The 71,223-nt window shown below is 48.1% G+C and overlaps 1 protein-coding gene across 1 annotated transcript; it reads left to right on the forward strand.

The window, feature by feature from the left end:
* The first annotated feature begins 6,956 nt into the window (after positions 1-6,956).
* IDS (iduronate 2-sulfatase) lies at positions 6,957-29,189 on the forward strand. The gene is made up of 9 exons (XM_035725394.1): positions 6,957-7,193; positions 7,652-7,788; positions 8,410-8,587; positions 11,333-11,421; positions 12,987-13,187; positions 14,721-14,891; positions 18,970-19,096; positions 20,976-21,149; positions 24,443-29,189. Exons 1-9 carry the CDS (start codon positions 7,097-7,099, stop codon positions 24,913-24,915), a joined length of 1,647 nt encoding a protein of 548 aa, XP_035581287.1. The 5' UTR covers positions 6,957-7,096; the 3' UTR covers positions 24,916-29,189.
* The last annotated feature ends 42,034 nt before the right edge of the window (positions 29,190-71,223 follow it).

Here is a 71,223-nt window from a genome sequence, read left to right on the forward strand (position 1 = left end):
TTAGCTATTGCGGCCATTGCTGCTATAAACATTTGGCTGCATGTGCCCCTTTGAGTCATTATGTTTGTATCCTTTGGATAAATACCTAGTAGGACAACTGATGGGTTGCAGGGTAGTTCTATTTTTCGCTTTTTGAGGAACCTCCACACTGTTTTCCAGAGTGGCTGCACCAGTTTGCATTCCCACCCATAGCGTAGAAGGGTTCCCCTTTCTCTGCATCCTCGCCAACAGCTGTTGTTTCCTGAGTTGTGCATTTTAGCCATTCTGACTGGTGTGAGGTGATATCCCTCTGAGGTTTTGATTTGTATTTCCCTGCTAATGAGTGATGTTGAACATTTTTTCATGTGTCCGTTGGCCATTTGTACGTCTTTTCCGGAGAAATGTCTATTCATGCCTTCTGCCCATTTCTTGACTGGATTATTTGTTTTTTGTTGTTGTTGTTTTGTTTTGTTTTGTTTTTTTGGGGGCTGTGTTGGGTTTAAGAAGTTCTTTATAGATTTTGGATACTGAGCCTGCCAGGCACCCCAATAAAAGGTATTTTTGTTTGTCCTTCTTAAATTGTTCTTTTCTGTCCCATAATTATCTCTTTCCTCTAGGGCCAGCTTTGCTATTTCTCCTTTTTGATATTTCTCTGTCATTCTGTATACCACCCTCAAATATTTAGCCTTTCTTTGTTGTCTGATTACGCTTATGAATGAGACTGGCAGCTCTGTGGCCACGGGACTTATTGATTTGCAGGCTTTGTCGTAAGATGAAGAGGCAGTAAGCCGACAGTTTTGTGGGGGCCCACCAAAATGTCATAATATGGAGGGGTGGGGGTTTTTCTGGTGGTTTCAATACCCACTCAGCTTTCCTAGTCTTCCCCAGACACTTTATTCAATTTATTTAGAGAAGAACCCTTCTTTTTTCCATTCTTGGGTTAAATACTGGCTTTTGGGCCTAATGGGGGGAGATTAACATCCACATAGAATCCTTTAATTAGGGGTGCCTGGGTGGCTCATCTGTTAAGCATCTGCCTTTGGCTCAGGTCATGATCCCAGGTTCCTGGGATCGAGCCCCACATTGGGCTCCCTGCTCAGTGGGGAGCCTGCTTCTCCCTCTGCCTCTCTCCCCCGGCTCTCTCTCTCTCTCTCTCTCTCACTCGATCTCAAGTAAATAAATAAAACCTTAAAAAAAGAAAGAAAGAAAGAAAGAAAGAAACCTTCAATTAATCTCTCTGGTTTAAATCCCATTCCTTACTTCTACCCTCTGATACCTGTTCTCTCTGAGTTGGGGGACTGGCTAGGCTGAGTTTGCTCCCCCTTAGCTGAAGTTCCTTTTGTAGGTATTCCAGGCTGTGGCTTCATTGGTCTCCACTGTGGCAGCCTCAAGGAATTCGGTGCAGTTCTTAAGCCATTGCAGGCTCCCTTCCATCTTTTCCTTTCTTTAAATTGAGATAAAAGTCACGTAAGACAAAATTACCTATTTTAAAGTGAACAACTCAGTGACATTTAGTGCATTCACAGTGTTGTACAATTGGTGCCTCTAGCTAGTTCCAGAGCATTTCTGTCAGCCCCAAAGGAGACCCCGTACATGTTCAGCAGTTGCTCCCCAACCCCTCTTCCAACACCTGGCAACCATCGATGTGTGTTCTCTCTATAGATTTACCTACTCAGAATATTGTATGTAAATGGAATTATACAATATGTGACCTTTTTTTTTAAATGTTTCTTTTCTTTTTTTTATTATTGTTATTATTTTTTTAATTTGAGAGAGAGAGAATGAGAGATAGAGAGACAGAGGGAAGAGGGTCAGAGGGAGAAGCGGACTCCCTGACTAGCAGGGAGCCCGATGCGGGACTCGATCCCGGGACTCCAGGATCATGACCTGAGCCGAAGGCAGCTGCTTAACCAACTGAGCCACCCAGGCGCCCAATATGTGACCTTTTCTGTCTGGTTTCCTTCCGTTAGCATGATGCCATCCAGAGTCCTCCATATTGCAGCACACACCAGGGCTCCATGTCTTCTTCATGGCTGTGTCATAGTCCACTGCGCGGCTAGACCGCAATTCATTTACCTGGTGATGGACATTTTGGCTGGTTCTAGCTCTGGCTGTTGTCAATAGTGCTGTTATGAACATGCACGTACGCAAATTTGAGTACCAGTTTTCCAACCCTTTGGGTATATATCTAAGCGCAGAAGTGCCGAGCCTATGATAATTCTTTTTTTTTTTTTTTTTTTTTTTTTTTTTTTTTTTTTTAATTTTTTTATTGTTATGTTAATCACCATATATTACATCATTAGTTTTTGGTGCAGTGTTCCATGATTCATTGTTTGTTCATAACACCCAGTGCTCCATGCAGAACGTGCCCTCCTCAATGCCCATCACCAGGCTAACCCATCCCCCTACCCCCCTCCCCTCTAGAACCCTCAGTTTGTTTTTCAGAGTCCATCATCTCTCATGGTTCGTCTCCCCCTCTGACATACTCCCCTTTTCTTCCTCTCCTGTTATCTTCTTCTTTTTCTTTTTTCTCAAAATATGTTGCATTATTTGTTTCAGAAGTACAGATCTGTGATTCAACAGTCTTGCACAATTCACAGCGCTCACCATAGCACATACCCTCCTCAATGTCAGCCTATGATAATTCTATGTGTAACTTCTTGTGGAACTGTACGACTATTTCTGCCACAGCTGAGTCATTTTACATTCCCACCGGCAAATGTATGAGAGTTCCGGTTTTTCTCCACATCCTCACCAGCACTTGTTAGTACAAGAGTTTTTGATAATAGTCATCCTAGTGGGTATGAAGTGCTACTTCTTTGTGGTTTTGATTTACATTTCCCTAAGAACTGATGAACCTGAGCATCTTTTCCCATTCTTTCTTGCTGTCAGGTTATACTGTTTTTGTTCCTTCGTGATTATTTTAAAAGGAGGAAGAGGTGTGGTGGGCAGAGGGATGTGCCACCTAAACCCCCTTCTGCTAAGGCCTTCTTGCTCCGGTTGCTGAGAGGGTACCTCCTTCAGGTCTGTCCACCCCTTTAGGGCTTGCCGCAGCTACAGAGAGCCACCTTGCCCAAGCTCGGACCCTCCCAGGGTAGCTGCGTCCAGTGACTTACGAAGGTGATGTATAAATATCTGGCCATATTGGCCTAACTTGAGACGACTCTGAAGGGCTGCTCTAGTTCTAGACTGGCTCACAGGGTTAGCCAGGGCCCAGATCACAGCTCAACTGCTGCTTCTTCCCACTCTGGCTCCCTTCTCGTCCTTTCTACACGGATTTCTCCCTCCCTTCCCGTCCTTTCTACACGGATTTCTCCCAAAGGCACTCGCCGACAGACCTCCTGCACGCTTAACTCTGTGTTACCAGTCAGCTTTCTGAGGAACGCAGCCCAGACGAGACAATAAATGCCTGTGTCTGGTTCACTAACTCGAACTGGAGGGTGGAACCAATAATTATTTCTTTAATATTCCAGAAACGTATTTACTACTTGCTTGTACAAGCAATCTTCGGTAGAGAAAGACTGGGGCTGTTTCCTTTGGACGCCCCTATTAAATCTCATGTAGGCACAGAGTTACAAAGTGGTGCCAATCTGGAGACATGGGAGACAAGATATTTTCATTTTTAGGGAAACCAGGCTGCTCCCTTAAAAACTTCTCAGTGAGTCGGAGCTACCATGTGAGTGGCCTTGCTATTCAAGAGGGTGTTTCACATTTTGGTCTGTTGGGATAAGTAACTACTCGGGGGGAAAAAAATAATCTGCTTTTTTATTCCTTACATGGGACTTCGTGGCCAACAGAGTGAGTCTTCAGCTTTCGCTTTCATGTCTTCTGCATCGTTATCTCCCTCTACTTCTGCATTTCCTCCTCAAAGCCTCTCCAGTTGCCCTGCAAGTTCAATCTCAGCTGTGTCTGTGGCCTCTTGGGCTTTGTTGGGACATGGAAGACATCCCCTTTTCCCTCGGTCTTTCCTTTGATTATGGCCATAGCTAGATTGAGGACAGAGAGGCCATCCTTTCTGCCCAGAATTGGGTAGCCATCACATAACCTGGCTGCACTCCCTTCTGGAGTCCAGAATCCTCTGTCAAGCTCATGCGGTTGTTGGCCAAATCCATTTCTTTGTGGTTCTAGGACCAAGTTCTCAGCTTCCTACGGGCTGTTGGCTGGAGGCCACCTTCCGGCCCTAAAGGCCCTCCAAAGTTCCCTGCCACGCGGCCCTCTCCAGGGGCAGCTACAATATGGCTTTTCCAAGACCAGCAGGAGACGTCTCTTGTGTGTGTGCTAGCAAGACGGACTTATACGTACCTCAAAATATAGTCACAGATGTGAAATACCGTCTCACCTTCGCCCTATTCTATTGGTTAGAAGCTCAGGTTCTACCCACACCCAAAGGGAGGGGGTTATACAAGGGTGGGACTCCTTGGGGGTTACTTTCGGGTATGTCCACCACAGCTGTCCGTGAATGCTAGCTGTTCACCCTTACTCAAATCTAAACTCTCCCAGAAAGGTCCGGATGAGCCTCCATCTCAAATGCATCATATACCCCCATATCTGGGCCCTCATACCTGCCACTAGAAGCCCAGCTGTTCCACAGAACAGACTTTCCAGCTTGATGGACTCCAACAACTCAGCAGTATGTCAGAGGGCGCTTGAATCAATGTTGGAGTGCATGAACGTGTCTTCACATCCAACTGCTTCCTCTGGAGAAACCTTTCTTTCCGACAAATCAGAAGTCCACCTGTATGATGGCGACCTGGTGATGCTGCTGTTCTCCTCCCCACAGATTGTGCACTCCCGGGGGTGGAGGGTGGGGAGCAGGCAAGGACCAGTCTGCCTCCTTCTTCCTCGTATATCCCAGCCCCATGCCCACAGGCCTGGGTGGGGTGGCTCGGGAAATGTTTGCCAACTCGAAAGGAGTCCCCAAAAGAACAGACCTTTTGTCGGAGGCAGGAACTGTGTGTGACCTGCCTCATTCCCTTCTTTGGTTAACCCTGGGGCCTAGTGAATACTTTTTTTACTAATGGCTTTTTGATAAAGACAAGTATGGTATCATGAGGTTCCTCAGTTCACAAGCTCATGGGAGACATCTGTTGCTGTGAGAAAGTATTGCAGATGCCAAGGAAAGGAAATAAGGGTGAGAGAAATTTTCTAAACATCCACCGGAGTCTTTGTTGACGCCAGCCTCAGAGTTTCCTGAAACATTAAGGCCGTACGTTTGAGAGGGAAAGGGTCAGACCCTGAGCAGCCACCAATACAAGGGAAGTGTCAGGATGAGGAGGGACAGCTGAGGTGCTAACCGAGGCCTGACGACTTGGGTCCTTGGCCGGAGCTGGCCTACCCTGAGGGACTCGGCATGCTCTGGTGTGGGGAGCGCAGGCAGACGCTGCGGCGCGGCTTCCAGGCTCCCGTGCGAACAGCCGCCCACGCGGGTCCCCGAAGGAAGAGCAAAGCATGTGGGGCAGCCGTTGGCAGCAGGTTGCCCGGGATGACCGGGCTCTGGCTCCCTCCTGAGGAAGCAGGCCTCTCATGGAGAACCGCCCTGCTCCTCCACCTCCTGCCTGTGTGTGCTTGGCTAGGTGACGTAGCCTCTTTGAGTTTTCATTTCTGGATCTACCAAATAGGAATGATAGCAGTAGCATCTAGCTCACAGTGTTGCTGTGAGGAGAGAACGAGCATGTTGCCTGGGTTATAGGAAGCCCCCAATAACAATACTAGTATTTATGCCTTCCTGTATGCAAAGAGAGCGAGAGAGAGAGAGAGAGAGAGAGAGAGGGAGGGAGGGAGAGAGAGAGAGAGGTCTGCAATCTGCCTGGCATTGTGTTAGGTAATTTCACTGGGAGATGGGGGGTGAGTCCGAGACGGGAAGAGAGGGACTGTGATGTCCTTCTGAACCTTCATTCCCAGGCGGACGGTGAATTCAGGCTTCTGGCCATGGAAGGAGTTAGGACCCTCACTGCTCCCATCTCCTATGCCTTCCCCATCTCCAGTGCACTGCCCACCACACCAGCGTCTGTGCTGTCCCCAAACACCATCATGCAGGCTCTCCACAATGGCTGCTCGCTCTGCCTGGAGCACCCTTCTTGCAGACATCCGTGTGGCTGGCTCCCTTACCTCCTTCAAGCTTTTGTTCAAACGTCACCTTACTAGTGAGGCTTTGCCTGGCCACCCTACAGACAATAACAAGCAACTCCTCCTTGCCTTCTTTCTGTCCAGACTGGACATGCCCACTGCCGTTTTTTATTTGGTTATTTATTGTCGGCAAGTTCCACCAGGGCAGGGACTTAGAATTCCCGAGCCACCGGCAGAGCTTGGTATACACATCTGCAGTACTTGATAAGTACTTGTTGAGCAAATGCATCAAAAGGGGGTCCTTTCAGGGGTGCCCGGGTGGCTCAGTCGTTTAAATGTCTGCCTTCGGCTCAGGTCATTGTCCCAGGGTCCTGGGATGGAGCCCCGCGTCGGGCTCCCTGCTCGGCGGGAAGCCTGCTTCTCCCTCTCCCGCTCCCCCTGCTTGTGTTCCCTTTCTCTCTCTCTCTCTGTCAAATAAATGAATACAATGTTTAAAAAAAGGGGGGGTCCTTTTAGATGGAGGAGAGAATGGCGTTTGGGCTGGTCTGCGAGGAAGTGTGACAAATATTTACGGTGAAGGGAAGGGCTTCCAGGTGGAAAGCACAACCCAAGCAAAGGCAAAGAGGCAGAAAACTGCTGGTTAAGGACAGTGGTTGCATCGCAAATCTTTGGAAACACCCGGAAAGATTCTCAGAGCAGCTCCCCAAGGCGGCAGAGGCCGGCGGGCTGGCGGGTCTGCGAGGCGGGACGGCTCAGCTGGGCGCCGGCTCTGCGCTCCAGGCTCTGCGCCCGCACCCCGGCCCCGCCCTCTGTGGCCGGGATCACGCGCAGCGTCCTCGCGAGCCAGCGGGCCCCGCCCCCGAGGGGGCGGGTCCGAGGCACGCAGGCGCAGTAGCATTCCGGCCCCCCGCCCCGCCCCGTGCCCGGGCCCGTGGGCCCCGCCGCGGCCGCTTCGCGCAGGCGGCGTCGGCGTCGGCGACGTAGGGCCTGCGGGCGGCCGGTCCGCCGCAGCCTGTCACCGTCGCCCCGGAGTGGCCGCGCCGGGGCAGAAATGCTGCTGGTCGGCTGGTGCCTGCTTTGGCTTGGCTTAGTCCTGGCCGCGGTCGGCGCCTCCCTTGAGTCTGCGGCGCCTGGCAGCTGGACCACAGGTGCAGCCCTAGCCCTCGCTCGGATTGCGGGCTCCCTACCTCCTTCTCTGCCTACGTCCATCCTTAACTTCCCGTCTCTGTCCCATCTACTATTCCGTGTAACACCCGTCCTTCCTTTCCTCCCTCCCACGATCTTTTCTTCCCCCCCATCCTTCTCTGCCTCCCTAAATTCTTCTTTCCTTTCCTCTGTCCTTCCCTCCCTCCCTCCCTCCCCCCCCATCCAGGCTTGAGGCCATGCTCAGAGCCTAATTCTGCCACCCAGGACTGGGGCTTCTTCCGTGCTCCCACTCCCACCCTCCCTGAGGCACAACCCTCGTCTCCCTCTCCCTGGCTTGGTTGGCGGGGCTGTCCAGGGTGCAGGGGCCAGCCTAGGGCCACTCAGTACCCGAGCACCAGCCGGGGCTGGGGGTTCATTGTCAGTGCAGGTGATCTCCCTGAAGCTCCTCCCTCCCATACAGCTCCTCTGAACGTCCTTCTGATCATCGTGGATGACCTGCGCCCTTCCCTGGGCTGTTACGGGGACAAGCTCGTAAGGTCCCCAAACATCGACCAGCTGGCATCCCACAGCCTCCTCTTCCAGAATGCCTTTGCCCAGGTATGTCTGGGGACCTCTAGGTGTGGGTGTGTGCCTTGTGCAGTGGGTTGGGGGGATGGGGTCCTTTCAGCTATGGTCAGATGGCACCGACTGGGCCAGGCATCTCTGGAAAATGGTGGTAGAGAAAACCTGGTTGTGTACGGGCAAGGAAGCTTGTGCCTTCAAGCTTGGGCGGAGGTTGTCCCTTGACCCTAACACGCTCGGGATGGTCCTGCCCAGCATTCTTCCCCAGAGGGGATTGCCTGGTGCTGAGAAGGAAGGGGTGTTGCAGAATGGCACTCTCAGCTCTGCGAACCGACCTTGGGCCAGCACCCTGCGGCTTGCCATGGCGGCCCTCACGGGGCAGCCTTTAAGACCCTTGCTTCAGTGCACCTGTGGGATACCATCACACAGGACACAAACATCTGCTTGTCTGAGGGGCTGAGTCCTCTCCTGCCTCTTTGTGGGAGGACTTGTTCCTGGTGCCTGAGTGAGGCCCTTATCCCACTGGTTGGCTTTGATGTGCATGACTCAGCTGCCAAGCTGTTTTGCCGAGGACTCTTGAGGTTGCCTGGTTACCTTTTAGCATCCAGCCTCTGTTTGCCTCTGAGGACGTTTCCCTCTGCTTCTGCTCCCTAACAGCAAGCAGTGTGCGCCCCGAGCCGTGTGTCCTTCCTCACGGGGAGGAGACCAGACACCACCCGCCTGTATGACTTCCATTCCTACTGGAGAGTACATGCCGGAAACTTCTCTACCATCCCCCAGTACTTCAAGGAGAATGGCTACGTGACCATGTCGGTTGGAAAGGTCTTTCACCCCGGTACTGTGGGCCGTCCAGGGTCTGGGTTCTTTTGTGTTTTGTGCCCAAGGGCTGGAATCCCCGTCTGGGGGCTGGGGCTGTCTTTGCAGAGGCCTGTTTGGGCTGGGTGGACACCTCCTTAGTCCCTGCTGCCTCTGTACAAACTACTACTTCTCACCTTAGCTTCATGCTCTCACCGAAAGCGAAAAAGGGTAGTAGGAACTTTTTCCTCTCGGCAACTAGTCGTGGTGCTGTTTGGTTCCTTTGGCTTCTCGGCCGGAAGGAGGGGCACTGGCTGGGGAGGTGGCAGAGTGGCATCCCCGGCTCTGACCTGCCTGACCCTCTGTGGCCCCGGATCCCTGTCAGTACAGGGAGAGCAGGGCGGCTACGAGGATTTGCCAGTGAAGAGGCCCGCACTTGGGCGTCGCCGCCCATCCGCTCTGAGTTAGGTCAGCAAGAGGAGTGTCAGCTGGCGCCCAGGGCCCGAAGGGGGAGCCAGGCGCCACCAGGGCCGACTTCCAACACGGCCTGAGAAACTGGCTCTTTTTAAGGCCAACATGAGAATGACGAAACACAAACTTTAAAACTTTTTTAAAAACCTGTTGAAGTAATGCAGGGTTATTTGACAAAAAGTTGGGGGGAAGTTGGGAAGGAGAGTATAAACTAAAGGGTATGAATTACTTGTAATTGCACCACACCGAGGAGGGCTGAAGTTTGATGTTCCCTCATTCCAGGCGTATTCTTTTTCTGATTTGAGATTTTCCCGTGTATAGAGTTTTATGTTGTGAACGTCTTACACAGACTTCTCCCCGTATGGCTGCCCTTCATGCATGTCATTTTTTAACAACAGCACAGTCGTCTCATGGACAAATCCACTGTACCTCAGTCTCAAGTTGATTTCAGGTCTCCGTTGTCACACGTACTGCTGGGATGAACGTCTCTGTGGAGGGCACTGATGGACAGTGGCACCAGGGATCCAGGCTCTCGGGTTCCAGTCCCAGCTCTGCCACTTCTTAGCTGTGCGCTTGACCTTGGGCAAATCGTTCTTCCTCTCTCAGCCTTAGATTCCTTCCCTGGCAGATGAGTCATAGCTGCTTGGATTACCTCCCAGGTAGCGCCCCAGTTCCCGCAGTTCGAGGGTGTGAAAGTGGGTTGAAAGCCCACTTTATACGACAGTAGCGCTTGTTGCTAAGGACGATGACTTGAGCGTTTTCGGCAGCTTTGCCTTTGCTCACCGGTGACATCGGCAGGCTCAGCAGCCTTCGGGAACCCAGCGGGCCAGTCCGGGCTGAGGATGGCATTTGGCTGGGCGAAGTGGGGCCCGGTTTCGGAAAGTGTTCCTATCAGGAATCATGTGTCCCCAAAAGCCCACCATCAGCACTTTCTGCAGTTGGCACTTACAGCCTGACAAGGCCTTGCCTGACTGAGCACGGCAGGAGGGGAGAGACAAGTTTGGGGAGAAGCGGAGGTAGGGCAGAGGGAAGGCCGTGCTTCAGGAAGGGAGGCTGAGGAAGGCCCGAGTGGGGCTGATCATTAGATTGTGGGGTCGGGCTGTAAGCGGCATGTCTTACCCAGAGAACGAGAGCTTAGCCTGCAGTCCTTGTGGAAACCTGCTTTTCGGCTGGGTCTCTGTTCTCACGACCTTGCCTGCGAGGCAGGGACCTGTTCCAGGAGGACAGCAGCTGCCGTCTGTAGACGGCCGGGGACGTGCCAGTTCCGGCGCTGGCCGCTCCCACAGGCCTCTCCTCAGCAGCCGGCTGGGGGGGGTTTAGCATCAGCGGCATTGCCTGGGGAGGAACTTGAGGCTTACGGAAGTCAAGGAGCTTGCCCGAGGTTGCGCGGGGGACACGGAGCGGTGCTGAGATTTGACCCCGGCGCTGTTGGCCCGCTCTGCTCTTGCCACTGGGCTTGCTGTGTTGCTAAGCCCTCCACGCACTGCCCCCGGGCCCTCCGGTCCCGCCTCGCCTGGTGCTGCCTGTTGGAGCCTGACGGTCCCGATGCCGGGGACGCTCTTTCTCCTGTGGTTCTTTCTACCTGCACCACCCTCTCTGGTCCCCCCGTCTCATCCCCCTAGGCGGCGCTTCCCCTCAGATCCCACACAAGCCTCACCGACTCCTCACTTGGCCCCCGCTGACCCATCGCCTCTGTGGCTCCCCCACTCACGCGGCACCTCTGCTCTCTAGATGGCTGGCCAGCCTTCTGTAGTTTCACCGTTCTTTTCTCTTCCCAAATCGACTACAAACTGCTGCACTTAGGGCCGGGTTTCTGCTTCCTGGATGAGCCCTGAATCTGGGGTCCTAAGGCCTGGGTTTGAGTGCCAGCTCGCTTATCTGACACGCGGTTTGGTATCAGTCTAGGCACTGACCTTCCCTGAGCCTCCCCTTCCGCCCCTGGCCCACGGTGGTGCTGCTGCCTCTTTGTAGGGTCGGGGAGAGGCTCCAGCAGGGGCTCGGTAGGGCCGCGGTGCTGTAGCAGGCCGGCCGATCCTACCGTGGTGGGTTCCTTCCTCAGAGCCTCGCATGAATCGCCGGGGCTTAAGGGACCGGGGGGTCAGATGCCTAGTACTCCAATAGAAACCTAGAGAGTGGGCTTTAATGGGGACTTCTCATCATCTGCCTAAGCTCTTGATTTCGTAGAGGAGGAAGAAGTCCCAAAGGAGGGAGATGGTGCTTCCGTAGCTGCTCACCAAGTTCTGATTTGGAGTGGGGAGGGCATTGAGGGACGCTTCAGGTTGTATTTAATGACTTTCTTCCCCCCCCCCTTAAGGAATATCTTCCAATTATAGCGATGACTCTCCGTATAGCTGGTCTATTCCACCTTACCATCCCTCCTCTGAAAAGTACGAAAACGCCAAGGTAAGGATGTGAAAAGGGTACTGTTCTGAAGAGGAACTGCTTTTTTCCTGTGTCGCAGGATTACGCTTCACTGTCGCGTGTACCTCACGCTCTTTGAAGCTGGTTGTACTGCGAAGTTTGTGGGTTTTGTCTGTGATCATGACTTGACAGAGACAGGTGTTACGATCTTTTTTAAAAAAGATTTTATTTCTGTGTTTGGCAGACAGAGAGCACAAGTAGGGGGAAGCGGCAGGGAGAGGGAGAGGGAGAGGCAGGGGGGCCTGATGTGGGGCTCCATCCCAGGACCCCAGGGTCATGACCTGAGCCCAAGGCAGACGCTTCACCGACTGAGCCACCCAGGCGCCCCAGAACTTCATTCCTTTATTTTCAAAGATTTTTATTCAGTAATCTCTACAGCCACAGGGAGGCTCAAACGCCCAGACTTGGGCACCTGGGTGGCTCAGTCGTTAAGCGTCTGCCTGCGGCTCAGGTCACGGTCCCGGAGTCCTGGGATCGAGCCCCGCATCGGGCTCCCTGCTCAGCGGGAAGCCTGCTTCTCCCTCTCCTTCTCCCGCTCCCCCCGCTTGTGTTCCCTCTCTGGCGGTGTCTCTCTCTCTGTCAAATAAATAAATAAAATCTTGCAAAGAAAAACCCAACCTTGAGATCAAGAGTTGCATGCTCTACTGACCAAGCCAGCCAGGTGCCCCAAAACTTTGTTACTCTTTATGGCCAAATAGTATTCTATTGTGTGGGTGGAACACATTTTATTTATCCGTTCACCAGTTGATGGACGTTTGGGTTGGTTCCACTCTGTGGCTACTCCCCACGCTACTGTTACAAACGTTCACAGACACGTTTCTGTGTGGCTTAAGGTTTCTCTTCTCTTGGGTAGAATTGCTAGGTCAAGTGTTTGTGTGGACTTGGGTTTTCATTTTTCCTGGTGTCTCCCTAGGTGTGCAATTGCTGGGTTGTGTAAAGACACTCTTAACTGTTTGAGGAACCGCCGGCGTGTTTTCCACAGCAGCTGCCCTGTTGCACACCCCCAGTGGCTAGGGATGAGGGTTCCCGTCTCTTTCTGTCCTCGCCAACACTTGTCCAGTTCTAAAATTTCTAGCCCTCCTAGCACGTGTGGGGCGGTACCTCACTGTGGTTTTGACTGGCATTTCTATGATGAGTAATGACACGAAGCATCTTGACATGTGCTCGTTGGCCACTTATCTGTCTTGTCTGGAGAGACATCTATTCAAGTCCTTTGCCCATTTTTTAATTGGCTTTCTTTTCAATTACTGAGCTGGAGGCAGATTTGTTTTGATCATGAGTTTCCATGGGTTTCCTTTAATTAATTATGACCTGGAGACAGAAGATTAACAGCAAGAAGCCGAGGGCTGGTGGATTTGTGGCCCCCGCCTGGGCAAGAGAGGCTTCTCTGTTTCAGTTCTCCTTCGTGTGCGCCCGGCCAGGGTGCATGAGGCGGACTTAGAGGGCAGCTGCTGTGAACGCTGAATCCACTGTGCGTGCACACCAACCTTCGTGACTTCTCTTTCTTGCCCCTACAAGAGCTGACTTGATCTGTTTTGCCTTGAAAGACATGTAGGGGGCCGGACGGAGAACTCCATGCCAACCTGCTTTGCCCTGTGGATGTGGCGGATGTGCCAGAGGGCACCTTGCCTGACCAGCAGAGCACCGAGCAAGCCGTCCGCTTGTTGGAGAAGACGAAAACGTCGGCCCGCCCTTTCTTCCTGGCTGTTGGGTATCATAAGCCGCACATCCCTTTCAGATACCCCAAGGTGAAGAGCTGCCTGACGGCTGACCCCACACCTCCGTGACAGCTGTGTCATTTGCCGAAGGAGGGGTTGGTGTAGCGGGGCCGCTTCCTGCCGTCCCTGGTCACCGGGGGTGCCCGATGGCGCTGTTGTGCTTAGGGGCGTGAGGACGGGATTCAGAGGTCAAGGCTAAGAAGTAGGCTTAGGGCATGTAGGCATCTTGTTGGAAATGCTCGGCTTCCTCCCTCCCCACCGGAGGGTTTTATTTCTTTTCCTTGAACTCGGGGAGCATGTGTTGGGTTGGACGGTAACATCGACATGGAGAGGTCGGAGCTGGCCGCCGATGCCCGTGGTGAGGCACAGTCCATGGGGCACGATTCCAGGGGCCGCGAAGCCCTCTTCGGTAATTGGCATCCCCCTGAGCCTGGCACGGGAGACCCCTTCCACATATGGTGCTGCGTTGCTTGTTGCAGCCTGAGCTGTGCTTGCCTGCCCATCCTTTGGAGTGTATAGTCTCTTCTTTTCTCAAGGTCTTTTTCAGTTCTTCCCTGTTGCGTCTTCCCCGGGCCTGAGCGGCGCGTTCTTTTGACTTTGTAAAGAATGCCTCTCCTTTGTGATGGGAGTGGAAAGCCAAAGGCGTGTTCTCTGATGCGGCGCTTGGCCCAGGGGATCTCACCTTCCTGGCCGGATCTGTCCCCGCTTTGACAGAGGGAGACTCACTTCTGCCTCCTGGGCAGACAGGAGCTCACCTAGCCGGCCTAGCTGCTCCCCTTAGCAAGGCCTGCTTGCGAGGGTGGCCTTTGGCCGGCCCCTGGGCACCTGGACCCTGGGAGAGTCCGCACCGCTCCCCAAGCGAGGAGTGGCTCCCTGTGCCCACACTGTTTACGCACACCCCTGCTCTCCCGCCTAGAGTCTGTGGCGTCGACAGGTGCAGGGAGAGGGGGGCCTGGGCAGGCAGCCCCAGTAAACAGCCCACGTGCTGAGGCTATCATGAGCCTCCATGGCGACAGCATCTCACGCACGTCACACAGCTCATTGCTGGGGGAATTAAGCCCATCCTGTATGACTTCACTGGGAGAGGGTTCTGGAAGCTTGTGCCTGGTTTTCCCCGGGCTTTGCTCATGTGGCTTTGCCCTGTGCTGATTGCGTTTGGTAGCCGCAGGTAGGACTGTGCCAAGTTCTGTGAGCACTCCTGAGGAGTTTCCAAGCCTGAGGGAGGTTTTGGGAACTGGAAACCCCCCCTAGCCCTTTTACAGCTGGAGGGGAAGTAGGAAGTGGGGCCAGGAATAGGAGGACGTTGGTTTGGATGCAGAAAGAGCTGTTGCTGCTGGGTTCATAGGAAACGAGCGGCATGGTTTCATTACCGTGGGCATCGTGTGACAGTGACCTTAGGCTTGACCTTCAGGGAGGGCAAAGTACCTGGGGAGTGTCAGTGAGTCACCGTGTAAACACGTCCCGGGCTTAGAGAGAAGGCAATAGAGAGACCCAGCGAGTCCCAGCCTTGTGCCTTTGCTGAAAGAATGACAACCCGGTGTCTTTGTGTGCTTTTCCCCCAAGGAGTTTCAGAAGCTGTATCCCTTGGAGAACATGACCCTGGCTCCTGACCCCCAGGTCCCTGCTGGCCTCCCTTCCGTGGCCTACAACCCCTGGATGGACATCAGGCAGCGGGAGGACGTCCAGGCCTTGAACCTCAGTGTGCCCTATGGCCCAATTCCTGTGGATTTTCAGGTACCAGGGACATACTTGGGGAAATTGCTGGGCTCTCGGGGATGGCCTGATGTCTTCGGTGACCCCCCGCCGCAGCCATCGTGTCTTACTCAGAATCTTCTCTGTGCTAGGTGTCTTCTGAGGCGCTGGGGCTGGGCGTGGTCTAGAGGAATTTAGGATATGGGAAGTACGAGGTGGATATCGTCTGCCAAGCCTGGTCTCCGCTTGTAGAGAGGCGGCGGGGGGCGGGGGGGCGGGGGGGGGAGAGTACATCTGGAGATTGGGTGACTGACTGAATATGGGCACTGGGGTAGGGAGGAGGTCCGGATGACCCACTCACTGACTCACGGAGGGTGCTGTGGAATCCACGTGACAGTTCATCAGCTGTAGAGTGGCGGGTGGCTACTGTGCAGCCCAGAATGTTCAGTTTGCTGGCACTTGCACGGCCCCTCTGTGGGAAGGCCTACGTAGGCACCTGTCACTCTCAGGTGGTGGTGTGCTGGGTAGGGCCTTGACACGGAGGGGAGCCAGGGCGCCGACGTGGCCAGTGCCATCCAGCTGCAACAGCTGATGTCCCTGTGCCATTGTGTGGAGGCGGAGTAGCCACAGAGCTAGACTCCTCAGCTGACTCAGCAGTCACCCTCTCCCTGGAGTGCAGAAAACATGCCGACCGGTGCTCTTTCTGGAATATTCCATAGGCAGCCTGCAGTGGAAGGTAGAGGGCAGTGGCTTTAGAGGGTGCTTCCTGGACCGCCTGCATCGGAATCCCCATGAGGGCTTGTTGGAAGTACAGCATCCTGGCCCAACTCAGACTTGGGGGATTGGGAACTGGAGGAGGGGCCTGAGAACTGGCATTGGCAAAAGCACCCCTGGCAATTCGGATGCACGCAGAAGCCTGCAGATACTGCCATAGGGTGCGGTTCAGAACAAAACAGAACATCCAGACGTCTCTTGCTATTCAGAGGTGTTTGGACATTGAGGGTTTGGGAGGTGAGGGGTGTGCACCCCTCATGTCCGCGGGACTCCCAAGGTTCACCTGGCAGCGGTGAGAGTTGGGAGAGGAGCGGCTTCATCACGTGGCTCTGTCCCTGACTTCCCGTCATGGGGGTTTTCTGAGAGGAGGTTGCTCGGATGGCATCTCCGAGCCTGCACCCAGATGCCTTGCCTTGTGAGTGCTGGTCACTTAAAATGTCCCTTTAAAATGGACTGTGTCCCAGGGAGGGTGCTTAGTGTCTTCTGTGTGTCATCTCCTCTGGTCCCCGCGGAAACCCGGTGAGGTACATGCCGTCCCTGTCGTCCAGGTGGGGAAACCACAGGCAGGGAGGTGTGGTGACTTGCCCCAGCTCACGGAGTTGGTGCCATGGGGGGCGGGGGTCCGAATTCCCCACTGGAGACGCGGAATGCCAGAGCCTCGTGCTTGGTCTTGTCGGGGTTCTTAGCAGCCTGGGCTCGAACTCCCTCCCGTTCTCCCCCATACCAGCTGCACGGCCCCTGGCAAGTCCCTTTGTCTCTCTGAGCCTGTTTCCTTATCTGTAAAACGCAAACCAGGCGGAGGAAGGTTTCCGGCCGGGAGCATAGCGCACCTGCGAAAGCATCTAGGATGGTGCCGGCCGCGCCTGAGGGCTCCTTCAGGTGCCCTCCTCCCCGCCCCCACCCCTGCCCACGGGGGCTGTCGCCGCCCAGAGGACCTCCCTGGTGTGCTTGCATGCTGCTCCCCGCCCCGCATTCACCTTGAACTTTGGCCCCGCTCACTGCCCCCCGGCAGCTTGGGGTGCCTGCGCCCAGGCCGCATCTCCCTGCAGCCTTGAGCCTCTCAGTTCTGCCCTCTTCCGCCTCCAGCTCCCTGGCTCTGCTCCACGGGACGGAGAGACCTGAGGGCCCACCCTCGGGGGTGTGCCACCTCCCAGGCGGGCCCCTCCTTGGTCACCGCCCCTGACCACAGTCTCTTCTTCTCACAGCTCCTTCACTCCACGTGCTTGTTCCCCACACGCCTCCTGGGGATTGGGAGTGGGGCTCCCAAACAGGAGAGAGGGTTCTCCTCCCCCCCTGGGCTGCGCTCCTGGGCAGGTGGCTTACTGTTCTCGCCAGCCCCTCGGTACACTTGTGCCCCGATCCCAGGACGGTCCAGCCGCCGCCCTGCTCTCAAGCCCAAGTCCTGAGGCTGCTGGGCTGCACCCGTGCAGTCCTGAGGTGGAGACACACGGGCCCAGCCTCCAGCCCCAGCAGCCCACCCACGAGGGCTCTCTGCTCGGGACTCTTCTTGCCCCGTGTGGCTGCTCACCTCCTGTCCTTTACACCTCTCCTCACCATCTCTCAGCAGATGCCACCATGCCCTCAACGTGCCCTTCGAGGGAGAAGGAGGGGAAGGTGGCCTTAGTGTCCGTTCGTTCTTCATTCGCTTCCGCCCGGCCTCCTGCCTCCCCAGCCCACTCAGCGCTCTTACCGAGGTCGGTACCGGCCTCGGCGAACGAAACTCATCCTTGTGGGGCCTAACCTTCCCGAAGCCCCTGCTGCTTTCTCACCGTTGGCTGGTGCCACTCCTCCCTGGCCCCCTCGCTGGTCCTCCTGGGCCCCCGCTGCCCCCCCCCCCCCCCGTCTGTGTCTGCTGCTCTGCTGGGTCAGCCCCAGGGCCCCCCCCGGAACCTTCCTGCCCCCTCTCTCCTCCTATCCCGGTCTTGCTCCTGATTCCAGACATGTCTGTCCACTTGCCCGTGAGGGTCATTGCCACGCAGTTGCCCGTGGGGACCTCTGCTTCCGAGGACCCGTGGGGCCACGCCACCGCTCCTGCTCTTCCTCGCCTCCTTCCTCCCCCTCGTCCGCTTCTTGTGCGCCCCGTGCCATTGAATGGTGCCACCGGCTGAGCAAGAAACCTGGAGTCGGCCTGGGAGACCTCCCCGCCGGCTCCCCGCCGGCTCCCCGCCGGCTCCCCGCACTCCTACCGGATCTCCCTGCATTCCCTTCACATCCGTACCGCCCTCTGGCTCTGTCGTGTCTTCCGTGACCCCTGCAGTCGGCCTGGGTTCGATTTGTTCATGCGGCAAGTGTCCGTCAGGCCCCTCCTATGTGCCCATCGCTGATCTAGTGCCACTCATCCCCTGGCGGGGGGGCTCTGGGCTGTTGTCAGACTCACTCCCGTGAAGCCCAGATTGCGTCAGCTCGCCTGGAGTCGCCTCAGTGCCTCCCCTGGCCTCCAGCCTGCGTCCCTCCACCGCTCTTCTGCCTGCCTGCCGGGAGGTTGTTAGACGGGAGCCTCAACGTGCCGGCCACAGTCCGTGAGGACAAGCAGTTTCCGGCCTGCCGGGTTAGAAGGTAGTCAGAGGAAAGGCCCCCCCATGGCCATTGTTGTGGGCTCAGTTGTGTTCCTCGAAAACTTAAAAGTCCTGACCCCCTCAGAATGGGGCCTCGCTTGGAACCGGGGTCGTCGCGGGTGTCATCATGTAAGATGAGGCCGTACTCGAGTTAGTAGGACGGGGGTCCCCGTAAGAAGAGGAGAGAGACACACCCGGGAAGAAGGGCCATGGGGGGATGGAGGGAGACTGGGGTGATGCGGCCACAAGCCCAGGAACACCAAGGCTGCCGGCCACCAGCAGCAGCCGCACCAGACGAGCCCCTCCATCAGAGCCCTGGGGGAGAGCGTGGCTCTGCCGACCCCTGCATCTCAGGAGCCGTCTCTCGCTCTAAGCCCCCTGGTTTCCGGTCATCGGGGGAAGGAATAGAGCTTCGTTGGGTCTCTGGTGCCACCCTCAGCAGAGCTTGGCGTAACGGGGCTGGGGGGGAGGGGAGGGGTGCGTTTTAGTTTACATGGTCACCTCCTGGGACCTGTGAGAATAGGTGAAGGAGACAGAAAGGGACAGTAAGTGGCACATCCGTCTGCTGTGACCTGTGCCCTAGGGTGAAACCTGATTTGCCTCGAAAAGAACCTTCCTTTTGGATCTGCTGCGGACCCTGGATTTTGCCAGGGGCACGTGGGCCCAGGGACACAGGTGGTGGGGAAGTGGGCTTTATGTTTTGGCTGAGCGAGTCAAGGGCACCGGCAGAGGTTGACACGGCTCTGTGCGCGCGGTTCAAGTGACACTCACTCTCCTCCTCTAACGTGCAGCGGAAAATCCGCCAGAGCTACTTTGCCTCCGTTTCGTACTTGGACACGCAGGTTGGCCACCTTCTGAGTGCTTTGGATGATTTCCAGCTGGCCAACAGCACCATCGTTGCATTTGTCTCCGATCACGGTAAGCATGTCCCGGTCCCCTGGGGGAGTCACTCAGAGCACCTGGACTTCTCCGGGGAACGTGCTTTTCTAGATCGCCTTAAACACAGGCATGTTCTCCCTTGGCAGTCGGCAGTGCCCCAAGTCTGGGCTCTTGAGGTGCTTTAACGACGGCCCGTTAGTCCTGGGACACCTCTCCGTCGAGGTGGGGCCTCTTTTGGGTCCACGGAGCATCTCGGATGCTTGGGTGGGGACCTCGTAGACCCTTTTCTCCCGGGTGAGCTCAGCAGGAACTCCCCCATTTGTATGGGGAGCCCTTTGAAACCCGTGCTTCCAATCTAGAGGGTTGGAGGACTATTTAGTTTTTCCTGGGAGGATCCAGAACAATCTTGGCACGGCCCAGCAAGGCCCTCGGGCCTGACTTCACGCCTCCACCCCCAGTCCCCATACTCTTTCTGCCGAGAGCCTGGGGCTTGCAAATGCTTTCTGTCTTTTCAGGCAGTTCCCCACGTTTTCCGAAAATGGAAACAATTTCTTTAAAAAAGTTTCTTCTTAACTTGAAAAATGTTAACGTGTCCAAGAATAGAGGATAAACCGCAACCCCCAGGCCCTGTCACTCTGCTCCCCAGTTACCCACTCCCGGGGGTCTTGCTTGGCTCGTCCTCCCCCCTCCCCCGCCCCCCGAATTATTCTGAAGCAAATCCCGGGCTGTTTAGGGTTCTGAACAGTATCTCTAAAAAATTTAGCTCTTTGAAAATGTGACCATGCTACCGTTATCATACTTAGAGTCAGGAAAACAGTTCTTGAGTATCGTCAACTACGCAATGGGACGGTACCAACATGTAGTCGCTGTAAAAATAAAAAAAAAAAAAGCATAGAGAGCATATAATGTGGGCCCGGAGCACCCTTGCCCTTTTATCCTGCCTGCCGGGGCCGGCCTGGCGCTGACAGACCTGGGGTCCGTTGGCCAGCCTCCGGTTGTGCACGTACACGTGGTTGTGGTGTGTTGCGGGCGGGTGAATGTATGTAATAGGTAGGATCGATTGTGCTTATCAACTCTTTTCTTCCCTGGTTTGCTTTTTTCCACTCAACGTCACGGACGGTTCTCCATGTGATTTCTCACGGCCCTACCTTAAGCCTTGCAGAGGCCCACGTTTTTTTGTCACATATGGACGTGTCATAATGTTTCGCTCTCTCCCTAATGGTTTGCCATCCGCTCCTGACCCCTCTTGTCAGTGCTCAGTTTCCTGTCCCGGCGCTAACACAATCCCCTGTGCCCGGGAGGAAGGCAAGGCCCACTTGGAAGCTCTCTTTGCTCTAAGGCCGCCGCACTGATTACAAATGGCTCTTCTCAAATGGCCCTCCTGAGACTCCCTGCCTCCGAACCACAAAAGCCTCTCGAATCCGCATATGGCAGCTTTATGTGGCTTTGGTTGTCTTGTAACATGAAATACTCAAGGTGCAATCTCTGTCTTTTATATTTTTTATATCAAAAAGGGTGCTTAGAAGCAGCGTTAGAAATCTCCAGCTCGAGTGGCCAAGCTGTCTTTGGCAAGGAAGGTTTTCAATCAGGGTTAAGAGGGTTGTGTTTTTCATGGAGGTTAAGGGTCTGGAATCAAGTTCTGTTTTCTCTGGTCTGTGCTATATCTTAAACATTGAACAAGGTATCTCTGAGGCCTTTTTAAAAGGCGAGTGATTGGGGCGCCTGGGTGGCTAAGTCATAAAGCAGTACTTGGGGAAGATCACCTTGTTTGTGGTAATTACAGAGGAGTTTCTTCGATGTGATGAGTTTTTGCTTCCTCTGGTTTCTACACCAGGGAATGAAATGGTATCTTGAATGAACAAGCTGAGCTGTGATGTCATGATTTGTTTTCTGTTATTCTGTGCTTTCGGTGAACCAGGGTGGGCCCTAGGTGAACATGGAGAGTGGGCCAAATACAGCAATTTTGACGTCACTACTCGGGTGCCCTTGATGTTCTACGTTCCCGGGAGGACAGCTCCGCTTCCAGAGGCAGGCGAGAAGCTTTTCCCTTACATCGACCCTTTCGATTCCGTCTTGGAATTGACGGAGCCAGGTATAAAATACGCCGAAGTGATAATTGCCTGATAGTAAACTCCCTCTACTTTATATGCAAACCATCTCACCGATTCATAGCCCGGGGCTTACCCGGCCCCGTCTTCCTTGTCCAGGGTTGGCATTCCTGGGTACCTCTGGGTCCGGGAGGAGTGGCAGGGCCAGAGCCAACACGTACGGCCCCGGTCCCCGAGGAGCCTGGAGAAGGGGGCGGGATGAAGGAGTAGGCAGCATCCCCGGGGTGAGGAGGACTGTCGTGGTTGAGATGACCGTGTGTGCTCCGAGGCTCAGAGGAAGGGGGCGGCAGGCTCCTCCAGGGCAGGAGCCTGCCCCCCGACAGACGAGCAGAACTCCGTTACCCGCGCACCCTTCGGGCCGGGACGCAGCCCCTCATGAGGGGGGCGTTTGCCACACTGGCAGCTCAGCAGTCTAGCGAGCCACTAGACCTATGAAGTCGGCCAGGTGACTCTGCGTCTGCCCTGCCCTCCCCAGCAGTGCCGGGCACCTTTACTTTGACCTCCGCGTGCCAGTCCGTCGCAGCCTTGCAAACGACACTGATAACCTCTCATCTCTAGGTGGGAACCCCCAGGCCTGCAATTCCTTCACAGGAGCGATAGACCCGCGGTTACCCTGGTCTCTGCCTTTCCCCAAAGCTCCAGTTCAAAGAAAACGTTTCCAGAAGTGTCCCTGGAACAAGATACCCCTTGCTGCCGCATGGGGCGACCTGTGTAGGTTCTTTGCCACTTCTTTCCTGAGTGGATCTGCTCGGCACCAGAGAGGAGTTGTGTATGAGTTAGAGTGCTTTTTCCATGAACTCTGCAAAACCAGGTGGCCCCCTTTCTGGACTTCTGCATTTAATCCATCTAAATCCACTTAACATCTAAATCTTGTCCTTTATATTGATTTTCGTTGATTTTTTTAATTTTTTTTTCCTGTTGTTGTTCTGGCCCATCATCCCGGCCTTTCTGGATGTTTCCAAGTTTGCTTCATATGGCCCAGTTTTATCTTCTGTACATTTGATTTTTGTGTGCTGCGTACTCTGTCTTCTTTGAAGTCACTGATAACAAGCTGAAACCATCAGGGCATGAGTATAGCCCGCGGTTTGCTTGGAGAAATCTGACAGGTTGAGAATGTTTTTTTGAAACTTCTTGGGGGAGCTGCTCAGCAAGTGGTAAATTCATGTACCTGCACTGTTCCCAGTCTATTCCGCAATTTTATCTCGAGGCTCTAGCTCCTCTCTGAACTTGGGGCTGGGATTTCAAACAGCCTGGTCCAAGCCCGAGCTGGGCTTCTGGCCTTTCACTGTAAGCCTTTCTTTTGACCCTCTTTCCCCTCTGAGGGAATGGCCGTGCTTACTCAGGCCAAAAAATTGTGGATTCCTCCTCACCCCTGCCTCTCTCCCATCCTTCCTCCACACGTGATACGGAGTCTGCCCGCAAGCCTGTGGCTCTCCATTCAGTCTGGCCGTACTGCTGCTCACAGCCTCCTGCTGCCACCTTGGATCACCCTGCCACGTGCGCTGTTGGATTCCTGCAACAGCCTCCTGAAGTCCGCCTGCTTGTGCCCTTGGCCCGTTGGAGCTCTTCCTCCTCCTCACGATAGCCAAAGTGATCCTGTCAAACCCCGAGTCGGGGGGGTGTCGCAGCCCTGTTCTGGAGCCCTCCGTGCTCCCGCCTCACTGAGGGAAAGCCCATTCTAATGGCCAACAAGGCCTGACGTGATCTGGGCCCCCATTTCTCCCTGCCCTCATCCTCTTACAAGCATTCCACGTAGCTGTCTTTGCAACAGCCCACAGTCTGGATTTGTCTCACTGCTTCCTCATGACTAGATTCAGGGTAAACATTTTTTGACACGTGCACTACACGTGAGGCTGTGTGCTCCCATTGTGTCACGGCGGGGGCACTTCCTGGTGGCCTTCGCCATTGCTGGTGGGGCCAGATTGGATCACCTGATGAAGGTGGTCATGTCAACCAGGTCTTGCCGGTGTAGAAAGTGTCTTTTTTAAGCTGCTTTACTTTTCTTTCTTTCTCTTTTACTTACCAAATGTGTAGGAAATAAAACTGGGCCGTATAAAGCAAACTCTTAAAGATCCAGAAAGGCCAGAATGATGGCTCAAAGCCCAGATCGGTTGTAACAGGAATCGGTATGAAGTACAGGATTCAGACTTTTTTTAAAGATGGATCAACCACAGTGAGACGTCGTTTCATACCCATTCTCAAAATAAAGAGAAACCAACAGCGCTGGCATGGCGTGGAGAAAGTGGAACGCTCACATTGCTGGTAGGGAGGTAAAATGGTGCGGCCACCGTGGAAATCGGCTTGGTGGTTCCTCACAGAGTTACACGTAGAGTTACCATGTGACTCCACAATTCCACCCCTAGGTAGATCTCCCACAGAATTAAACATAGGTATTCAAGCAAAAACTTGTACGCGAAGAATGTTCAGAGCATCCCTCACAATAGCCAGAAGGTGGAAGCAACCCGTGCCCATCGCCGGATGAATGGAGAAGCCACGTGTGGTCTCTCCGTGTAGTGGCATGTTGCTCAGCCTTAAAAAAAGGCGGGGCATTCTGACACCTGCTACAACATGGGGCAACCTCGAGGACATTGTGGTCATTGAAGGAAGCAGCCCTAAAGGGACAAATACCATGCGATTCCACTTAGGCGAGGTCCCGCGACGAGTCCAGTTCAGAGAGACAAGAAAGTAGGGTAGTGGGTGCCACGGGCTGGGAGGAGGGGGAGATGGGAAGGGAGTGTTCAGTGAGGACAGATGACAGTTCCGCAAGGTGAGAAGCGTCCTGGATACGGAAGTTTGGGGACGACCGCACAACAGGGTGGATGTTTTCAATGCCCCTGAACGGGACACTACAGAACAGTTAAGATGGTAAACGCGATGTTGTTTGTAGTCTGCCACCGTCTAAGGGCCATGTGCTGACGTCCAGGAGGGAGTGATCTGCAGGGTGGTACTCCTGAGGCTCCGAATATCCCGTCCCCCAACAGATTTTTACCCATGGTTAGGGCTTCTGTTGGTGATCCTTGCCTGAATCAGTGATTACACAGGTGGTTCCAAAAGTCACAGAGTTTTACAAGTGCCAACCAGCTGTGGGCACCTTCGTTTTGCATCCTCCTGTGGGGTGAGGTGCCGAGTTGGCGTTGTTCCTAAACTCGTGGGCCCAAAGTAAATGCAAGAGAACAAAAGACAGCGTAGGGAGCCCAGACATGCTCCCTTCTTCATCCTGTGAGCTCTGCAGGCTTCTGTAAAGTAGTCTCTTCAGCTGGGTTGCTTCCCGTTTCAGGCCGGCAAGTCACGGACCTCGTGGAACTTCTCTCTCTCTTCCCCACGCTCTCGGGACTTGCGGGACTGCAGGTGCCACCTCGCTGTCCCATTCCCTCATTTCATGTCGAGCGGTGCCGAGAAGGCCAGAGCCTTGTGAAGCATTTCCGATTCCAGGACCTGGAAGAGGACCCGTACTTTCGTGGTAATCCCCGTGAGTCCATTGCCTATAGCCAGTACCCCCGGCCTGCAGATTCCCCCCAGTGGAATTCTGACAAGCCAAGCTTGAAAGATATAAAGGTCATGGGCTATTCCATACGCACGATAGACTATCGGTACACTGTGTGGGTTGGCTTCAATCCCCATGACTTTCTGGCTAACTTTTCTGACGTCCATGCAGGGGAACTGTATTTTGTTGGTTCTGACCCTTTGCAGGATCACAACATGTACAATGACTCCCAGGGCAGAGACCTCCCCCGATCACTGATGCCTTGACTCCTGCCGACTAGCGAGGGGGATGGGTATCACTCGCTCCCTTCCATCTGGGGAGAGGGCGAGTTGCGGCTGGTCACTCGGTGATCACCCATAATATTGGAAGCAGCCTGGGGGGTAGGCAATCAAAGCGTGCGTCAACAGTTTCACCTAAGACTATGGAATAGCCTAACCTTTTTGATTCTTTATTAATTAGAGTCTTTATTAATTTCTACTTGGTAATCGGACTGGGGCTAGGCCGAACCATTTTTTCCTTTTTTGGACAATCACAGCTTGCTTTTTGAGTGGATAAGCGTAAAGGGAGCAACTGAAAATTGTCATGCTTTTAGCCATCGAGACCATAATAACCACACATAACACTGTACTCAAGAAATACTGTAATTATCTCTGGAATTTAGTGCATTTCAAAAAGTAGCCATTGGTCACATTAGGTTTCACATGAAGTCCCTGGTTCTTTTGTTTATAATGATTTAGCCCAATATATTCAAAATATTGTGTCAATATTTCAGGTTTCAGTTTTGTAAAATGTGAAGTTAAATAGTAATGCTAGATGCTAAGGCCTTAAAGTCTTGTCTTCAACTTTTGTTAATAAGATTGCAAATTTTCAAAATCCGAAGATAAAATGTGCATGAAGTGATTATGTGGAATTTCTGCATCAAATAATAAATAATGCTCAGTAAACTAGAGGCATGAGATATTTGGGAAGTTCAGTTAGAAATGTTCAGGAACTTCTGGCCCAAATAATAGTTTGTTAGCAAGTAATATGACCTTTGATCTCAAAGATCACCTACTGAAAGGCACCGTTTTTCACACTGGAAAACATTTAAAGGCATAACTGTATCCATGAATTGAGTCACTCAAAACTGCTAGTGTTCTGCTTCTTCAGGAATGGTTGGTTGCAGGTATCCATTTATCCAGGAGGCAGGAAATACTCTACTTCTAATTGCTGATTAAAGACAACACCAATTTTATTAAATTCTGAATTATCTTGAGGATTGGGAAAACTTCATTTGGTGTATATATAATATTAGGTCATTTCTAATCCCCCAGAACATAGTTCTGTATTCCCTAAATATGAAAGTAACCAGAAAGGCAGGTGGTAGTTATAATAAGCTTAGCCTGCATCATCTTAGAAAGGATGGGGTAGTCACAACTCATATTTATAACACGGGGAAGCTGGTCAGTTATCAGTAGTCATCAGAGGAGTCAACCACGTTCTAAATAAACATCTTATGTAGTCCTGTATCGAAGTGAGTAATTTCCAGTAATTCTCTCTTTACAAGTGCTTCAGTGTTTAAAGGTAAATGCTTGTGAAAGAAAATTCTTCAGCAAATTAGGTTAAGTTACTTAAGTGTATTAAATTGTAACAAAAAAGGCAAGATATTATAGTAAAAGATGACTTCAAATCAGTAATTTCAGGCAGGTTTTTTTTTTTTTTTTGTTAGCCTACAGCAGAGGTATATATGTTAACACAGCAATCTTCGAAGTGATTAAGTGACTTAGTGTCCTGGCAATAGCAGTTTCTAGCTGGAAGAGTGAAGGGCCCTAATCATCTCTCCCGATCCTGAGGCTCATCTTTCTTCTGGAAGCCTCAGCTTTACTAGTAGATGGGTTCCCTGGGCCCTTTATTTCTCCTTCTTCATCCTCTTTATTGCTGTCATCACTTCCACTAAGATTTTTACAATCTAGTCTGTAAATTCCTCGTGACATATTTTCAGTGTATTTAGCTTTATCTCCTACTCCCCAGTTATAATGATAAGTTTTAACACGGGCTTTTATTTCACATCCGTTTGTTGCTCCTGTTGGCTGCAGTGTGTACACTCCATCATTTTTTCTCACTTTATTTCTTGAAACACAGTTGTAGTATCAAAAATCTCCCAGTTCTGCCCTTGCTGAAGTTGAAAGCTGAACTGCGCCAGAGAAGAGTGAAGTGACAGCTAGGTCGGGGGTGAGGCTGCCCTTCTGGCAGTAATTCACCCGTGTGACCAAAGCCACAGCCAGGGCTGGGTCTACACGGGGCGCTTTTGTCTGTTGATCTGTTTCTACTGGAAGTGCTTCTGTCTCCTCTCTCCTGTGCAAGGACACTGGCCGAGTGCTTCAGCTCTCCTTTGCTTTTGGTTTCTCTGGGCCTCCCTTTACAACCTCTCTCCTGTTAGAAGCAGAGCCTGCGTTTCCCGTTCAGTGGCACGCTCTTCCATATCGTCTCACAGGTTATGGGTGGTTACTGTTCTTGACACCGAACCCAACGTAGATCCAAGTTTTCTTTCCTTTTGCACGTCTCCCGCACACGTTGGGATGAACAGCTACTTTCTGGTTTTCACACGTCAGAGCTGACCACATTCCTTATCCTGACTCGGCCCAGAGTGAGCACATCTCTGTGGCTCCACACAGCCTTTCTCTTCCCCCTGAGCTGGGCACGTTTTCTTCACGGTTTGTAGAAAGCCCCATTTCACTCGAGCGGGGCTTCTTGCGTACAGTTCAGATGAAACCAGAACTAGCGAGCCCAGAAAATTTGAGTGGCCCTGTTTCAGTGGCTCACAAACAGGAGGGGTGCGTCAGAGCCACCTGAAGGCTTGCTACAATTCAGCGTGCGGGGCCCCGCCCACAGAGCTTCTGCGTCATTGCGGCTAGGGTGGGGCCTGAGAATGTGCATTTCCTACAAATTACGCTGCTCCCCCCGAGACCAGACTTTGAGAATCACCGCTCTTCGGTGTGTGCTGTCCAGTGGCCACTAGGCACACGTGACTGTTTAAATGAATTAAAATGAAATAAACGTTTCCAAAGCAGAATCTCGGTTAGGCTTGCCGTATTTCAAGTGCTCATCAGCCTGACGCGGTTAGTGGCTGCCTTATTGGAGAGCACAGATCTAGAACCTTTCCATCGTGGCAGAAAGTGGAACGGAACTGCCCTAGACTAACTCTGAACGTAAGCCGGGTCCACCCAGTGGCTGGCAAGTTCCCCCTGGGGGCTGATTGTCCACCCTGTGTTTGTGTGCAAAAAGGCTCGTCCAGAGGCGCGCCAAGGCTGTTTGGTTGAAGCGCGGCACGGGGAGCACCCTCTGGCCCTCGGCGCTCTCCTCCCCCAGTGCTAGTGCCATCGCCATCACCAGCCCTCTCACCTCCTTCCCACGTAGCTTACCTCCCCTCCTCTTTCCTCCCTTGCTCCTGAAGAATCCACGTGTCTTCCTGAACTCCCTTTTTGACCCCACCCTCTGCGAACACCGCCAGTGCCTACTACGGGGTCCACACAGACCTTCGCTGAGCAGTCAGAGTCTTCCCTGGCTCCACAAAGCCCCTTTCCTTGGCCGACCAGTGTGCACGCTGGTCCCTGACTCTCCTTTGCCGATCCCTGCCTCCCTGCCCGCCCTAGCTTGTCCCCTTCCCCTTCCGTTCATGACCATTCTTCACACTCACTTCCCCCGTCCCCACCATCTCCACGAGGCTGGCACTCTTGTGACTCTAGACCGTGTCGTGGCATGAAATGAACAGGGACATCGCTATCATGAGTCCTGTGGCCACTTTGGAAAAAAGGTATCTTTTTTTGAGCACAAAGTTAAAGTGTTAATTATAGAAAAACTGGAAGACAGAAATGTAGTTAAAGGCAAGAAAATGCATCAGTATTTTGCCCCAAGATGGTCACTTAATATCTTGCCTTCTTTGGGCTATGAATTTTTTACATTGCTGTGGTCGTCTTATGTGTTTTATCTTATAGTTTTATATTCTTCTTTTTCTCACTAAATATTATATGTGGTTACTACAAATTTCTGCAAAGATGCTTTATACTGATGGTAATATATTTTATTGTGTAGCTTTTCATAATTAACCTTCTCTCAATGATTGAAAATTCAGCTTATTTCCAAATTTTCGGTATTGTAAATAACGCTGTGATGAACAACTTTGCGAATAAAATATTTTTATGTATTTCAAATTACTCCCTTAGGCTTGTCTCTCTGTGCCAAATTGTCAAAAGCTTCTCTCTTTGGCCACTCTCCCCACTCTTCTGCTACCTTGGGGTAGTAAAACTAAAAATAAGGCAAGCATACAAATAATAAAAACCATAAAACCAAAAAGCCCCCACCCCTAATGATAAGAGGTGAAAGTGGTATCCTGTTTGACCTTGTAACTCTCTGCTTCTCAGTGACCTTGATCATTGTTCTCTTTGTAAAATTGTTGGGTGTTTGTATTTCCAGTCATGTGAATTTGCCTTTAAATTTTGGTTATGGGTTTCACTTTTTAAAATAAACAAATGGCTGTTTTCCTGTCTGATTCTTTTTTTCCCTGTTAAACATGGAGACCCTTCCCGATCTGGAGATTGAACAAATACTCATTTTCCTTTGCTGTTTTTGTGGTTTGCTTTTATACTCCATCTACCCCTGTCTCTTCACCCATTTTCAGTCACGTATGCTCATTCTGTAAAATGCGGAAGATGTGGAAAATGGTGAGGATGAGAGGAAGAGCCCCTTCCGGAATACAGCCGTTGTGACATTCTTGCATTTCTCCCTGCTCTTTTCCTGCCCACATACATACGCACACAGAAGGACATTTGTGTCTTTACATAGAAGAAATCTATTACACCCAATCCTGTAGCCTGCTTCTGTGATCTAAAATAACATTAGCGACGCACCTGGGTGGCGCACTCGGTGGAGCGTCCGACTCTTGATTTTGGCTCAGGTCATCATCCCGGGGTTGTGAGATGGAGCCCAGGTCGAGCTCTGCACCCAGCACAGTCTGCTTCTCCCTCTCCCTCTGCTCCTCCTTCCTCCACCCTGCCCGGGAGGCATCCGTGAGGCCGGTCCCTTGCCATCATTCAGAGAAATCTTGCCCTCTGTAGCCAGGGTGAGGCTCCTCCAGCCACCTTGCTCATCTCTCAGCACACACCCCAACATTTTTAACTGATTAAGACTGGGTATCTACTCAAAAATAATTAAAAGCAGAGATTGGAACAGATAACTGTGCAGCCATGTTCACAGCAGCATTATTCACGATAGCCAAAAGGTAGAAACAACCCAGGTGCCGTCAGGGGGCGAATGGAGAGACAACAACATGTGGTCTATCTGGACAGTGGAGCATTATTCAGTCTTCAAAAGGAAGGAAACTCTGACTTACGCTACAACTTGGATGGCCCTTGAAGATACTACTCTTAAGTCAAAGAAAGCAGACACAAACTGATGAATACTGTATGACTCCACCTCTGTAAGGTTCCTAGAGTGGCCAAATTCATAGGAACAGAATAAAGTAGAGTGGTGGTTACCGGGGGCCGGGGAGAGGGGGACATGGGGAGTTAGTGTTGAATGGGGACAGCGTCAGGCCTCACTGTGTGAGGGGCTTTGGGCGTTAGTTCTCAAATGAAGCTCAGCCCCTTCTCTTTGCCCAAGTCCGGCCTGCACACTACAGCTCCTTTGAGGAGTCTCTTGAATTCTGGCCTGGGATGGCGTGTTGACCTAGAACCCAGCTGCCCCCTTTGGCTCCGCCCAGTATCTCTTTTGGCCGGAGGTATAGTCCATCGTGGTTGAGCCTGCTGTCAGCCCAGCCCCCTCCCGCCCCAGTGCACTCGGTGTCCCCTTACCTTGCCCGGGCAGTCTCTCCCGGGAGACTTGAGACATGAGAACTTGAAGCCGAGAGGGTTGTCACTAGTCGGTGCCCTCAGGTCGCCTACAATGTTGCCGTGATGGGTGAGAGTCCCCACTGCTCTTGGCACCTGCTTCCCATGTGCTCCTGAAGCTCCTGCTGGTATCCTGTCCACCTACCTACCCGGGAGGGCAGATGCTGCTTTCCTCTCGAGTGTTTGCTGAAGTCCAGGCAGTCTGAGGTGGTGGAGAGCCCATCCTCAAGGGCTTCGCTTGGGGGCTGTTATTCCATGTCCCACCCAGGATCGCTGGCAGCCACTGGTGGGGATCTCTGGATTCCAGACAACGGTCCTAGGCCTCTGATGGGGGTGATTCCAGGCTGGAGAAAACAAATGTGGCTTGGGTTGGCTCTGGGGGAGATGTCTGGGAAACCACCTGCAGGTGCACGCAGGGGGCGGTGTGGCACAGCCCAGGCGGAAGGAGCGGAGCCCCGCCGGCGGTGGGGAACAAAGGCTTGCTGTCCAGTGTATTTGGCACCTGCAAGGAAGCCAGACTTAGGACTTGGGCAGAGAGAGGAGCAGCTTTTGTGTTTTCCTGTCTGTAAAAGTCAGGGACTGTGATTTATGCGGGTAAGACGGTTTAGAGCCGGACTGAGGCTGACATTTACAAAACCCTTGCCCTAATTTATCGTCGTTTCGGGTGTGCTTTGGAAAGAACCTTTGTAGGTGATTTATATTCAAAACTCATTATTTACTTAACAGGTTTTATGAATTCATCTCTTCCACACTATTGAAAAAGGTATCCTTGTATTTGTGTTAAGTGCAGCATGAGTTATTGTATGAATAAATCATATTAAATTTGCCATTATCATTGTGTGTGCAGTTCGTGCTGCTGTTTTGGGACTGCTTGATGCTGCCTGAAAATACGTGAAGCCGGTTAACAGACCTCCCTCCTGACGTGCAGTTTCGCCCCCTTACAGTAGCCGACCTGCTCCCGCCCGTGGGAGGCCAGGCCAGGCACGGGGGGCGGGGGTGGGCGTCTTGTTCCGAAGGAGCCGAGTTATTGGTGGCAGCTTATTTCTCTCAGCTTGCCCTGCAGTTAGAGACTCCCCAGAGAGAAGGAGGAAGGGGGGGTGGTCACCAATCGGGTGGGCCTCTATTTAGGGAAACTGTTTAAAGGAAGGCTGACTTGTCTTCTTGAGGGAAAAGGGTGGGTTCGTGGGGTGCCAACTGGAAAAGCGCCCACTTAGTGCCTTTGACTTAAAAGTGCTTTAACAAACCCTGGCTTGTCATTTCCACCTTTCCTTATTGATGGCTTTGAGTGAAGATGGGGAAGGCATGCTTATCATATTTGGGGAAGAAAGTGAGAACACCGGAAGACATCATAAACTTCCAAATGGGCCAGGACAGGCGGGGAGGATTGGGTCGACCTAAGCAGGTGAAGTATGTCCAGTGGATTTATTTGCTCACTTATTCATTGTGATGAGGCAATACACCAAGTTTACTGGTCCGCAGTTTAACAGGCACGCAAGGTAGGCAACAACAAGGCGTTTTCTATTTCATCCCACGCCCGGCCAGCTCTCTGTCCTCAGAGGCAAGCATGGGTTGCCCATTTCTTGTGAACTGGTGAAGTTTGAGAAGGATAAATGTAGGCCTAACAACTGGGCCCCAGGACCAAGGTGCTAAGGAGGGGTGACCCAAGGGAGCAGTGTCACGTGTGCGAACGAACCTTCAACATTTTGGTCAGCGGCTCAGTGTGGGACTTCGTGCAACGTAGGTGCCAGGAGTGAAGGCGATGTCTGGCTCCATCCGGGAATCCGGGAGGAGGGAGGCTGCTCTGCCAGCACCTAGAGAGTTGCGTTTAGCTGAGGACCTGGAGCTGTCGTGGAAATTCGGACCCATGGGAGCCCCAGCGTGTCAGGTGAGGAACAGTTGAAGGAGGAATGTTCAACTTGGAGGAAAGAAGACTTGGGAGTAGGGCGGGGGCTGATGAGGCATGAGGGGCAGAGCATGGCATGGTCTTGAAATCTCTGCAGAACCACCCTAGGCCAGAGAGATCAGACAAGCTCTCACAGCCCCCAGGGGAGAACCAGCACTGAATGCTGCAGGGGTGCGCTTTTGGACAGCGGCTCGTGGTGGGGAGAGCCTGCTCCTACGCCTGGAGAACTCTGTCACCTAAGGCACGTAAGCTTCGCCTGGGCCGGGGGTTCTCTGTGGGGGTGGGGGGCCGTTCCGCCCTCAGGGCACATTCGGCAACTTCCAGACTCATCTTGGGTTGTCATAACTGAGCGGGGGTGGCTATTGGAGTCAAGTAGGGGAGAGGCCAGAAATGACAGCAGGCACGCCCAGGGCAGCCCCCACGACAGAGAGCCGACTGGCCCCATGTGGCCGTAGTGCCAAGGTCCAGAAACCCTGATCCCGACACAGGCAATCGTTTGCCAGAGAACTAACTAAGACCCCTTCTGTCTCTGAGATGTTTATGATTTGGAGAGTACACACTCAATTATTAAAATAACTTGCTGACTACACAAGGTGAGCGGCCCTTTGCATGTAGACTTGAACATCTTTTTTTAAGGATTTTATTTATTCATTTCAGAGGGAGACAGCGTGCCCGCGATAGTGAGTGAGCAGGGGGAGGGCCCGAGGGAGAGGGAGGGAGAGAATCCCCAGCAGACTCTGCATTGAGCACAGAGCCTGACCTGGGGCTCGATCCCACGACCCTGAGATCATGACCTGAGCCGAAACCAAGAGTCTGACACTTAACCGACTGAGCCACTCACTGAGGCGCCCCTTGAAAATCTTTAAAGAGGGCAAGGAGCTTTCAAATCAAGATGAAGAATTTAAAACAACAACAACAACAAAACACTTGTCTAGTAATGGTTGGATTTCTCCTTTCTCCCATCCAGAGAGACTCTCCCGTCTCAGTTTGCTCCCCCTAGAGAAGAGGAGTTCTATATACTAGGTAATTTCTTTTCAAAAATTATATTGGATTCTCCGTTATTGCAAAAGTGTTTTACATATTCATCACAGAAAAATTAGAAAAATGTACAAAAGCAAAGGCAGTAATCCACCCGCACCGTTACTTGGCGTAGCCCTTCCTAAGCAGAATATATTAAACCACTGGACCCTAGTCTACATCCCGTTTGTTTTTCTATTTTACAACCTGTTTTTCATGCTGCATAATTTCTAAGGGCTTTCTCAACTCCAACTTTCTGTGACACCCAAATCTGAAGCCTTTCCTTGTGAGCACGTGACAGTTTCCTGGAAGACAAAAGCAGAAACCACAGCTTCCTTCCTCTTCCCCCTCAGCTAGTAAACATGAATATTTCTACCAAGTTTAAGACTGAGACTCCTGCTTTGCCCAGCCTTGGCCTTCAAAACGCCATGGGGTGTAGACATCCACCTGCAGACCGTGTGGATTTTACCCCTGTGAGTACATCCTGAACTCGTCCAGAACTCATCCTGAACTCTCTGTCTCTACCGGTACCATTTTGTGTCCCCATCCTCTCTCACTGGGACATGCGACCATTTCCAGTTCGCAGGGTTCTTTGAAAAGATGATCTTGGAAAAACGCAAACGTGATGGCATTACTACCCACTGTTTGCATCTCCCCCACCCTCAAATATTTCAATGGCTCCCCACTGAAATGAGGACAAGCAGAAAAACACTTTCACCTGGCCTTGGTTTATGTAGTCCCTCCAGGGTCTGGCCCCTGCCGACTAGCCACAACTCCTTGTCCCAACTCCTACCCTGTCTTCCTGAAGACATCCGCAACAAATATTTGGGGAATGAATGAGTACCTTCTTTATAATGAGTACAGTCCAGAACCCCCCTAAGCCTCTACTGCTCACTCTTCAGCCATTACAAGTTTCGTTTCTCCGCAGAGAACACCACTGTGCAATCATCTGTGTGCCCTTGTGTAAGCATTAACGTTTCTCTGCCAGACGTGGAAATTGTAGAACTGGAAATTCCGGGTCAAAGGTGTGTGTAGAGGACACTTGTCACAATTTCAGCCACCGGGATCATAAATGTCTTCGTCTGCATGGGAAATTGCCCGTGCTATCACTTTGGGTGGGAGGCAGAGTCCACTTGCTACTGTTGAGGTCCAAAATGCTGGGTGCCCGCTTTCCCTGTGGCGCCCTTGTGGTTCGAATGTGGGCATGTGACCTTGACCTAGCTAAGCAGATGCCTTCCTCCCGGAGTGTGTAAAGCGGGAACCGTGGCGACTCCAGCTTTGTGGTGGGATGGTGGCGTGGCACAGCGCCCCAGCTCTGCGGTAATGGCCCTGGTGTCGCCAGTTTTTACGGTGTGATTTCAACTGTGGTCGTGGCGGCTGCCTGGTCACCTGTGTCCCTACCTGGTCCTAAGACTGCAGCCTTCAGACTTCCCTTGGGTTCCCTGGGACTCAATAGCTTAAAAACAAAACAAAACAAAACAAAACAAACCCATCGTCTGCTTTAGGTAACTAGAGTCAGTCAGGCGACTGGGGCTCCCGATTCATGTAGTGTGTGCATTTGGCAATCTGGGAGCTGGGGCCAAATTGGCCTCCAGAGAGGTTGCACAAATTTACACTGCCATCAGTGGGCATCTGGCACCCGGGTTTATACCCCTCCTCTGATACTTCTGTCGCTTTGCAATGACCTCATCCTAGAAGGGGGCGTTCCTTATTAATTTCTCTATGCTGAGCCTCTAACCCAGTGTGTGGCACATTTTAGGCACTCATGTGTTTGCTGAATGGATGAATGAATGAATGGATGAATGAATGAAGCAATGAATGAAGGAAAATAATTCTTTTTAAGAGTTTGACCAGAGGCCTCATAGCTAGAATTACAGACTCAGAGTCGGGAGGCCAACCATGCAGCTCCTCATTCCAGGAGGGGAGCTGAAGCCCAGAGGAGGGAAGCCACTCAGCCAAGAATTCGCACCTAGCCTAGTGGAGCAGACCTCAGACCCAACTTACCAAGTCTACTCTGTGGCTACCTCCCCGTCCGGTTTTCCACGGGCCCCCTTGCAAGGGCTGCTTCCCCGGGCAACATTCCTCTCCGTGGGTGTCCCCACCAAGGAGGGAGATTTCAGCTGAAATGATGTGCAAATGAGCCAGCCGAAAGCTGTGAAAAATTGCCTTTGTGTGTACCTGGAAGGCACCAAGGTGTGTGTGTATGAGTGTGTGGAAGGATCAAGCGCCCGCCTCTCTGTGGTCATATTTTTCATTTCCCTTTATTCTTTGTATTCCTTTCGAATCAAAGGCAGAGAACCCCTTGCTCTGAGCTACATATATGAAAATGAACAAGGTTATGGGAGTCGTGTGTGTTTTCAATAACCGATCAGTAGTGCCTCCCTTTCTCGGAAATGAAGCGAGACCGCTGCTAGTTGGAAGTAAGAAGCAACGGGTACGAGTGGGGGGGTCTTAATTCCACTCCTTTTGCCTTGCCCACATCCCCCTAGCTCTCCATTTGAGTGTAACCAATTGGCAGAATAAGAATCAATTCTGAGCCCAACCGCCTGTCATCTATTTAAAGCATTTTTTTTTTTGACGTTTCCATCACCAAAGCTTGATAGTTAAAACTATTCACAAAGCCCAGTCCGGTTTGAAGAGAACATCTGTGAAATTGGGTCAGCAATGGTACACTGGCAAGCAAGATGAAATATAACCCTGGTGTGGTCGGAGCTTCACAGCAGCAGAGCAGAGCTTTGTCTCCACGTGGCGCACTTGGATTTGTGTCTTTGGGCGGAGATCCTTCCACCCAGCCCGGGCCCCTGGGCGGCCAAGCGACGCCGAGTCTTCCGCAGCCCAGGGGCCAGGCTCCGGTCCCTCGCCGGGTGGTGCCGACAGCGTGCGCTTCCCCGGGTGACCACTGGAGGCCGCTGTGGCACCAAGAACGCGCGGAGGGCGCCCAGCTGGCGGACGGGGCGTGTCCTAGGAGTAATGACTGTCACACTCACACGCCGACTGTTCTCGAATTCTAGTCCAGGATTTAAAAGACACTGTTATGAATTAACGAGAATAAAAGACTCGGCAGATGAAGCGCGGGTCTCGGATCCCCTGGGGTTGTTTTCTAACTGCTTTCTAACTCATTTTCCCCCCTCTGGGAGTGGGTTTCATTTGCATCCCACGAGAGGCAGGCTTTCGGTATGGCGAAAACGTCCTCCAAAAATGACACAAGAGGAAGAAATGTCGCGGCGGCAGCCTGTAGTATCGCGCCCCAAATACTTTGGTGAAACAGAATATTACACTGTTTTCTCCATCACCCGGTATGGGCAGCAGGTACCAGCCACCAAGGGGGCTGCAGGTAAAAATCTAGGACGTGCAATTAGATATGAATTTCAGATGAACAATGAATAATTGCTTTCTATAAGTATGTCCCAGATATCGCATGGGTCATACTTAAAGATTTGTTGTTTATCAGAAATCCCAACTTAACTGGGCGTCTTGGGTTTTGATTGGCCAACTCAACTGGGCGACTTGGGTTTTGATTGGCCAACTCTGGGCACCCGACACGGGAAGGGTGACTCGGGTTGGGTAGCAAAGAGCTGCCCTGAGGGAACTCGGAGACTGGGGTGGCCAGCGCTGAAAGCTGGGCACAATAACCCTAATCCAAGTTGCGCGGTAATAAATGCCACACGTTCAGACAGAGAACGAATAGGCTCTCAGACCTGCCTCGTGGTTAGAGGTCTCCGAGGAAGGGATTTGCTCACTTAGGAGCAGCAACTGGGAGTAAGGTTCTCCTTTTCTCTATTTGGTTACCGCCCTCGCTGTAACACCTACACAGGCCCACTGGCTTTGGGGGACTTGATTCCAAGCCCCACTGAGTGCATCCAGTGGTCACCATGTCCTGGCTCTGGGAGGCCCTGTGCACACGGGCTGCGCTGATACGGGCCCTGCCCCTGGTGTGGTCCCCCCAGGCCCCATGGTGGGCCTAGGGCTGCAGGTAAGACCAGCAGTAGATTTAACTCTGAGCTGCCAGAGAAGGTGACGCCAGCAAAGGCATAGGTGGCGCATCAGGCCTTTTTTTTTTAATTTTTTTATTGTTATGTTAATCACCATATATTACATCATTAGTTTTTGGTGCAGTGTTCCATGATTCATTGTGCATCAGGCCTTTTGAATGTGGGGCTCCTGAGGCCCCAACGCATTAATGCTTCCTGCCTCTGACTCCTCACAAGGCCCTCCCATCTGACTGGAGGTCTCCAGGACTCAGTGGAGACATGCAGTCCCCAAATTTCTATTTTCTGGTTTGGCAAATAAACCAGATTTCCCGAGGAGCCCCCAATCTCTGGTCCTCTGGTCCCCTCTTTTGGGTCTGCTTGGAACATCAGGTGGCTCGGGGAAAACCCGAGCCTGGGTTGACCCCATTCTGCCACATGAGAGCTGGATGACCTTGCACAAACCACTTACCCTCTCTGGGCCTGTTCCCCCCCCCCCCCGGCGGGGGGGAAGGGGGAGGCAGAGCTCCTCGTGCTGGGTGTTGGGAGCCCTCGGTGAGCTGAGACCATACTATGCCCGGGCTGCATCTGGCCTCTTCTCCTCTTTTCCCAAACTCCACGAGGTGGAGGAGAAGGTGTGACCCTCTTGAAAGTGATGACTCTGCACATCCCAGGCCACCACAGCCGGAGTGGAAACAATTAAGAGGGAAGCGGGTCTCTAGTTAGGGGGTACTTCTGAAAACAAACAAACAAACAAACAAACAAACAAACAAAACAGCTAGTTAACCGAATTATTACTTGGCAAGTGTCAAGGTCCGGGGCAATTATTTGGAATATTTCTTCATTGTTTGCCGAGGTCGTGAGGACCTGCAGGTTAGGGATTGTGTTTCCATCTCTGCCCTCTCAGTACTGAAATTTGAGCCCTGACCCTGACCCTGACAGTGCCCCATGGGGTGACCTGGTACAAATCTCCTTCCTGGATCTGGGTCTCCCCAACCAGGGGCTATCCTTCCCAGCTGTCATACTCCAGAGTCCTGTGAAAGGCCAACTCTTCTCTACATGGGAGCTGTGTTGCTATTTTGCCTCTGTGGAAGGCTCTGGCTGTGTCCGTCTCTGTCCCTGTGTCCCACTCGCCTGCAGCCTCCCACCCTGCCATTCCGTCCCTTCTCTTGCCGGGCTGTGGCTGTGCATGCTGCGGCCCCGCCGTCGGCCTCGGGAGGGCCCGCCTTTCCATGACCACAAGCAGAGCTCATGGGGGCGCCATCTTCCAGGGGCTGCCCGGCCCAGTGTCAACAGAGCGTGGTCTCTGGAGCTGGTGGGTTCTGGAAGCACTTTGGGGTGGTCAGGCGAATGAGCTCTAGGCTCGCATGTGGAGCTTCGAGAATAACAGGACTAGCTTTGTGACTCTGTTCTTTTCTCAGCCAGCTCCTCTGAAGGCCCCTGGAGTGAGAGACGTTGCACTAACTCACTGCGCCCGGAGGTGTCCACTCACCCACGTGGCCCCTTTCTCAGCCCATCAACACAGGGTCCGGTCCACTCCTGGCTGGGCCCGCACTAGACTCAGCTGTGAGTGGCCCTGCAGATCTGGGCTCTAGGAGTGACGCTTCATTTCCGGCTCCAGTCCCCCGGGTGTGAGGTTTTGCAGGGAGGGGCGGTCTCTGCAGCCCGGCAGGAAACGGAGCAGGCTTGAATCAGCACCCGAGTGGTGGTGGTGGGGGGGGGGCGGGCAGGGGCCGGTGGGGCTGGGAGGCACAGTTGGCTCCAGCTTCAAGGGGCTGGTAAGACACCAGAGGTGGGAAAAAGAGGCAGACACCCTGAGCTGCTACCAGGTCCCGAAAGCACGGTGATGCGTTTCAGAAAGGGACGGCCAACAGGTGCCTTCTGGCCCACCAAGACCTACTGACTGTGGAAGGCTGCCTAGGGCGCGTCTTGAGAAAGTTTCTGAGGAAAGGAAAGATCAACTCATGATGTCTGCCATGGACACCGGGAGGGCATTCGAGGCAAGTGTTTGCCCTGTCTTCATGGGTGGAAATGGTGCCGTCGAGGAGACAGGGCCTCGGGCTGAGCGCTATATCACAGTAGCTTTGTAACTTCAGCAAGTCACTTGGCTATACATTTGGGTGTATGTATATATATTTGTATGAATATATACTCATATATATATAGAAAGAGAGGGAGGGAAAGAGCGAGAGACACAGACAAAGAGAGAGATTTATGATTCATTTTAAGGACTCAAGGGCTGGCAAGTCTGAAATTTGCAGGGCAGGCCAGCAGGCTGGGGGCCGCGAAGAGCTGCTCTTGCAACTCAAGTCTGAGGGCCGTCTGGAGCGGAAGTCCTTCCTCTCTGGGAGACCTCAGTCTTTTTCTCTTAGGGCCTTCAGCTGAGCAGATGAGGCCCTCCCCTATATGGAGGGTCATCTGCTTTGTAATGCGCTTTCCTGGAAGTCTACTGATTTGAATGTTAATCACATTTAAAAAAAATACCTTCATAAAACACGTAGACTAGTGTTTGACCAGACAACTGGGCACCAGGCCCTGGTCAGGTTGAGACACAAAATTAACCATCACAGAGGTGCTCTCAGGAAACACCTGCAGAGGAATGAAGAGATGATACAGGAAAGTAGCCAATAAAGGACATGTTACCGAGCCAGCTACCACTGAGGGCAAGAGGGGTTTAATCCTGGCGATCTCTAGGTACCAGAGTAGAGCACGTGCCTCTGAGTTGTCCTGCCCAAGGGGTGAAGGAACTGGGTCACTCATACACGGACCCCCATCAGTCATATGCTCAGAGCTGTGGCTAATTCCTCACTCTTCCGGGCTGCCACGTGGGCAGGGGGCAGACACTAGTGGTCAGACACAGCGCTCAGGCAAAGGGACTCAGGTGCTGGCAGCAGGAAGTCGGGCCAGTATGCATGGAAACAGTCAGGGCTGAGGGACACGGGGGGGCACCGAAGATGTCTATAAAACCGGGGAGAATAAATACTACATTCTCAATCCCCCACCTCTTTGAGAGTTTGTAACAGTAAGGTGAGAAAATAGCTATGAGAGTACTGGAACTTGTATCTTTATAAAGGAGGTATAATTAATTATTTAATTAAAAAGTTAGAACTTTAACCTAAATACCCTATTTCTTGAATATTCCATTTGACCCAGATTGTACCGATGGATGCCCTCTCAGGCTAATTCCTGTTCATCTTTCCAGTCTCAGTGAGAATGTGATATTTTCCAGGAGGCCTTCTCTGTCCCCTCTGTCCAGGTGGGTCTCCAAGCACCCTATTTTTTTCCTTTAGAACATTTCCCAGCTCCCTGAAGGAAGGAACCCTGTCTTTCTTGTTTACTCTTGATACCCCAATACCTATAACAAGTACCTGAAACATAGTAGGTGCTCAGTAAACATTTGACTAAAAAGATAAAGGAGATGTGGCAGAAAACTTTTACTGGAATTCATTACCAATTGATGAATGCTGAACAATAAATTCATATAACTCAAACTGGGATCAGAAAGGATCTTTGGGAACCTGCTTTAATGAGGAGGCAATAACACTTTTATCAACATGTTAAGTAAATGGGCACTCTTCAAGTACTGGAGGGAAGTTACACCCTTACGTAGATTGTTTGACCCCTGAAATTATGTTTACACTACTAATTTCCTTGGAAAACTCTTTCATCAAAGATTGTCTGTGTCAGTCCATATGGGCTGGGTTATGCTGTGGTAACAACCCCACACATCTCACTGGGTAACACAACTAAGTCCAGTTTCTCGTCCACATGAATTTTCCAATGCAGATCAGCAGCGGGCTTTGCTCTTCATAGTTGCTGGAATGCAGGCTGGTGGAAGCTCCCTTGTCCACCCCTGCTTTCATCGTCACCATGGTGGCAGCCAGGAACACTGAGCATTATGTACTGGCTCTTCCAGCGTCCACCAAAAAGTGACGTGGTTATATATCTGATAAGGCGTTAGTATCTAAAAGACATAAACAATTCATACAACTACACAGCAAATTGATAAATAACCCAATTAAGAAGGGGCAAAGGACGTGAAAGACATTTTACTGAAGACATACAAGTGGCCAATAGGTATATGAAAAGGAGCTCAACACTGCTAATCACCAGGGAATGCACATCGAAACCTCAACGAACTACCACCTCACACCTGTTAGAATGGCCATTACCAAAAAGTCAAAAGATAACAAGTATTGGGGGCGCCTGGGTGGCTCAGTCGTTTAGCGTCTGCCTTCAGCTCAGATCATGATCCCGGGGTCCTGGGATCGAGCCCCACGTTGGGCTCCCTGCTCAGCGGGAAGCCTGCTTCTCCCTCTCCCACTCCCCCTGCTTGTGTTCCCTCTCTTGCTGTCTCTCTCTCTCTCTCTCTCTCTCTGTCAAATAAATAAATAAAAAAAAAAAAAGAGAGCGATAACAAGTGTTAGCAAGGATGTGGCAACAAAGGGAACCCTTTTAAACTGTTGGTGGGCATGTAAACTGGTAGAGCCATTATAGAAAGCAGCATGGAGATTCCTCAAGAAATTAGAAATAGAACTATCATATGATTCAGCAATCCTGCTTCTGAGTGTATATCAAGGAAGTGAAATCCCTGTTTCAAAGAGGTATCTGCACCCCCACGTTCATTGCAGTATTATTCACAATGGCCAAGATATGGAAACAACCTAAATGTTTGTCAGTGAATGAGTGGATAAAGAAAATGAATGAATGAATAAAGAACACACACACACGCACACACACACAGAATATTATTCAGCCTTACAAAAGAAGGAAATCCTGCCATTTATACCAGCATGGATGAAACTGTAGGGCATTATGCTGAGTGAAATAGGCCAGATGCAGAAAGACAAATATTGTGTGATATCACTGAAATGTGGAATTAAAAAAAAAGCCAAACTCAGAGTAACAGAGAGTAGGATGGTTGTTGCCAGCGGTTGGGGCAAGGGGGAGAAGGGGAGATTAAAAAAATTAAAAAGAAAGTAGAATGGTCTTTTCCAGGAGCTGAAGGGAGGGGGTGATGGGGAGTTAGTTAGTTAATGAGTATAGCCTTTCAGCTTTACAAGAAGAAAGAGTTCTGGAGATACATGGTGGTAAAGATTTCACAACTATCTGAAGGTACTGAACATCACTGAACTGTGTCCTTAAAAACGGTCAAGGTAACAACTCAACACCCAAAAAACAAATAATCCAATTAAATGGGCAGAAGACATGAGCAGACATTTCTCCAAAGAAGACATGCAGATGGCCAACAGACACATGAAAAGATGCTCATCATCACTCATCATCAGGGAGATGCAAATCAAAACCACAATGAGCTATCACCTCACACCTGCCAGAATGGCTAGAATCAAAAACACAAGACACAAGTGTTGGTGAGGATGTGGAGGAAAAGGAACCCTTTGGCACTGTTGGTGGGAATGCAAACTGGTGCAGCCCCTGTGGAAAACAGTATGGAGCGTCCTCAAAAAGTTAAAAATAGGACTACCCAATGATCCAGGAATCCCCCTACTGGGTATTTACCCCCAAAATACAAAAACACTAATTCAAAGGGAAACATGCACCCTGATGTTTATAGCAGTATTATCTACAGTAGCCAGGTTATGGAAGCAGTCCATCAATAGACGAATGGATAAAGAGGATGTGGTACATATATACAATGGAATATTACTCAGCCATCACAAAGAATGAAATCTTGCCATTTGCAACCACGTGGATGGAGCTGGAGGGCCTTATGCTTAAGCGAAGTAAGTCAGTCAGAGAAAGACAAATACCACATGATTTCATTCATATGTGGAATTTCAGAAACAAAACAAACGAGCAAAGGAAAAAACAGAGAGACAAGCCAAGAATCAGACTCTGAAACTATAGAGAACACGATGCTTGCCAGAGAGGCGGTGGGGGGAATGGGTGAAAGAGGCGATGGGGATTAAGGAGCACACTTGTGATGAGCACCGGGTGATGCATGCACTATTCTACACCTGAAACATAATATTCTATGTTAACTATACTGGAATTAAAATAAAAATGAATTAAAAGATTTAACAATGGTCAAGATAGTTTTATGTTATATGTGTTTTAGCACAATAAAACATCAGAAAAATAAACAAATCAGAAGATTTCCCAGGGAAAATGTTTACTTTAAAACTGAAAAAAAGAAAATATTATACTCCTTTTATTATGAAAATGGAACCAAGGATAGGAAATGTAAGATGAGTTGCAAAATATATGCATATCTATATTTGAAAGCTTAGCTCCGAGTAGAATAGATGCTGCATTAGGTTACTTTTTGCATAGTAATATTAACATGGTGGAAAACAAAAATAAATTAAATTCTCTTGTTTTTATAAGTTAGGGTCCCAAATTGAAATCCCTTCTTCTTGCAAGTGAAGTCCACAGCTCAGAATTCTTAACTCCAAAGAAATTAAAATTCAAAATTGCTTCTCTCAAATTTCTTACTCCACTCAGCCTCCACCACACGTTGTCCTCGGTATCTGGGTGGAGTGGGGCTTTCTTCGGCAGCTGCTGCCTGGGCTGCCCTCCCCAGGGGTGGGTATGCTTACCTGGCAGTTGAATTCGTCTCTCTTGTGCCCTGCTTGTAAGAGTCCCGTGACTGTGGGCACGCAGATCTTCTACTCTCCAACAGCTCAGCCTCAGCCTGCACCTGCCACACCACGGTAGGGAGTTTGGTCTTTATCCCGAGTGCAAAGGATCCATTGTAATGTTTTAAGAAGGAGGGTGACATGATGATCAGTTATGAATTTTAAATCGATTCCGGTGACTGCAGAGTGGAGCATAAATTGGAAAGGGAATTGATATACGTGGGGGAGGGACCAGCTAGGAGGCTTGTGAAGAGGCCAAGCTGGACTTAATGACGGGGGGGGGGGCAGTGATGAGCGAAGTGAGGGGATGGCTTTAAGGATGTTAGGAGGTAAGATCAGCAGTATTGATTTGACACTGAGGATGAGAGAAAGTTCTTTTTCTTCCTGCAATGTCTATGTCGTGCTTTTCCTTTCATTCGTTCACTCATTCTTTCTTTCTTTTATTCATCCATTCACTGCAAAAACAGTTATTGAACCCTGACTGCATTGATGCTCTCTTCCAGGAACTGTGCAGGAGATCCCAAGAGGTGTCTGACCTCAGGGAATTCAGTCCAGTGGTAGAACCTGGTCACAGTTTCGATCATGTGATAATCACAATCAGTATCTATGATGGGTTGACCCCTCTCAGCTGTGCCAGACACTTTACATATTCAGTACACATAAAGTATGTATTTGGCCTTTGCAGGTGTGTTTATTCTATGTAGACTATTCCACAACACGGAGCCATTTGTAACTCTGATGGAGGCCCTAGAAAGTTGGTGTGTGGGAAGGAGTCTAGCCCAGCACCCGGTGTCTGCCCACAGAAAAGCTCTAATTGAGGATCCCCAAGCACCCATGAAGTTCCTCAACGATACTTCTTTTTGTGGGGGATCCACGTGTAAGAGTCCTCTCTGAACCCTACGTCTGGTTGCAAGTATTCTGGAAGGCATAGGCGTCCATCATTTTCTCCAACTTTCCAACCTCCCCAAGCAAGAGACCCCGGCCCAGAGGAGGTGCGGGGCTCAACTGTGATTCAGTGGGCAGGAGGAGGTGGCTTCTTTCCCCTCAGTATCCCCAGAACACCCCGTAGCTATTTCACCACTTGACAAAAGCATGAGGAGCGTTCATTCCCACAAGCTCCTTGTGGATTTGAGACCATTGCTCTAGGCCTTCCAGCAACAGTGCACTCCTTCTTTGGGGTCTGGACCTCAGTCGGCCCTGCTGCTGAGAGATTCTTTCTGACCATCCCGTCTTTCTCCCGGCCTCTACTCGCTACCACTTTCCCCCTCTTCTCTCAGTATGCAGAAACTTCGACATTTAGAAAGAAAGTCTTCGTGATGAGGTTTGGCAACGGCCTGCCCGAGCTGGAATCAGCCCAGTGACCTCCAACGGAAAGATCTTTTTCTAAATCACCTTCTTCTTTTTGGTTTTCAAAGGACCCGGTACTGTACTTTTCATTTCACACACCACAAATTTACATCTTCAAAAGCGGCAACCCGTCAACACCTCAGGAAAATACAGTGTAAGCTAACGCGGGCACCTGCTCAGCTGCAGCAGCAGCAGCGACCGCACCCAACTTAGAACGTCCCGGACGAGGCCGTCAGCGGGCTTCAGCGCCCATGACCTGACCCAGGGCCATCTTCCACCTTTGGAGCTTTCTAGACCAGAAAAGCCCCGCCGGCGCTTTCCCCTGAACGAGGCTGCTAGTAAAACCGCAGACCCGTTTCCACAGAGAGCCAACAATGAAGCCGTTGTGTGTCAGCGGAGTGAGCCGGGCCTGGAGGAGCCGGGCTTCCCCCTGCGGCCTAACACCTTGCCGGGGCCTTCCTCCGCGGCGCAGGCCCGCTGAGACGGGCGGCCGCGTCCCGCCGGCGTTTCCTCAGCGCCTCTCAGTTCCTTCTCAAGGCGCACATTCACGGCCGGGCCATTTATCCTGCCTGCCACCTCGGGCTGATGAAAATGGTCCTTTGACTTATGGCTTGAGCACTTCCTCAGAAAGTTGGGGACCCCAAGTGAGTTCCACTCCGAACTTTCCTCACGGAAAGGCTTTCATTGTTTATAGTCTGTGAATTTTGGATGGCGGCCAACGCCAAAGCCAAAAGGAAGGCTTTCTCTGTGGGATTTGCCTATATCCACCACCATGATAAATATGCAAGGTTATTATCAGTATATTTGCCTTTATATCAGTGCTTTCTTTGTCTGAGAGGAGAGCTGTGTGGTTTGCAGGTTCATGCATTGTCTTCTGCCATTAATTGGCAATCATGTTTTCATCTAATTATCCTGAGATTAATGTAGCCTCGTTTTGAGCCCTAACACATCACATGGTCAAGAAAATCCAGGCTTTTTAGGATCGAGAAAAACTAGCCTTCTCTGGGCTCTCTCTTCTAATTCCTGGAAGATGAGCCAATTATACTGGCTTAGCAGGACAGAAAAGACAAACTGATCTGTGGGGCAAGGAACTGGTCAGCAAACAACAGAAGAGTTATTTTACTTTGAGGACAGTTGTGTGGATTATAACTGAGAGAGGTGGCAAAAGCTTTCCTGACAATCGGTAGGAATAGTAGAAATGGCACACCTGCTGTGGTTTAGGCATTGTGTTGTTGTAATTTAGGGGGATACGATGGTGCCCTCTAGGTACCTGGGTGCCATTTAAGCGGGATGGATAGTGGCGGGCAGGGCTCCTGAAGAGCAGCTTCTTGGTTGGGTCACCATATTCTAGAGAAGTGTTTTTAAAAACACTCATTACTGGTTTATTATAAAGGATACAACTCAGGAGCAGGCAGACGGAAGAGAGGCACAGGGCAAGTTTGACAGGAGTGGGGGGCAGCACGGAGCTCCTAGGCCTGCTCCAGGCGTGCCACCCTCCCAGTTCACCAATGAGGGAGTTAGCAAAGTGGCTTTTAACCTTTTTTGAGTCATGGACCACTTTGGGAACCTCAGGAACCTATGGTTTACTTCATATCCTTGCATGCTTATGTGCGCATATATGCACATTTATACATACGGTTCCACGGAGTTCATTGAACTCCTACAGACCTATTCTAAAAGATCATGGCCCCCAGGTTAAGAATTCCAGTTCTACAGTCTGGTTCTCGGTCTTGAACTGCGTCAGGGTATCAGAAATGAGCATATGCTCAGGTAACTGAAACACCAGACAATGATGTAGAAAGCAAAAAGTGACAGCGTTTATAACTGGCCTTCCTTCTTTCCAGGAGCCACAGTGCTTTCGTGTCTCCTTCTCTGTATCCACAGACCCGGGAAGTGGAATCATGGATCCAAATATCACTCGGAGAGGTAGGTGGCCAGGGGGTAGGTTCTTTACTCCAGCACTGAGGGAGCTCAGTGATCTGTCCCTGTCTCCCAGCAAAGATCGCCTCTTTAATGACCCCCGATTCAGGATTTCTCTCTCTTAGATGGTGCTGAGTATACGTGACAATTTGTACTTCTTTGAACTTGGTTTCCTATGCTGGTCAGTCCCCTTGCTGGACACACTCTTTCTTTAGATTGTTCCTGTTCCCTAGAGCCCAGGAGCCATGTGGTCTCTGCCAATTGTAGGGTGCCCATAGCCTTAGCTTGTAGCTCACAGGTATGGAGGGTCCATGAGAACAGGGGGTGGATCCAATCCTTGGGTTTCACTGTCTCCGGAAGGCCTAAGAGTTCCCAAGAAAACTGGAAGGAACGCCTGGAAATTTGATGTGGTTTGTGGAAGTCATGTTTCCTTTGTGTCTACCCTAGCCCTGCACTACAGCTGCAGTGGTCAAGGCTAAACCGTCCCCAGGTTTAACCCCTTGAGGACCTTGTGTAGTCAGGGAGGCTGTGATTTACCAATTCCCCCCAATGACTGATTCAGAGAGTATATAGGCATGTTTTTTTTTTTTTTTAAGATTTTTATTTATTTATTTGACAGAGAGAGAGAGAGAGAGAGAGAGATCACAAGTAGGCAGACAGGCAGGCAGGCAGAGGGAGAGGGAGAAGCAGGCTCCCTGCTGAGCAGGGAGCCCGACGCGGGGCTCGATCCCAGGACCCTGGGATCATGACCTGAGCCGAAGGCAGAAGCTTAACCGACTGGGCCAGCCAGGCGCCCCTATATAGGCATGTTTTAATGTTGTGTGTTCACACTGCAGACCATATTTTCAGGTACTCTGCTGAAAATCCATGTGTGCAATGTGCCCAACTGACTTCCATATTTGAAGATCCACAGTGGCCTGCAGAATGGTATAGTTGAGTACCAACTTTAGGGCTGGGGTCCCTGGCCTCTTCAAACACTGATATTTGGGGATTCTCTGATATCAAAAGACATCCTCATTGATTCACGTAACCTAAGATAGTAGAAGGACACCTTCCTAAGCCAATATGAAGACTCTGTTGGCTTTTCCTGGACTTTCATGGGACAGGGTTGTTTTGGAATGCAAAGGCACCTGGGAGAATTTGGATAGTAGTGATGCCTGGGCACCTGGAAAGATGATAAGTTTCTTGGAATAGTTATTACCTCCCTGTCAAAAGCCTAATATTTCTAACAATAAGAGCAAAATGTTGCAAACCAATGACTGATCCTGGAGAGAAAGGAGTGTCCATGGCGCAGAGCACTCGTCCCTGGGGCACTGCCTTGTATTTTCATTCTTTGGACTGGCCTTATACCTCATAAATCTGTCAGTCATTTCAAATAAAATTTCTGTTTGTGTTGGGCAAACCATTTCCAGCATTTTTATATGAACTATCTGGCAAGCTGGCGAAACAATGGGGACTGTATTCCACATTGAAATAAGGAGAGAAAATGAGTTTTTATCTTAACTGATCATTTCTTTGCTACCTCTAAGGCTGCACACCTATTAAAAAGCTAGTGTCACATTTCCTTCAGTTTGGAGAATTTAAGTTGAATCTTCTCATTTGGGTTGCCATCTGGTGTGCTACTAACAGTCTCAGAGAGTAAGAGGCCATCTGTTAATACTTTTTCCAGGAAGCTTTTTATAGAGCAGTGAAGTGGCAACTCTCAAAAACACATTGTAATGACTTACAAGATCTTGGTTATATGTATAAGTTGAGGCTGATATTTTATTTCTACCAACAGTACTTTCTTCCATTGAGCAGAGACAGAGGAATCAATAAATATGGCCTATTTGCATGCAAAAAAAATGCTTATCTCTGATATGTGGGGAGCCAGAAAGTTAACAAGTTATTGGTCTTACGGTATTTCAAAAGGAAGATTGTAAAGTCATACTGAGAAGTAATAATAATGATGACGATATCGATGCTCATTTACTGAATGAACACTTGCTGTCTTCTGGCCACTGTGCCAAGTGCTTTACATCCATTGTCTTATTTTCTCCTCACAATAACCCTGAGAAATAGTTACTGTGTGATTTACAGATTAAAAAGAATTGGTACTCTGGGGCGCCTGGGTGGCTCAGTCGGTTGAGCATCCATCCGACTCTTGGTATTGGCTCAGGTCATGATCTCAGGGTCGTGAGATGGAGCCCCACACTGGGCTCTGTGCTCAGGCAGGAGTCTGGCTTGAGATTCTCCCACTCTGCCCCTCCCCCCACTTGAGTGTGCATGCACGCTTTCTCTCTCTCCCCCCACCCAGATAAATAATTTTTTTTTTTGATAAATAAGTCTTAAAAAAAAAAAAGAATTGGTGCTCAGAGAGGTCAATGACTGGCCCACGGCACAGAGCTTGTAGTAGCCAGAACTTGAACAGACTGTTCTTAATTTTTTTAGACCCCAAAGCCTGTGCAATAGCTATTTATGAGCTATTCTCTCTCACTGTCCTGTGCAAGTTAGACCAATATCCTTTTTTTTTTTTTTTTTTTTTTTTACCAGCTGGATACCAGCAACTAAACTTTCTATTACTAGAAGTAAAGGTTTAGATAAATTTGCCAGGACAGCTGATGATCTGGATTAATGACAGTATGGGTCAGCATGGGTTAGGTTTTGATATAGTTACAAATAACCCTCAAATCTCAGTGGCTTAGTAGAGAAACATATTTATTGTCCATGCTACATGCCTGACAGCTCACAGGAATTCTGCTCATTATGATCACTCACACTGCTGGAGCTTCCATTCCGATACAAACTTCAGTGACCACAATGGCACCAGCCCCTCCTTACTTCCTTGCACATTTCATTGGCTCAGGCAAGAGCTTGGCCAGCCCAAATGGGAAGATACAAGTTAAATTCTCCAAATGGGTTGAGGAATTTCAATCCTACCACGAGTGTGACCAGAAGGAGGAACACCGAAGTATTTGGAACTAGCTCTAGTTACCCACTGAAGCAACTTACAGTAGTTGATTGAAAGCCTACTGATTTCTGGCCCTTCGCTCAGTGAGAATTGCTGGAGAAATGTCTATTTAAGTCCTTTGCCCAGTTTTTAATTATTTGCTTTTTTGCTATTGAGTTTTAAGGGTTCCTTACATATTTTGGGTATTAACTCTTTATCAAATATATGGATTACAGATATTTTCTCCCATTCTGTTTGAGATTACAATAAATGGTCCTAAAACATACCTTTGCATTGAGTGGGCTACAATACATTCCCATTGCCTTGTTGTTGTTGTTGTTCTGATGTCATTAATTGTTCTTTAGGATCACACCTTGTCTGAACCAGCCTCTTTTCTATTCACTATCGGATTTCTCTTCTGCATCTACGTTCTATAAATGTCAGAGGGTACTGCTATACACATATCATCCCAGTATCTTTTTTGTATAATTTGGATTTCCTCCAAAGATGATTTTGAATCATATACAGTTGACCCTTGAACAATGCAAGGGATTGGGGTGCCAACAGCATCCCCTGCCCCTGAGCGGCCAAAAATCCGTGTAACTTTTGACTCCTGCAAAACTTAACTACTAATAGCCTACTGTTGACTGGAAGCCTTGCCAATAACATAAATGGTCGATTAACATATATTTTGTATGTTACATGTATTATATATTATATTCTTACAATAAAGTAAGCTGGAGAAAAGAAAATGTTATTAAGAAAATCATAGGGAAGGGCGCCTGGGTGGCTCAGTTGGTTAAGCGACTGCCTTCGGCTCAGGTCATGATCCTGGAGTCCCGGGATCGAGTCCCGCATCAGGCTCCCTGCTCAGCAGGGAGTCTGCTTCTCCCTCTGACCTTCCCCCCGCTCATGTGCTCTCTCTCTCTCTCTCTCTCTCTCTCTCTCTCTCTCATTCTCGCTCTCTCAAATAAATAAATAAAATCTTTAAAAAAAAAAGAAAATCATAGGGAAGAGAAAATACATTTATAGTACTGTACTCATAAAAAAAATCCACAAATGAGTGAATGGTGTAGTTCAAGTTCAAACCCGTGTTTTGCAAGGGTCAACTGTAATTGAATTTTCTTTTTCTTTTGTTAGTATCCCGTTGTAGCCCACTCAATGCAACTTTCAATTTCAAGTATGTTAAAATTTTTGCTCTTAGTATGTTTCCAGTATATTCAAAGTAGACTTTCTTTTTGTATTTGTGGTAAGCTGATGGTAGGGGGATTTACATCATGGCAAAGTTTAAAAGATGACTTGAGAGGCACTTTGGACGGGCTATGTGTTCATCAGGATGCAGGAATGAGGCATATACAGGGGCCCTTCTTAGACAAGTCAGCTTGCCTTTGTTAGACAATATGACTTTTGGAGGATTGGCAAACTAAGGAATAATATTTAAACTATTTTATTCTATTTTTGGTATGTTTTTCTTTTACACTTACTGTTTACTTCTTAAAAAAACACACTTTATTGAGTTCTAATTGACATACAAAAAAGCCGTACGCATTTAATGTAAAAAGCTTGATGAGTTTGGAGACAAGTATACACCAGTGAAACCATCACCACAATCTATACCAGGGACATATCCATCACCTCCAGAAGTTTTCCACTATCTATTTATTATTTTTTATGATACGAACACTTAATACAAGATCGCCCCTCTTCACAAATTTTTACGTATGTAATCCAGTATTGTTAACTACAGGCCCTATGCTGTACAGCAGATCTCTAGGACCTACTCATCTTGCAGAACTAAAGCTTTATACCCTTTGACTAATAACTCCCTGTTTCCCCTCCCCTCAGCCCCTGGCGACCACCATCTACCCTTTGCTCCTATGAGTTTGACTATTTTAGATTCCTCATTACAAGCGATATCATATAGTATTTGTCATTTTGTGCCTGGCTTCTTTCACTTAGCATAATGTCCTCCAGGTTCATCCATGTTGTTACAAATGGCAGGATTTTTTTTTCTTTTTAGGGGCTGAATAATATTCCACCCTATGTATATATCCCTGTTATGAACTGAAAGTTTGTGTCTCCCCCAAAATTCATGCTTTGAAACCTTAACTCCTAATGTGATGGTGTTAGAAGGTGAGGCCTTGGGGAGCTAATCAGGTCATGAGGGCAGAGCCCTCATGAATGGGGTCTGTGCCCTTATAAAAGGGACCCCAGAGAGTTCTCTTGCTCTCTTTTTGACATGTGAGGATAGGAGTTGACTGTGACCTGGAAGAGGGCCCGCACCAGAATTCAACTACACTGGCACCCTGATCGCAGACTTCCAGCCCCTGGAACTGTGGGAAATAAATTGTTTAAGCCCCCCAGTCTGTGGTACTTTGTCAGAGCGTCCCCAGTTAACGAAGACAACCATATTTTCTTTATCCATTCATCCAATGATGGACATTTAGGTCGTTTCCATACCTTGGCTATTGAGAGTAATGCTGCAGTGAACATGGGAACACAGGTATCTCTTTGAGATCCTGATTTCAATCCCTTTGGATATATACCTAGAAATGTGATAGCTGGATCATAGGGTAGTTCTATTTAACTTACTGAGGACCCTCCATACTGTTTTCCAGAGTGGCCGCGCCAACTTACATTCCCACCAACAGTGTGCAATGGTTCCCTTTTCTCCACATCCTCGAAAAGACTTGCTATCTTTTGTTCTGTTTTGTTTTGTTTTTAATAGTAGCCATGCTAATGGGTCTGAAGTGACATATCTCACTGTGATTTTTGATTTGTGTTTCTCTATGATCAGTGACATTGAGCACCTTTTCGTATACCTGTTGACCATTTGTATGTCTTCTTTGGAGAAATGCCTACTTAAGTCCTTTGCCCAGTTTTTAATTATTTGCTTTCTTGCTTTGAGTTTTAAGGGTTCCTTACATATTTTGGGTATTACCTCTTTATCAAATATATGGATTACAAATATTTTCTCCCATTCTGTAGGTCGAAAATGTCTTTTAACTTTGTTGATTGTTTCCTTTGTGTGCTGAAGCTTTTTAGTTTGATGTGCTCCCACTTGTTTAGTTTTGCTTTTGTTGCCTGTGCGTTTGGTTATCATATCCAAGAAATCAGTGCTGAAACCAATGTCAAGAAGCTCTTGCCCTCAGTTTTCTTCTATGAGTTTCACAGTTTCAGGTCTTACGTTTTATGTCTTTAAACCATTTTGAGTTTACTTCTGCATGTGGTGTAAGATAAGGAGCTACTTTTACTCTTTTGCACGTGGATATCCAGTTTTCCCAACACCATTTATCAAAGACACTATGCGTTCCCCATTGCGCATTCTTGGCACCCTGTGGAACGTCAGTTGACTGTATGTGTGTGGATTTATTTCTGGGCTCTCTATTCTGTTCCATTGGTTTATGTGTCTGTTTTTATGCCAGTATCATACTGTTTTGATTACTGTAGCTTGTAATATATTATGAAATCAGGAAGTGTGATGCCTCCAGCTTTGTTCTTGCTTAAAATTGTTTCGGCTATGTGGAGTCTTCTGTAGTTCCAAATATATTTTAGGGTTGTTTTTTCTGTTTCTGTAAAAGATGTCATTGGGATCTTGAGAGGGATTACACTGAATTTGTACATTGCTTTGGGTAGTATGGCCATTATAACAAGATTAATTCTTCTACTCAATGAACAGGAGATATCTTTCCATTTCTTTGTGTCTGTTTTAATTTTTGTCGTCAGTGTCTTACGGTTTTTTAGTGTACAAGTCTTTTACCTCCTTGGTTAACTGTATTGCTAAGTATTTTACTATTTTTTATTATAAAAGCAATACATATTCATTGCTGAAATTTAGGAAAATATAGCAAAAGTGATAAAAAGGAAAAATCACTAATAATTGCTAACGATCCCGTTAAAATAAGAATCACTTCAGCATCACCGAAAACAACTCGTAGTTCTTTTGGTATGCTCTGCACACCACGCTCACCCTCCTAACAAATCAGGCCCCTTTATGTGCGGTGGCAGAAACTTGTAATATTTCTTCAAGACGCTTATTGAAATCCATAGGTATATATTTATTTGTATATGTATTTATGTTGAATACAACTGCTGCACCAGAATGTAAATGCCAGGAGCACAGGTTTGTGTTCTTGTTCACAGTTGTGTCCCCAGAGCTTACTAGAGTGCTTGCCACATAATCGGTGACTGATAAATATTTATTGAAGAAATGAATTATATATATACGCATATATGATTTCAAATCATATAATTGAACTTTCTTCTATTAAAATATCACAGCATTTCAATTTCAACTATGTTTTACAATTTTTTGCTTTTAGAATTTCCCAATATATTCAAAACAGACTTTCTTGTTACATTTGAAATAAGCCAAATGGTGGAGGTGTTTATATATTTTAAACATATATATATATTTAAAATGAGATTATATTTTAGTACTATTTTGTAGCATGCTTTTTCTCACTTCACCCTGTATTGTATCTTACTTAACAATATATGGTATTTCATAAGTATTTTTCTTATAATTCTCATGTTTTTGTCAGATAATTTTTGATGGCTGTGTGGTATTTTTTCTTAAAGATAAGTGGACAAAGATTTCTTTACCATGTGCTTAGTGTTGCCTATTTATACTGTTTTCAACATTTTGCTCCTATAAATACCGCTGTGTATTATGCATACTTTCCTGGGAACAGTTCTGATATATCCACTGAATACTTGGATGTTCTAGATCAAGGTGAATGAATTTCTTTTAAGGCTCTTGTTATATGGCCAAAGTGCACTTCAGAAAAGTTGCACTCATTTATATCATCATTCACCCTACATTATGGGAGTGTACTTATCTCTGCATCCTCACCAAGCTCACGTAAGTCTTCTTACTTTTTGCCAATTTCATAGAAGAAAATATATTTTGCTTACGTTTCTTTGTTTACTAGTGGAGTCATACGTTCTTTCTCTCCTTTCCTTCCCTCTGTTCTTTCCTCCCCCCTCCCTCTCCCTCTCCTTCTCTTTCTCCTGCTGTCTCTCTCTCCCACTCTTTCTTTTGCCATTTGTAGTTTTTCTGCCCATGTCTCTTGCCAATTTTTTTCCTTCTGTTGGGGTCCTTTTTTTCCTGCTTGTTTGTAAGAGCTCTTTACATATTAAGGTTATTGACCCTTGTCTGTCACATATTACATTCCCCCCTCAAATTTGTCATTTCTATTTTATTCTTGTTTATGGCCATGTTGAAATACATAAATTTAAAATGATTGTGTAGTCAAAACTAGGAGTCTTTTTCTTTACAGCTTCTACCTACTCATGCTTAAAGAATTATTCCTTCCCCTAAGATTAAGTATTCACCTTAATGATGCCCAACTTATTTTACCCCGGTGGTTAAACATTTCACATTTAACTGTTTAATTCATAGTTACAGGGTATTTATAATGATGTAGAGGAAGAAAAACAATTTTCCCTTTACCCTTCTAGTTTCTTGGCTGAGAACCCCTTATATTAAAAAAGACAGATTCACAGAAGAAAATAAACAATTTTAATTACATGTGTGTGCATATGGGAGCCCCGCAAAGATATGAGACCCAAGAGGTGGCCAGACTATTGAGATTAATAAACCAGCCTGAGCTATGGAAGGGGGTAGGGGCCTGCGGCTTCAAAGGGGTGGGGCAGAGGCAACTCACAGGAAGGTGAGAAGAGAAGATGTTTAGTAAACCAAATTTGCCCTGTCTCCTGCAGATAAGTCTCTAAGATGAAAAAGGGATCTCTGGTAATAGCTCTCTTCTTGGTACAGGCCATCTTTCTAATGTAAATTTCCTTTACAAAAGGGTCACTTCTACTCTGTTTTCAGAGCCCCTTCTGTGCCTGCAGTGTCTTAAAATAATTAGCTCAAAATAATCCTTATGTCAAAGCGGCATATTTGGGGGTGGTATATTCTGCTACCCTCAATAACATATAGTGCAAGATACTGATTCACTCTTTTTCCCCCTCATATTTAACCAATTCTACCAGCTCTCCTTACTTACTTGGATTTCACAAGCTTTTTACTAAAGTGGAAGCTTCTTCCCAGTATTCTAAAGGTTTTATTGTGAATGGGATTTTCTTTTAACATTGTATTTTCTAACTTGTTATTGCTGGCATACAGAATACCATAACTCCTGTACATTTAATTTACAACCACCTAACTGATTTACCCTAGTAGTTCTTAGAGTTCATCTCTTGCATTCCTAAGTAGGAGGAGAATGTGATGACATATTTCCTTTATTTTTCTTGCTCTGCTATGCATATAGCTATGGATAATTATACAAAATTGGGATCATACAAAACAGAACATTTTCATATATATCTCCATTTAAGATAGTGTGAGTGTTTCCTCATTGATACCCTATTACTTTAAGAGAAACCTAAGTTTAATATTTGCATAAAATTCCACTGTATGAGATACACTATGATTAAAAAAGTTTTTGTTTCTTTAAATTTATTTCTTAATTTAACTCGATTTTGAAATGATTCCAGATTTGCACACATTTGCAAAATAGTCCACAGAATTCTCATATAGCCTTCACCCAGCATCCTTAAATGTTAACATCTTATATAATCATAGTACAAGTATCAAAACCAGAAAATTAAAATGATGCAATATTATTAAACCAAGGTCTACAGATTGATAAAAACCAAATTGATAAAAACAATTTTATTAATTGTTCCACTAACATATTTTATTTTATTTTATTTTGCTCCAGCATCCAATCTGGAGCACACATGGCATGTAGTTGTCGTGTCTCCTTCGTCTTTTATGAATTGGGACAGTTCTTAGGTTTTACTTTTACTGATTCTGAAAATTTTGAAGAGAACTGACCAATTATTTTGTAGAACATTACTCAGTTTTGTTGCCTGAGGTTTCCTTGGTGAAATTCAGATTTTGCATTTTTGGCAAGAGCACCACAGAAGTGGTGCTGCGCCCTTCTTAGGCCACCATGTCAAGAGGAGCCTGATGTTATATCCCAATACCAATGATGGTAATGTTGACCATCATTGTTTGCCAGGTTTCTTCATTGTGGAGTTACTATTTTTCCCTCAGTAATTATAAATATCTTATGGTAATATATTTTGAGACTATGTAAATATCCTGTTTCTCATCATACTTTTTACCCACTAATTTTAGCATCTGCTGATGATTCTTCTTGAAGTAATTATTACTGTGGTGTTTGCCAAATGGTAATTTTCTATGTCCATCATCCCTCCTAGTTATGAATTGAAAGAGCTTTCCTTTCCCTCTCATTTATTTATTCAATCGTGTATTTATCTCAGTGCGGGCTCATGGATATTTATTTTATACTTTGGGTTATACTCTGGTACGACTTAATTTTGTTGCACTTTGGCCATTAAGTGCTCTCTCAGGTTGCCTCCTGAGTCCCATTGGCATGTCTCCATCCTTTTATCCTTTGAGCATTTCCTACTTTCTGCTACTACAAGGTACTCTAGGCTCATCTTGTACATTTGCTGCCCCAGTCCATTCCTCCAAAGATAAGAGTACTTAGAAATCAAGATCTGGGCACTAGGTGTGCTCACTGCTACTGGGGCCATTGCTTCGAGGTCCTTCCAATGGCTAGAGCTAGGAAGTATATGTGTGTATATACAGATACACACAGATATGCATTCAGATGTATATTGTATTGCTTGCTAAGGAAATATCTTTATAATCATACTTTATTAAGAACAGTTACTAGGGGGTACCTGGCTGGCTCAGTTGGTGGGGAGTGCCGACTCTTGATGTTGGGGTCATGAGTTTGAGCCCAACGTTGAGTGAGGAGATTACTTAAAAAAATGAAATCTTTAAAAGAAAAAAAGAAAAGTTATTAGGCACTCATGTATGTGGATTTTAGAAGTTGCCTTCCCGACACCTATCAAGATGGTCGTATAGCTTTTATTCTGATGTGAATACTATTCATAGGTTTTTCCAATAATCAAACACCTATGTATGCCTACAAAAAAACCCTGCCCAGTCATAGTAAACTAGTATGTATTATTCTTCAGGAATTGCTTTGCTAATATTTTATTTTGAATTTATGCTTCTATATTCACAAATTCGATAGGGCTTTTAGCTCTCAGTTTTGGTGCTTTTTCAGGTTTGGATATCAGAGTGAAGGTGGCTGTATTAGTTTCCTGAGGCTGCTGTATCAAGTAATCCCAACCTGGGGGCTTGAAACAACAGAGATGTATCCTTTTGCAGTTCAGAAGACTAGAAGTCTGAAATGAAGGCATAGGTACGGTTGGTTCCTTCTGGCGGCTCTGAGGGAGAATCTGTTCCCTGCGTCTCTCCTGGCTTCTCGTGCTTGTCATCAATCCTTGGTATTTCTTGACTTGCAGCTGCATCCCTCCAAGCTCTGCCCCCGTCTTCACATGGGCTTCTCCTGTGTATCTGTCCGTGTCCTCTCCTCTTCTCATAAGGACACCAGCCATTGGTTTGGGGACTTATCCTAAATCCAGAATGATTCCATCTTGAGATCCTTAACTGATTACAACTGCAAAAACGCTACTTCCAAATAAGATCACAGACAGGTTCCAGGTGGACATGAATGCGGGGGGTGGGGCATTATTTAACCCACTAGAGTGGCTCAGTCAAATTAAGTGGATAAAACTTTTATTTTATTTTATTTTATTTTATTTTATTGTTTACAGTTTAGAACCAGTTTCCTTTCAGTCATGGTAACCTCAAACCTGAGTGTGAGGTCTTTACATACTACATTTCTGACTTTAAATCATTGCTGCTTAGGTACCATATTCTAGTTTTTGGTATTCCTTTATTGTTTAGGCTATTGAGTGCCTCGACCATCTTTATGGTTTTTCCCTTGGCTAATTGTGTTTTGTCATATATAAATCTCTAAATCACATGTAATCGTATAATTCAAAAGTGTTTACATGGTAATCTATGCAGCAGGGTATGTTTGTGATATAGATATTGGCATCTGGTAATAAGCTGACATCTGGTGTGTAGTACTAACTTTTTATTAATTGATTTATGTTCATAATTGGCTTGTGCATACTACATAAATATCACTCTCATTTTTGTTTAAAAAATTAACCTTACATTTGTGATGGCTTTAATAGGGATTAAACTGCTCTAATCAGCTCTCATCATTTTAAAGAGCTGCTATTTTCACTACATGCCATAGAAAGGCACCTCAACTTTCAGTCCTGATACCGTCCCCAGAGGGGCCGTTCGAACTTGTAAGATGTGTTGAATTTCAATGGGCATATAAGTCTTCTGCCAGACCTAGGGAATAACCTGATGAATGCCAAGAAGATCAAAGAGTGGGAGTTTGGCAAGCTCTGCAAGGAGCATGTGTGACAGAAGAGGAAATGGGAGGGGTAGTCAGTGGATCAAGGCCAACTTGGGGGGTGGCCATTCTGTGAAGGATTTGCAGGAGGGGAGTATGAGCCCCTGCCCTCTCTTGCAGAGACCGATTGAATGTTCTAAATCTTTTCTGCCTTTGGTGTGGTCTACATCCAGCCTTGTTAGCAGGGCTGGTGACACTTCTCCCTCACCCCAGAAGATTATGTCCCAGTTTATAGCCTTGAGCTCAGGAGACTATAGGAGACAACAGGAAATACAGGAGAGAAACCTATGACTCCTGGAGGCTCATCTGGCTGGAATGGGAATTTAATTCCACCTACCTTAAATCCTTCCAAACAGAAGAGAACCAGTCAAGAAGGAGAAACTGAGTCATGTACCTTCTTTGAGCATTCCTGCTCCGCTTTTTAAAAGAAATACGTGGCACGTGCTCAATGTAGGTTTGGCGAGTACCTCCACAGTACCTAGCCCAAAGCTGCACATGGTAGTCACTGGCGACCATTTTCCTTAGCAACCCACCGGGTGCCTACCTGAGTGATCTCGCATGATCCTCACAACAAAAGCAGATGACACCAACCTCAGAAGCCACTGTGAGGCTCCAGGGATATAATCCGTGTAAACCACTTACTGTAGTGAGCAGCTATTACGAGGCTAATTTTATAGGTGAGGAAGTGGAGGCCCAGAAAGGTTAACAAACAACTTGCCCCAAGTCATACAGTTCAGAAATCCGAGCACTGGGATTCCAGCCTGACTTTATCAGGCTCAAAGCCCATGCTTTCCCCAGCGTCCTATGCTAGAGGGAGATGGCTTAGCCAGTATGGAATAAAGAGACTCTTTAAAGGCTGTCTACCCCGGGAGCACATTAAGCTGCTTATTTGGCTGTGCTATTTTGCTAATTAATTTGGTACTTGCTTAAAACCAATGCAGAATGATTGTGGTGAAATTTTAGAGTTTCCAGAGGAGAGATTGTTTACATTTGGCGCAGCGGCGCCAGCGAGGGAGAGGAAAAGAGATGGAGGAGAAAGCAGGCAGAGGCCTTCACTGTATTGCCACGTGCCTGGTTTTCAAATTAGACATTCCAAAGTCTTCCATCAGGGTGGTTTGGTGTATCCGTCTAGGCAGTTTTCCACTGCTTGGAAAAGACACAAAAGCTTTTGTTCATCATGAAAGAATTTTCTCATTCCCACCTACAGTAATTGCCAAGAATGAAATCTGTTACAGTCATTCCAGAGAAGAATGATTGCCTTTCTTTGCCTAACGCCACGTAGTAGATTCAGGGCCAGCTTGAGCCGTTGCAGAGTCCCCAGCTTCCGGTGGGGGGCAGCGATGCTGTGGTTTAAGAGTTTCCTTTTAGCTCAGTTCTGTCTGGGGATGGTCCAGGGTGCTCCAGCCACCATAAAGAACTGTGTGCTTTTGAACAGGGCCATACACCTCCCTTGCTTTTCAGATGTGAAATCCGAAACCCACATAGAAGGGATTTGCTCTGTGTCCGGCACACCGCCGGTTAGTGGTAGAACTGGAACTTGAACCCGGATCTCCTCACTTTGGTGGGAAAACTGAACGGAATCCGACCTCACTGAGGAACGCTGAAGGATGCAGCTAATCATATGTGCTAGATAAACCGTCAGGGGAAACCGGAGGAGGACCCGATAAAGAACTGGGGAGAACAAAACGTCAAAGTAAGCCTGATCATTATGGAAAAGAGTAGGTCAGAGTAACTACAGTCAAGGCCACTACTAATGTAAATTGAATATCTGCTGCTTACCAAACGTTGGATAATGTAACACAACTGTAGCTTTCATTCCATATAAATAGAGCTGAAAATCCACTACAGCTTTTGGAGCCACTGGCTAGCTCCAAAGGGTGTGCATTCAGGGTATTCGCTCTTTTCAACAGTACAATCAGCTCATTCTATACCTAGGAATCCGTGGGCTCCTTTGGGTCTCAACTTTTTTTTCCTTCTCCTCCAGCACGTCCTGGCCAGTTCATTGCCCTGCGGATGGCCTTTTCACTAATTGCCTGTTTTCTGTTAAGGACCTGTGAGATTTTTCAGGTAAATGAGGGAGGGCTTCCATGGAAAGAAAACATAACCAAACATATCTGGCCCCACTTTCCCAGCCTGTAGCGTTCTCTCAGTCCCATCATCTGTGAGTTGGGAATAATATTTCTGGTTTTTCGGGTGCCAGCTACCCCTTGCTGGATACTGGGGAGTCCTCACTCACGCAAGAATTTTTGGACATTGGGACAAAAGACACATAGGCACTCACATGTGTTGTGGTAGGGTGAAAAAACAGCTCCTTGAGACATTGGGTCCTCCATGATCCCTGGAACCTGTGTTGCCTTATTGGAAGAAAAGGTCTTTAGCGATGGGAGGAAGTGAAAGATCTTGAGATGAAGACACTTTCCTGGATTATCTGGGTGGGCTCTCATTGCAGTCACGTGTATCCTCATAAGAGGGACACAGAGAGAAGGTGATATGAAGATGGACCAGAGAGAGATTTGAAGGCGCTGTTTTTGAGGATTGGAGAGATGTGGCCACGAGCCAAGGAATGCCAGCAACTGCCAGAGACGGAAAGGGGCTAAGAACAGAGTGCTCTCTGGAGGCTTCGGAGGCAGTGTGGTCCTGCTGACACCTTAATTTCAGACAATTTCAGACAAGTGAAACTGACTCCGGACTCCAGACTCCAGAACTGTGAGAACAGACATTTCTGTTGTTTACACCACTGAGTTTCTGGTACTTTGTTAGAGCAGCCGCGGGAAAGTAGTACAGTTGATTAGTCACACGATAACCTGCACAAGGATTCCCCAAGGAGAAGAGCTTATGTTCCCTTTTGTGGGGAACAACAGCATTGGGTGCTTGTTGTCGTGAGGGGTGGAGATGGGGTGGGGGTTCGTGCATGGACGTGGGGCCGTTCATGGTTGGAAATTCCCAGTGGTGCCCAAGGACAGAGCACCTGACTGGTGCAGACATGGGGCAGAAAGGAAAAGAGGAGGGATGGGGCTTGAAAGCTCTCAGCTGCCCCCAAATCAAAATGTAGTTAGAGGCTTCATTTCCACTGACCATAAGGTTGTTGTGTGTCAAGTTAAAAGAGTAAAGCCTTTAGAACAGGGCTCGGGGAACAGTGCTCAGCACAGATGAGTTGCTAATAAACATTACCCATTATTACTTTTTACCGTTTTGAAATCACTTCCCTTTTCAGTTTCCCAAGCCAGTACTGGGGTCCTCACAAGTCTGGTTCTGAAACTCCCCGTTCCCGCTACACTTCCTCTCCAGGGTGATTGCATCAGTCCCTATGGCTTTCAGTGATACGCAAATTGACCTCTGCCAAGGACCTGTCCCCAAGCTCCAGTCTGCAAGATCGGATTCCCTACTCACCAACTCTCCACGGAGCCCTGACCGGCATCTCAGGCTCCACGGGTCTCCTAAACTGACCCCGGGGTCTTTCCCTGCAAAGCCCCTGCCCTCCAGGCTCCCCACCTGATGCAGTCACACTGCCACCCTTCCTGTTGTTCCAGCCAGGAACCTGGAAGTTACCCGTGGCGCCCTGCAACCACTCCAGCCATCCCCAAGCTCAGCTGATTCCATCTCCTCTCCATCCCCACCAGCTACTCCATTTCAGCCCCTTAAAGTGCACTGGGCCTGGAAACTCTATCTGAAGTCCCCAAGGAGACCTGCACACCAACTCACATCTCGATGTAAGTGGTCCTGGCTATATTTTAGAATCACTTGGCTTTGTTCTTTAAATTATTAGGCCCTGCCCCAGACAGAGTTGGTCAGAATCTCTAGGGTGGGGCTCAGACATCAGAAACTTTTAATCTTAGGTGATTCCAAATGCAGCCAAGGTGGAGGACCACTGTGTTAGACTTGAGGTGAGAAGCTGGACCCTGATGCCAGAGCAAATAAACAGAGGAGATGGTGGGCTTCAGCTCTGGGTTAGTACCACACACTTTCCCAGCAGCCAGCAGTTTTGGCTGCGGTGGCCCAACAGTAAACAAACACCCTTTTTCTTTTCTTTCTTTCTTTCTTTTTTAAATTTCGCTAGTGTTTTATTTTTTTTTAAATTTTTTAAAATTGTGGTTAAAAAACACAGAACATTAAATTGGCCATCAATCATTTTTAAGTGTATAGTTCAGTTGTATTAACAATATCATATTGTTGTATAGCAGATTTCTAGAATGTTTTCATCTTGCACAATTGAAATCCTACGCCTGTCGAATAGCAAGTCCCCCTTCTACCCTCCCCACATCCCCCGGTAACCACCATTCTACTTTCTGTCGCTACGATTTTGACAACTCTAAGTACCTCCCAGACGTGGAATCCCACAGTATTTATCTTTTTGTGCCTGGCTTATTTCACTTAGTGTAATGTCCTCAGGGTTCCATGTTGTAGAATGGTTCAGAATTTCCTTCCTTTGTGAGGCTGAGTAATATTCTGTTGTTAGGTATTCTGACGGTCAACCAGTTGTCCAAAGTAGTTCTAACAGTTTACACTCCCTCCAGCAGAATATGAGAGTTACAGTTGCCATGGAGATATTCTCAAGGGGGTTAAGGTCAGTGAGTTCTCTATGGTAAATATAAAATGTTCTGTTTAGATTTAAAGAACATTTGTGTACAAGTTTTTGTGTGGACATTGTAGTTTTCATTTCTCATGGACATATGCCTAGGAGCAGAATTCCAGGGTCAGGTGGTAACTCTATGTTTAGCTTTTTGGGGACTGCCAGACTGTTTTTCCAACCGCTGCACCATTTTACGTTCCCACAGGCAGGGCATGAGGGTTCCAGTTTTCTACAACCTCACCAATACATGTTATTATCTTACTTTTTAATTATTTCTATCCTAGTGGGTGTGAAGTGATCTCTCATTTTGGTTTTGATTTGCATTTCTCTGATGGCTAATAAGGTTGAATATCTTTTTATATGCTTATTGACCCTTTGTATATCTTCTTTGGACAAGTGTCTTTCAGGTCTTTTGACCACTTTAAATTGGGTTGTCTTTTTATTGTTGAGTTGAAAGAGTTCTTTTATATATTCTGGATAAATTTCCCTTATGGATTTATGATGTACAAAATTTTTCTCCTGTTCTATGCATCCACTTCTGTCTCTTCACTTTCTTTCTTTTTTTTTTTTTTTGAGAGACAGAGAGAGAGAGAGAGAGAGAAAACACATAAGGGAGAGGGGCAGAGAGAGAGGGAGAGAGAGAGAACCTCAAGCAGACGCCGGTGGACATCCAGTTGTCAAAGCACCATTTGTTGAAATAACTATTATTTCCCATTGAATGTTCTTGGCACTTTTCTCAAAAACAAAGGTGTCTTTAGCTATACGGGCTTATTTCTGGGTTCTCACTTCTGTTGCATTGATCTGTGGGTCTATCCTAATGCCAGGACCACACTGTTTTGACTGCTGATAAAGGCAGTAATTTCATACTGTAGACTAGAAGACTGAGGAGATCTACAAAGACAGTGGGAAAAAAAGATGGGTGGGGTAGGACAGTTTCCTGGTAGTAGCCAAGAAGTGAATGGCCTTCAAGGTGCATAAGAGAAAACTGTTGAAAAGAAGTGGGGTGATGAGCACCTCCATAGAAAAATACAGTCACATTATCTTGGAAGCATTTTAGGGAAGACATCCAAAATATTAGGCAATGCGGAAAGATGGGAGAGAAGAGAATGAAACAAGGAAGGAGAGTGGCTATAGGGCAGCACTTGGAGGAAACACCTTCTGCCTGCCAAGTGTGCAGATGATGAGAAACGTTGGCGGGTCAGTTCAGGAAACTCTTGAAGGGGTTGTTGAGAAAATGCCCACTCTCTCCAATCAGAGCATGTTGGTTTACCCAGCACCCCCACCCCCCAGGGAGGAGCCAAGAGTGGTGCTTTGTGATGTCTAAGCTACCACCCACCTGCCCATATCCCCTAGCTGAACAAACAAAGCCAAAGGGTGTGGCTCCTCATTGTACTGGTAAGGGGTATTTTACAGTCTGGTCAGGAGCTCTGGAGAAGACCACCCGGCGGCTTCAACATGGCTAAAGTTACCAGGAAGCCAGAGAAAGCTGGCGCAGTTATGGAACAACCAACCCTAAGCACAAAACCACCCCAAGCACAAAAAGAAAGAAGAGGACGAGCCAGTGTCGACCCAGATCCGTAGATAGTGGCAAGGTGAGACCACCTCACTCAGGTTCCTTCTCTTCTTTCCCATTGATTCCCCTCCCCCAAGACTCCCACCCTTTCCTTCCCTGGCATAAAACCCCTCATTAGCCTTTGCCCCTCCTCATGAATCCTTCCTTTCCATTCAGTCCCCCATCTTCTTCCAACCTGTTGCCCTTCTGGAATCACCCTGTTTGCCCTTCCAGGTGAAGAAGATGCAGAGGGGAATGAAAAGACTGCTTCATACAAGTTCGAGAAAAAAATCCTCTCATTCTAGTACAGCAAGTCCAAGAAAGGTGAAGAGAGTGAAAAAGGCCAAGAAATTTCGGCCTTTAGCAAAGAGTGAATAGTAGCCTAAGTCCAAGGCACTAAGGCCAGGGCTGGAAAGACCCTACAATGGCATGTCACCATCCTACAAGATATGACACCATCCTGGAACAGAGATGGTATTGATTAAAATGAAATCAACAACTTTTGAGAAGCCCCTTATTCCAGGAGGGGTGTGTGTGTGTGTGTGTGTGTGTGTGTGTGTGTGTGTGTGTGCGTGCACGCGCACACACGCAGGTTCTCTGATCATGAAGAACTAGGGAAAGAAGGGAAGAGACAGGTTGTGAGAAGGGAGAAGGAGAGGTTCTGGACAGTTGGGGGCTACAGTGACAGGTCCACCGTTGGCCAGACATTATTGATAAAGTGTGGTTGAGGACTGAACATTGAAGACAAGCTTCCATTCTTAACATTTAACCCATAGACGAGAAGGAAAAAGAGCTTGGGGTGTGTGTGTGTGTGTGTGTGTGTGTGTGTGTGTGTATGTGTGTGTGTGTGTGAGAGAGAGAGAGAGAGACAACATCCATGTTTAGATTGCCAGAACCTGAATGGGGAGAGGTGTGAGGGGTGTTGGGTAAAAGGATCACCCCCTAATAAAAGGTAGACAAAACTACCTTTAGGCCACCTACTTCATAGCAGTGTTTGATTTCCCCCACAGTATGCAGGAAACAATAAATGCCCTCAGAAGAACCCTAAATGCATCCTAATAAAAGTTATTGACAGCACTCCCAAGGACTAAAATGGTGTTTAGATGCCACAAACCCAATACAAATGAGGTCCCTTTCTTGCTAAGAAAATTTGGGATGGAGCAGTGTCCTGTCAGGTTAAGGAAACCTTTGTCCAATCATTAGCTGACCCTTAAGCTAAAAGAAGAGATACTTTAGTGGCTACACACAACAAAGAATAAAAACTTTACGGAGTTCGTTCAGCAAAGTCACCAAACCACCAAACAACAACATATCCCAATAAGTGGATATCCACATTCAATGAAGGAAATTCAACCCCTCCCTCATACCATATGTAAAAAATAAACCAAAGACCTAAATATAAGAGCTAAAACTATTTAACTCTTAGAAGAAAACATAGAGGTAGATTTTCATGACCTTGGACTAGGCAATGGTTTCTTTTATATGACACCAAAAGCACAAGCAACCAAAGGAAAAAAAAATAGATAAATTAGATGTCATCATGATTAAAATCTCTGGTTAATTGTAATTAAAATCTTTGGAGAAAATATTTGCAAGTCATATGTCTGATAAGGATCTAGTATTCAGAATATACAAATGACTTTTTAAACTCAAAAAGAAAAGATACGTCAATTAAGAAATGGCTAAACAAGGACGCCTGGGTGGCTCAGTCGGTTAAGCATCTGCCTTCGGCTCAGGTCGTGATCCCAGGGTCCTGGGATCGAGCCCTGCCTTGGGCTCCCTGCTCGGCGGAGAGCCTGCTTCTCCCTCTCCCTCTCCTGCTCCCCCTGTTTGTTCTCTCTCTCTGTCAAATAAATAAATAAAATCTTTAAAAAAAGAAATGGGTAAAGGATTTGAATAGCTATTTCTCCAAAAACATACAAAAAGGACAGTGAACTCATGAAAAGATGCTCAAGATCACTAAGCATCAGGGAAATGAAAATCAAAACCGCAGTTAGGTACCATTTCTAGACATTTCTAAACACAATTAGACACCCACTAGGATGGCTGTAACTTTTTTTTTTTTTTAAATGGAAAATAACAACTGCTGGTAAGGATATAGAGAAGTTGGAACCCTCAAGCATTGCTCTATGTAATGTAAGCTGGTGCAGCCAAGGTGAAAACTAGTTTGGCTTTTCCTCAAAATGTTACATATACGGTGGCTATATGACCCAGCAAATCCAGTCCTCTGTATCTGAGAGAATGGAAAACATATGGCCACCCAAAGACTTGTACACAAGTGTCCATAGCGGCATTAGTCATAATAGTCAAAAAGTAAAAACAACCCAAACATCCATCAATTGAAGAACAAATAAACAAAATGTGATCCGTCCATACAATGGAATATTATTCAGCCATTAAAAGCAGTGATGTACTCCTCCATGTGACAACATGGATGACCCTTGAAGACACGATGCTAAGTGAAGGAAGCCGGACAAAAGGACCACATACTATATGAATTCATTCATATTATATGTCCAGAAAAGGGAATCCTTCACAGGCAGAAAGTAGATTAGTGTTGCTTAGAACTGGAGTCGGGGAGGGATGAAAGAGGGTGGAGGCAGTGACAGCTAAAGGGTACAGGGTTTCTTTTTGAGGCGATGAAAATGTTTTAAAACCAACTGGGGTGATGGTCGCCTGGATCTGAATATGTTAAAAACCATTGAATTGTCCACTTTAAAAAGGTGAATTTTATGGTCTGTGAATTACATCTCAAGAAAGCTGTTAAAAAATCAACAGGAACCCTCAGTTTGTTTCCTATATGGTTGCTGGAGGGGAGGTGGGGGGGATGGGGTAACTGGGTGATGGGCATTAAGGAGGGCACGTGATGGAGTGAGCACTGGGTGTTATATGCAACTGATGGATCACTAAACTCTACCTCTGAAACTAATAATACACTATATGTTAATTGAATTTAAATATAAAATAAAATAAAAAATCAGTAGGAAAAAATCTTTGGCAAGAGTATACTCTATTGATTTAGAGTCTTGTGCCAAGGTTCTGGTACATCTAGACCAACAGTCCCACTGGACTGTTTCCAATGGGGAAAGAAGGCGTTTCCAACAAGGAAATTGGGGTGCTATTACCAAGAGATGGAGGGATGGATGCTTAAACCCCTCCCAAGAATTATAATTTTACTTGCAGTAAAATCCTAACATATTACCATGGACTGCCAGGCCCTAGATGACCCGTTACCGCCTGCCTCCCCAATGTCACTCTTTCTTTTCCTCCGTCTCCTCCTTGCTGTTCCTCAGACAGCCTAAGCTTGTTCCTGCTTCGGGGCATTTTTAGCAGTTGTTTCCTCTGCCTGCACTGCTTTTCCTCCAGGTCTTTGCAGGGCTTCCTCCTTCTCATCATTAAGTTCTCAGCTCAAAGGTTATCTCAAGAGATGCTTTCTCTGACCACCCTCCCTCCAGTTGCTACTTTGTCTTCATAGTCATTTGTCATTATTTGATGACATTTCTATGATGCTTCTGTGTTTACTTCTGCCTACCTTTCTCCCTTGATAGAATGTAAAATCTCATGAGATCAGCGACCATGTTTGTTCCATCCGTCATGATAGTCCCAACATCCAGCATGGGGTTTAGCACATGGTACAGTCTCAGGAAGTGTTTGTTAAATGCACAAGTAATTTAAAAACCCCAAAGTTACTGAAATGAACTTTCTACACCATACGCTCTCACCTTTTTTGGACATGGGCAATGGAAGGGAAGATGGGTGGTGAACAGAACCCCAAGGAGAGGAAGAATTAAGACGTTCAGAGCTTGATCATAATTGTTGTATGGAGTGATAGTACCAGAATTTCCCGAAATCCATAAAGAAGAGAAATCGGTGCTCTGAATGGGACCTAGACAGCCATTCTCTGGGATGCTGTAGTCCACCACCTTCTCTCCCTCTTTATTTTCACGCTGTCAGGTATCATCCTCTGTCTCTGTCTCATTAGGGTCCTGGCAGCTATATGTTTCTTTGTTCCTGAAAGCACCCATCCACATCACTCTGCCTGGGTCAACTCTAATTCCTCTCCCTCTTCAAAATCTTTCCAGTTCGTGTTGCCGGGTATCAGCATGCCCCCAAACTTGTTTGCCATCCCTCTCTTGGAGGCATCTGTCTTCTGTAAGCTTCTACCGCAACAGAGTCCGAGTGTCTAGGGCAGTCTTTGAAATGGTTACTTGTGCATGTCTCAGAGACTCCAGCCAAGCTGAGAAAGGCAATACAAGAAGGTGTGTGACAGATGACAGATTGCTGCTGCTGAGTTGGTCCTGAGTCCCTGGCCAGCCCTTGGTGCTGAGTGAATGAGTATCATATGTCCCACCTGCACCAAGGGAATTGCGACACAGAAGCGCACCAATTCATGGCCAGTCCAGAGCTGAATGTCTCCCTGCATTGCACTGCTTTGCTATCAGCAGCTTGCTCATGCATGAATAAACAGAGTTGCTGGCTCCGCTCAAACCAGGCAGCTCATTGTGAAGGTGGGAATGTGCTGGGGCTGTCTGTCTATTCTGGGAGGGACTTCAGGCCTTCCACACAACTAGAGGAATGACTACTAAGCAATGGTCTTGGTGTTTATAACCATTTAAAGGCACATTGCCTTTTTTTCATTCACTGTTTTATTACATTTACAACTTTTACCCACATACTGTTTTATTACGTAATTGTGGCCTTGCTGTGAATATATATTTTTATTCTGCTTTTTTAATATTGTTACATAGGCATTTTCTATTACATATAATTTGTAAACCTATCGTCAAGGTTGTATAATATTCCATCTAGCATAGTGGTTTTCAACCAGGGGCAATGTTGTCGCCCAGGGGATATTTGACAATGTTACAGAGACATTTTTTTAATGGAGGTATAATTGACATATAACATTCTATTACTTTCAGGCATACAGCATAATGATCAATATTTGTATATATTGCAAAATGATCTCCACAGTAAGTCTAGTTACCATCCATCACCACACAAAATTACCAAAAAATTCTTTTCTTTTTTTTGTTGTTGTGATGAAGACTTTTAAGTTTTACTCACCTAGCAACTTTCAAATATGCAATACAGTTTTATTAACTATAGTCACCATACTGTACATTACATCCCTAGGACTTACTTATTTTATAACTGGAAGTTTGTATGTTTTGAAATGGGTGAAGAGAGTCAAAAGGTACAAACTTACAGTTCTAAAATAAAGGAACATTGCTTTTGGATGCAACCCGTGAGGAGAGCCTGGAGCCAGGAGGTCCTTACCCCAAAATAGGCTTCCCCCTGTCCCAGCCACTGGGACTTGGAGACCCATAGACAGCCCTGTTAAACCTTAGGTGTACAGATGAGATTGTGGGAACGTAGGTTGAAATCTGATCTGGGAAGAGAAGACAGGAAAGTGGAGGTAAATAGTAGCCCAGGTTTGCAAGGCCCAACACCGAGTCATTCCCTCTGAGGTTGCCCCCCCCCCCCCCCCCGCCGCCCCGCCTTGATGGAAATGAATTACTTTGGTCATCCTGCCCTGGTGCCCGTTTCTGTCTTCAGTGTTGGGGAGGAGTCCACGG

This window comes from Zalophus californianus, chromosome X (assembly GCF_009762305.2).
Source record: "Zalophus californianus isolate mZalCal1 chromosome X, mZalCal1.pri.v2, whole genome shotgun sequence".
In the NCBI taxonomy this organism is placed as follows: Eukaryota; Metazoa; Chordata; class Mammalia; order Carnivora; family Otariidae; genus Zalophus; species Zalophus californianus.

Bases quoted from the DNA above. Each gene is read 5' to 3' on its own strand.
- IDS (XM_035725394.1), top strand. From the start codon at position 7,097: ATGCTGCTGGTCGGCTGGTGCCTGCTTTGGCTTGGCTTAGTCCTGGCC. The intron at 14,892-18,969 runs GTACCAGGGACA...TCTAACGTGCAG, and splicing joins CAATTCCTGTGGATTTTCAG to CGGAAAATCCGCCAGAGCTA. The intron at 21,150-24,442 runs GTATAAAATACG...TTCCCGTTTCAG, and splicing joins CTTGGAATTGACGGAGCCAG to GCCGGCAAGTCACGGACCTC.